At 41.3% G+C, this 72,089-nt stretch overlaps 2 protein-coding genes, 3 non-coding genes and 1 pseudogene across 5 annotated transcripts; 2 read left to right on the forward strand and 4 right to left on the reverse strand.

The window, feature by feature from the left end:
* Window positions 1-2,199: 2,199 nt before the first annotated feature.
* LOC136123236 (ferritin light chain pseudogene) lies at window positions 2,200-4,833 on the reverse strand (annotated as a pseudogene).
* A 1,097-nt stretch (window positions 4,834-5,930) lies between these two features.
* LOC136123882 (phosphatidylinositol N-acetylglucosaminyltransferase subunit Y-like) lies at window positions 5,931-6,146 on the reverse strand. The gene has a single exon (XM_065878238.1). The coding sequence runs from the start codon at window positions 6,144-6,146 to the stop codon at window positions 5,931-5,933; it is 216 nt and encodes a 71-aa protein (XP_065734310.1).
* Window positions 6,147-6,733: 587 nt separating this feature from the next.
* Window positions 6,734-44,352, reverse strand: LOC136123237 (protein preY, mitochondrial-like). Its single transcript, XM_065877269.1, has 3 exons — window positions 44,347-44,352; window positions 6,833-7,176; window positions 6,734-6,740 (listed from the first exon to the last, which is right to left on the reverse strand). Exons 1-3 carry the CDS (start codon window positions 44,350-44,352, stop codon window positions 6,734-6,736), a joined length of 357 nt encoding a protein of 118 aa, XP_065733341.1.
* TRNAW-CCA (transfer RNA tryptophan (anticodon CCA)) lies at window positions 15,120-15,192 on the forward strand. The gene has a single exon. It is a non-coding gene; the product is annotated as a tRNA-Trp (tRNA).
* TRNAG-UCC (transfer RNA glycine (anticodon UCC)) lies at window positions 39,770-39,843 on the forward strand. Its single transcript has one exon. It is a non-coding gene; the product is annotated as a tRNA-Gly (tRNA).
* Window positions 44,353-65,497: 21,145 nt separating the features above from the next.
* Window positions 65,498-65,570, reverse strand: TRNAD-GUC (transfer RNA aspartic acid (anticodon GUC)). Its single transcript has one exon. It is a non-coding gene; the product is annotated as a tRNA-Asp (tRNA).
* Between the last annotated feature and the right edge of the window lie 6,519 nt (window positions 65,571-72,089).

The following is a 72,089-nucleotide window of genomic DNA, read 5'->3' on the forward strand; positions in this document are numbered from 1 at the left end:
ACTTTGGATCTCTCCATAAAGGATCTCTATAGTGGCTCATTCTTGAAAATAAAGTATTCCTTTTTATATCTTGCATGATCATTAATCTCTACCTTTAAAATTTTGTTTTAAATTTTGTTTTATTCCTTAAACAAATTCCTTATTAACGCAAATAATAGTTGTGTCCATTTATTCATTATACCATATGATGCTTATGGCATATTAAATAGATTTAGTTCTTTGTTATATCTAATATATTTTTTATTTAATTTTATAGCCATCCAGAAATGATATTTTATATAATATACATAACAGAAGAACATATGCTTTTTTAAAATTTCTCCATGCTATCCTTATGGAAATTTGAGCTCAGAAACTGTATAATAATAGCTGAGAATTTCCTGATAGTGAGGATGAAGGAGAGCAGAGGTATGTTTTCTTTGAAAAGGGAATTGTATAACTCTCCTAAATTTCCTTAGGAAATTAAAATGTTAACTGGGAAATTATCTCTGGTAAAATGAAAATTTTATTAAATAAAAATACATGTTATTGTGCTAAGGCAAGGAGCTTTATGACTCCAAGATAAAAATAGACAAAGAATATGAAAAATGGACTAGAGAAGAAATGCAAAAAGCTAAGTACTACATGAAAAAACGTGAAAATCACTAGCATTAAAAAAAGCAAGGGAGGGCTTCCCTGGTGGCGCAGTGGTTGAGAGTCTGCCTGCCGATGCAGGGGACACGGGTTCGTGCCCCGGTCCAGGAAGATCCCACATGCTATGGAGCGGCTAGGCCTGTGAGCCATGGCCGCTGAGCCTGCACGTCCGGAGCCTGTGCTCTGCAACGGGAGAGGCCACAACAGTGAGAGGTACCGCAAAAAAAGAAAAAAAAAAAAAAAAAGCAAAGGCTTCCCTGGTGGCACAGTGGTTAGGAATCCGCCTGCCAGTGCAGGGGACATGGGTTTGAGCCCTGGTCTGGGAAGATCCCACATGCCGCGGAGCAAATAAGCCCATGCGCCACAACTACTGAGCCTACGTGCCACAACAACTGAGGGCCACACGCCTAGAGCCTGTGCTCCGCAACAAGAGAAGCCATGGCAATGAGAAGCCTGTGGACTGCAGTGAAGAGTAGCCCCCGCTCACCACAACTGGAGAAAGCCCCCTCCCCCGCAGCAATGAAGACCCATGCAGCCAAAAATAAAAATAAACAAAATAAATAAATTTATTTTTTAAAAAAAGCAAAAATAAAATTTTCTTTTGCCAAAAACAACGTTTTGGTTTTATCCCTCCTTTATAGTATAGTTAACAACTCAAGCTCAAATCCCAGCTCAGAAATCTACCTAGCTATGTGACCTTGGCCAAATTTTTTGACCTCTCTCTGCTGCAGTTTCCTAATCTGTAAAACAAGGTTAATCAGTAAAATGAGAGTTAAATGAGTTAATGAAAGTAAAGTTCTTAAAAGAGTACCTGGTTGAACTAATACTTTGGGTATACTAGGTTAAAGAAAATAACTCACCAGTTAAATGACTGATTATACAATTATATTTTTAAAAATCCAGCTAAATACTGTTTAATAGAGAGGGACATAAAACATAAGGACAGGGGCTTCCCTTGTGACACAGTGGTTAAGAATCTGCCTGCCAAGGCAGGGGACATGGGTTCGAGCCCTGGTCAGGGAAGATACCACATGCCGCGGAGCAACTAAGCCCGTGTGCCACAACTACTGAGCCCTCGTGCCACAACTACTGAAGCCCGCGCGCCTAGAGCCCGTGCTCCACAACAAGAGAAGCCACCGCAATGAGAAGCCCGCACAACGCAACGAAGAGTAGCCCCCGCTCGCCGCAACTAGAGAACACCCGCAATGAGCAATGAGGACCCAACACAGCCAAAAATAATAAATAAATATATATATTTTTTAAAACATAAGGGCATAGAAAGGTTGAAAGTAAAAGTAAGTGAAAAGACATATGTGGCAGATAGTAACCAAAAGAAAGCTTGTTGTCATGTTAGTATTGAAATGGGGGGGTTGGGTTTTGTTTTGGGGGGGGAGTTTTTTGTTTTGTTTTGTTGCTGAAAAAAGCTTTATTGTTTCCATTTGGTCCAAGGCTTAGGGGAGGGCTCCAGGGTGGTTAAAAAACTGCCTAGTGGCTGCAGAGAGGCTTCAGGCAGAAGCCCTGGACCAGAGGGCTCCTCAAAGGCCGCTGGGCTCCAGAGGCTCCTTCTTAGTCATGCTTGACGGTGAACCTTTGGAAGAGATACTCGCACAGCCCAGCCTGGGGACCAGAGAGCCATTGGAAGTTAGTCAGGTGGTTGCCCATCTTCTTGATGAGTTTCACCTCCTCATCTAGGAGGTGGCTCTCCAGGAAGTCACAGAGCTGAGGGTCTGCGCGGGCAGAACCCAGAGCAAGCAGATCTAAAAGGGCCTGGTTCAGCTTCTTCTCCATGAGAATGGCAGCTTCCATAGTGTCCTGGGTCTTATTCCACTCATCTTGAGATGGCTTCTGCCCATCCTGGAAGAGGGCACAGCTGCTGTGCTGGTTTTTCATTTTCAAGAGAGGCTTGGCACCCTCCTGCTTCTTCTCAGCCAATTTGAGGAAAACGTGGCCCAAGCCCTCCAGAGCTGTGGTGGAAATAGAAGCCCAGAGACAGGTAGGTGTAGGAGGCCGGCCCATGCAAGGTGACCGGGTGGGTGAAGGCGGCTTCCACCTCGATGGAATAATTCTGAGGAATCTGGTTGATGGGTAATAAGGAGTTAAGTTCGAAAAACAGTGCTGACTGGTCCCAGAGGCCGAGGATAACTGAGGGGCTGGTTCTGAAAGTTGCCACTGGAAAAAAGATGGAGGGTAGTCGGAGGCTTGGAGGAAGAGGCCTCCCTGGGTCTGTTCCGTCCAAACACTGTTGAAGCAAGAGACAGATCTGCGGGACCTCTGAGCGCACTGCCTTGAAATAGGTTTCATGACCAAAATATAAAAAACAAAACACTAAAAATCTTATTAAGAGAGACTGAGTTCATCAAGATGCTGCAACAATTTTAATTTTGTATGCATCTGATTAAAAAAAAAACCTTAAAAATTTAAAGCAATAGTTGATATAATTATAGGAAGAAATTAACCATGTAATGGAAGATTTCAGTGTCCATTTGCTCATTTTAATTAATAAATGTTCTTGGGTTCCTGCATGCTAGGAACTCTTCTAGCATACATATGGCTAGAATGAAATATAAAAGTCCTCAACCTTTTGAAGTTTACCATAATGGAAGGAGAGGGGGAAACACACAAACAAATACAGTAAAATCCTGTGAAAATACACCCAGGATATCATGAATTCTGAGATCATAGAATGAAGGATTTGCTCCTACCCACCACCAAATGCCACAGGTGGTAGGAAGGAAGGAGAGTAAAGTTCTTATTCTGAGGTTGGGGAATGGAATATGACAGGGGGTGAAGGGAGGAGCCTGGCAGGAAAATAATACAAAAGCCAGAGGGGAGGTGAAGTTTGAATCCTGCTAGCGCAGTGATCTACCAACTCAGTATTCCCAAACTGGGCCAACAAAACTATTGCCAACTGGCCAGCATTTCCTGGAATCACTGGTGCTTTCTTGAAGTCCAGTCAGCTGCAGACCCTGAATCCTTCCCATCAATATGTAAACTGGAGTGGACGATCACCACTAGACGGTTCCAAACTGTAGTGGGGACCCCGATGGATTCTGGGTAATGAAGCAACAACCCAGCATTGTGCACGGTCCCCTGCCCATTTTATTAATCTCATGCTGAAAGACAAAAAAGAAATCAAAGACAAAAAGATTGGAAAGGAAGACAAAGGACTGCATTTTTTCAAAAAGGATGTGATAGCCTATGTAAAAAAATCTAAAAGACAGCTTATTAGAAGTAATAAGAATTTACCATAAGATCAATATGCAAAATTCAGTTGCATTTATATAAAATTTAACAAGTATTCAGAAAACAATTCTGTAACAACATGCACATAGAAAACATAATTTAGAAAGAGATTACATTTAAATAGCTTAAAAATAGATATCTAAAATGAAATCTAATAAGATATATAAAGCCTATACAGAAAAAAATATAAAATGTTATCAAAAGACACTCAGAAGACCTAAGTAAATGGAGAAATATGCTATGTTCATGGAAAGGAAGGATCAATTTCTTTTAAAAGAAAGTTGTTCTCCCCAAATTGATGTGCAGAGTTAATGTAATCCTAATTAAAATATCAACAGAGGTTTTGTGAAACATGACAGTTGATTCTGATGTTTACATGGAAAAGGAAGAATAACCAAGGCACTTTTCAATTTTTATTGAAGGAGAAAACTTGGTCAACCAGACACTGAAACTAATGATGAAGACATAATAATTGAGATAGTGTTGTTTTGGCACAGAGAAGGCCAAATGATCATTGAACAAAAGAGAAAGTCAAGAAAGACCTGAGAACATTCGAAAACTTGACATATGACAGAGGGGAAAATGCTGATTAGTGAGGAATGTTTATACTGAGATTAAATAAATAGATGAGTTTCTTCTGATAATAAATAAATAAATAAGGAAGAAGGAAAACTTCCCCCTTGTAGGAGAATCTCATGTAGAAGGAATAAAGTAGAATATCACCATTTAGCGCTAGTATAGCAGTAATTGATTCAGACAAAATTGTCAATGAATGCCAAAACTATTGGGTCGAAATTTGATGAAGATAGCTACATAGTCTCAAAGTATCTCTCCACAAATTACTTATTAATTACAAAGGGGGAAGATAGTGCTTTTAGAGGGGATAAACCTGGAAGAGATCACCGTAACCAAGTAGTCAAAGTCGACATTACCAAAAATGGAGAACACTGACACCATATGCTGAGTGTTGCATTGAAAAGGACACAACCTCATACAGTATTACTGCCGAAAGGTCATCACCTAAGTCTAACTGAAAAAACATTCCACGAAGAAAATCATGAAGAAAACCCACATTGACAGACATTCTACAAAATAATTGACCTGAACTGTTCAAATATGTCAAGGTCAAGAAATACAAAGACTGACTGAAGAACTGTTCCAGACTAAGTGAGACTGAAGAGACAATTCAACTAAATGTAATATATGATCCTGGACTAGATCCTATAATGGGGAGGTGGGCTTGCGGGGTGGAATAGAATGGCTACAAAAGATATTTATTAGGATAACTGGTGAAATTTGAAAATGGGCTATAGGTTAAATATAGTAATGCATCAGTGTTAATTTTCTGATTTTGATCATTGAATGTCCTTGTTTTTAGAAAACATACACCCAAGGCAAAGAGGTGTAATATCTACAACTTATTCTCAAATGGTTCAGAAATAACAACCACCACCATATGCATAGAGACACAAAACAAGAAAACAAATGTGGCAAAATAATAACAATTGTTGAATTTAGTGAACGGTATACAGAAATTTTTTGTAATAGTCTTTTTTTTTTGGCAAATACATGAAGTTTCCATTTTATTACAGTTTTATACCACATTAGTTCAAATGCATTTCTCTACAACTACTCCAACAGAGGTCCTCTGGAATTACTTCAGTCATCCTTAACATGTGACTTTACCAGACTCTGAATGTAAAATAAACATATAAAATTTAAAATTAGTAACTTTTAATTATGAATGGGATAAGAAATAAAGTCATCAGATGATGGCTGGGGCTATTAATTTCCAACAAGACACTTTGTTGAAATGTTTCTCCTGATACGCCAGGTATAAATGAGAACCTTCAAAAAACAAGGGCAGAACCAAAGTTCAATAAAGAAGCCTCTGCAGCTTAAGCCTCCCATAGTCCTAAACCTCTGACAGAAGCTAGGCAAAGCACAGTTCTTGCAAATTAAGTGAGTGTCCAGTATTTCCATGTAGTTGAGCTTTCAGAGACAGACAGCTCTCAGGTATATCATTAGGATATACCATCTTGGCTCTGGTTGTATTAATTATGCCTGAAGAGTTTAATACCCATCCAAGTCCAAAGGTGGAAGAACACACAAACGGGTATGGTAATCGGCAAGAGCCAACTGTAAAAGCACAGGCTGGCTGTGCTAGTGCAGCCCTGTGGGAAGTTTTCTTCCACAGAGGCCGAGTATAACAGCCCTGCTAACGAGACCAATGGAATGAGGACAGTCAACGTAGGAAGAGACAGAAACATTCTTCACTTATTATGCGCCACTCTTTTTTTTTTTTTTTTTTTTCCGGTACGCGGGCCTCTCACCGCTGCTGCCTCTCCCGTTGCAGAGCATAGGCTCCGGACGCGCAGGCTCAGCGGCCATGGCTCACGGGCCCAGCCGCTCCACAGCATGTGGGATCCTCGCGGACCGGGGCACGCGGACTCTCAACCACTGCGCCACCAGGGAAGCCCTTGATTTTTTTTTTTTTTTTTCGGTACGCGGGCCTCTCACTGTTGCGGCCTCTCCCGTTGCGGAGCACAGGTTCCGGACGCGCAGGCTCAGCGGCCATGGCACACGGGCCCAGCCGCTCCACAGCATGTGGGATCCTCCCGGACCGGGTCACGCAGACTCTCAACCACTGCGCCGCCAGGGAAGTCCTTGCTTTTTTTTTTTTTTTTTTTTTGCGGTACGCGGGCCTCTCACTGCTGTGGCCTCTCCCGTTGCGGAGCACAGGCTCCGGACGCGCAGGCTCAGCGACCATGGCTCACGGGCCCAGCTGCTCCGCGGCCTGTGGGATCTTCCCGGACCGGGGCACGAACCCGTGTGCCCTGCCTCGGCAGGCGGACTCTCAACCACTGCACCACCAGGGAAGCCCCACTCTGGCTTTTTAAAAGGTGGGTGGTATTTAGAAAATTTAGTTGTGTGTGTTGTCGTTTTCAAGTATGACCTAATGCTGCTCCATTTCTTTTTCTTATTTTGATGTGTCATCCTAGCTGCCTGTGGTATCATATTAGGAATCCCATCAATAATTGGATAGGCTATTTCTAACTCTTCGTTAATTAATTCATTTGGCGATGCTTCATATCGGAGCGGCTTCTTGGAGAATGGGCACACCAGGAAGTCCAGCAGCGCTGGGTCGAAGGCGCGGGGCGGTTCCCTTGTCCTCTCGCTCTGGTCTGAGGACGGCCGCGACACCGACGCGTGCACACACCTGTGGGCGACCGCGGGCGGCTGTGCGCGCGTCCCCCGCAGCGCTGAGGCGAGCCGGCTGCGCACTCCGCTCGGCACGGCCTAGCAGCCCGCGACCGGGCCTCCGCGCGCCCGTGACCACCCTGTAATAGTCTTTAAACTTTTCTGTGTTTTAAATTATTTTGAAATAGAAAGTTTAAAAATAGCCAGGGAATAATACAAAACTGAAAACAGTGGTAGCCTCTGGCAGTGATGGGAGAGGCCTGAGGGTGGGAGAGGGACACATAGGTAGATGCAACAGTACTGATTGTGTTCTAGTTCCTAAATCAGATGATGAGATTGTGGACACTTATTTTATTATTTAACTTTAACAATTACATTATATATTTTTGTACGTGTAAAATGTTCTACTTTAAAGGATAATAAAGGGAAAAACAAAGGAAAAGATAATAAGGCATGAGTCAGAGGCTATCTGATGAGCTGTGTGTGCTTATGAGCTCTGTGCCTTTAAGTATGTTTCTTTTCCTCTCTGAGGTCGTCCTCACCTACACAAAAAGAATAAAAGATCTACTGTGTAGTTTTGTTGTAAGGCACTTGGCAATAAGTGCTCACCAAGTGGCAGGTGCTCTTGTTATTGTCTCTGACAGAGCAGAGATAAAGGGAGTATACATACCTACAGCGGTGGGCTTGAGAAAAGTGATAGAAGTTTGGAATAGTCTTTGGGGTCAGTTGGTAAGCAGGTTATCTAGGGAATAAAACTGAGCCAATGTTGGAAATCATCAAGTAGTTGTAGAGCCAATGAGCTTTGTGTATTTTTCCCAAGCTGCACTCCATGGTCAGGAAGTAAGACTTGGAAAAACACAGATCTTTACGCTGGAAGGTCTAAAGGAAGGTCAACAAAGCAGAAAGGCTACAGAGAGTGAAGCAGATATGACAGGTCAGAGCATCTTACCTAGGCAATGAGCTTTCTCTCATCTAAAATTTTGGAAAAGGAGACACAATTTAGAAGAAGTGGAAGATAAAGAGTGAGCTGTTAATTTACTAGATTAACTGGAGACTGTATGAAGCACACCTAGCAGAATAATGATTTTCCAGCCCAGAATAAGGACATCCATTCCTACCTTTTATGTATCAAATAAAAAATAATTCTATCATGATATATGTACACCTAGGTTGCACAAATTCCCTCATAGTTTACCAACATTTTATATATGAAAGTCCTTAACAAATTGCAACCAAAAAAAAAAAGCAAAAAAGCAAGCAAATATGTATTGAGCTGCCACTTCATTCAAAGATAGCTCTGCTGTAAGAGTTATAATTGAGGATCTAGTATTAGCCAGTCCGTGATTGATTGAAATTTTAATTTTTCAGTATTAATTGCTTTCTGAGTATATACACACAGCTAATTTCAGCCTATCGTGCATGAAATTAAACTCAGAAAGTATAAACAGTAGGGCAAATTTGATGATGCTTATACGTTACTAACACTTAATTCAGTGAAGAAAATAAATAATATCAGTTTTCTGGCATCTCAAACCCCAAATGTTTTTCAATACAGATAGGATACAGAGACAGTCTGTCACCCTAAAGTACTAGAGATACTGCCAAAGAACCACTATATTAGCTGTTGGTGTATGGGAAATGCTTTTGGTTTCTTACTTCAGTGTTTATTTCTTAAATATTAATTATCTGTACTATATATCAACTATTATCACTGTATTTTATATCGATATGGTATATATTCATTAACACATTATTATCCATTATTTATTCTTTCCTTGCTTCCTGTACTAAATGCACAGACAATTCCAGAGATGAAGGCGGGTATATGTGGTATTAAGTTAGGGATTTTAAAAGAAATTCATTATAAAATTTTGGGGTTAACGTGTATAAGACTTGGTAACCCAATCATTGTCTTGTTCTGACTTTGACAGTTTTGCATCAGCCACTGTATTCTCCAGAAATACAATTATAGAGAGAAGTTATAATAACTAATGTAAATTTCCTGAGAAATGCAATTCTAGAGGAATTGAAGAATATGTGGAGGAATACTTGCAGAGACTTAGGAATGTTGTATTTGAGTCAATATAACAAACTAACCAGGAGGCACCAATGAAATGAAAAGATTTTGAAGAGAAAGATAAAAAGTTACTTGTGACCAACTAAAAATCCGATTTTCAAAGGCAGCCCAAAGAATGATAATGCTACACTTATTTTAATTCCCGTGTTTAAAAAGAAGAGTAGGATGACTCAGTTCGTGACATATTTCTGCCAAAACTATGTTTGAAAAATAAATTTCACAATGAATGAAATAAAATACTATACTACCACCACAGGATTTTAAATAGAAATAGGGATTTCTGATTCCATATGGTAAATTGAACGGATGTATCACTCCCATTCTCTCCTGAATGCCTATTAAAATGACAATCATAATATTTAAAATATATAGGCCTAAAAGACTAAAAAAACAGGGGAGAAGACACCAGGGGATAGGAGATAGCAACAGGTATTGGAGGATGGAAAGCTGATGAATTGGAAGAATAGAGGAAACTGAACATAATTTCTTCAGAACAAGGAGAAAGAACCAAGCTGCAAAGGCTCAGGAACTTGGTTTTACAGAAAGGAAGTATGAGGCACAGATCTGGAATTCAGAGAGTCGTTTGAAAGTCTGCACAAGAGGCCGCTGGACCTCAAAAAGCCTGGTGACTTCCTCTTACAAATCCTCGGACATGAGATTGATTCCTTGTAGAACATGAATCAAAAAGGTTCTGAGCTTAAGGAGAGAAAAGTTTCAGAAAAGCGCACGGGGAGCTGAGGGGCCGAAAATAGGTGGATTAAGTGGAAGTATATACATTTATGGGAGAAACACACCTGCACCCTTCACCAGCCCTCTTTCCCCATCCAGGTCCTCAAATACCTGTAGCCAGGCACAAGGCTTGAGGGTTTTTCTGTGCAGAAACTGAGTGACCCCTGAGAATACTCCACAAATTCAAAGCCATTGTCAGGCATGCAAGTCTCAAACAAACATACAAATTATAAAATATGGCTAGAAAGCAACCATTCAAGATTGGAGCAGGAGAGCAAAGTTTTCTAGAAATAAATTAAAAATGGAACTCAGATTATCTGACAAGTATTGGTCCATATTTAGAAAATTTATTTAGAAGACTTCCAAATGAATAACTGATACAACTATTGACTCCAGGGGAAAAGAAAAGAAGCATAATCATGGTACACTACTAGATTTAGCAGTGAAATATGTGTAGACAGTCAAAATAATGTAAATACAGAATAACATTTAGCCAAATCTGTGATTTAATTATATTGGGAGGTCAGAGGGAAAGGAAGCAGCGTGATTGTATGAGAGATAAGTCCTCATTTATCAATGTGAAAAGTCAATAGATCATGTATAAAATAGATAGAATAAGATATAGCAGCATAAATATATAATTCTCATGTATAAAGATAAATATCACAAGACACAGGGAAAGGACTAGAAATAGGGGGTGAGACTGGCCACAGGGAGAGGTGGGTCATTTTTAAAAATTGTAAGTGTCTATTATATCTCATTTTTTACATATACTAGTGAAAAGTAGCTTATACATGACCTTATATTCTGTGTTTTTCAATCATTTTTAAAACATGATTGCATTTGATAAACAAACAAACCCATGTATTATTTTAATTTTATTTGGAGATTGAAATGAAGCAAACTTTGTAACTAAAAACAATTTAAAGCAATGAGACAAAATGCTGTTTTGTTTTCAAACTGAACATGCTCCTTCTTGCCCCTGCCACAGAATTGGATAAGAACATGCCTCCCCATCCTGGTAAAAAAAAACAACTGTTCACTTTTTCTCATTTCCTGGCTGAGGATCTTCAAGTGTCTCCTTATTTCAGTCAATCCAATTTAATGCATTCAATCTGAACTCTTTTCTGCCTGGCTTTCAAAGCCTGTCCTTCTCTCCCCCAGTCTTCTACCTATCTAAACTTATTTTCCGTTACATCACAACAGACACCTTCTGTTCAAGTTATATGGATCTCTCAGAACCCTGCATACTCTGGGCCATGCCTGTTTTCATCTTTTGGGTCAAGCTATTACTTGAATACCTGGGCCCATTTCCTCTGTACCTGGCCAAGGTCTTCTTGTGCTTCAAAGCCTGCTTCAGGATTAGCAAAGATATGTCTTATCATAATTCTGCTATTTTATCATCCTTGGCACTTTGGTTTTTTATCATTACAACTTGAAAATACTACTTATTGAAGGAAAAAATTTGAAAATTTTCTTTATGACCTTCTTAGATAAAAGGGAAATTTAAACAAATGGAAATTTGTCTAAAGTCAAGACAAATGTGCTGAATCTTTTGGGTTGGCACCATACCAGTAATTTCCACAATGTGATGTGCCAATAATTTTTTTCAGCATTGTAGCATTCCCTATTAAAGGACCATCTCTTTAAAGCACCTAGTCCCAACAACATGAACACACATATAATTTTTCAATGTCTATTTGAAGGGACAAATAGCAAATCAAGGCTAGATTGAGATACCAATAAATCTGATAAGAATTTATTTTTATATTGATCCTTCCTATTAATTATTTAAAGGTTATCATTTTTATTGTATTTATTGTAGAAACAATATAATAATAATAACAGAAGACAAAAAAAGGAAAAAAACTATCTCTTTTTCTACCACCCAAAGAAACTGTTTTTACTTTTTTCATGTAACTCTTTCATTTCTCATCCCCATAAACACATAATTTTACATATAAAGTATTCTACTTTTTGCCTTAGCATTGTATTATAAACATTTTTATGTTGTAAGACTTCCTTCAAACTTATTTTAATAGTTATACAATAATCCATCTATAAATATCTATATAATAATTCATCTGTTGTAGTACCATAATTATTTGTTTCTCTATCATTAGTCATTTACAGTTCCTTCCAATTTTTTTAGTAGGCTGTGGGCAAATAGGGAATGAATTTGGGTAGTCTAAGTGATCTAGTTTGGCTGACTAGATTTTTTCCTTAATAAAACAGTCGATTTTTCTCTTCACTTTGTACCTGAGAAACTTAGTACAAGGGTACTCGTTTATAATTTGAAGTGACCTGTTTTTCATGATTTTCCAGTAGTGCTAATACCTATAGAACAAATATTTTCTCAAAATTTTGTGCTCTACTGATAGCATATTTTTATCCACTAAATAAGCATTTTCTTGTGTATATTCTTGTGTGGGATAGTTCTTCTTAAAACCACTGTAATTATCCATCTACTTATCTTACAAGTGGGAACATAATTTTTGTGGCTGTTTCACTTACTATGGAAAGAATACAATGTTTTACTACAAAAGTACATCAAAAAGCCCTTTAATTCTGGTACTTCTTATCCTTCAGTCATAAAAACAGGCTAGGATTATGGAAGAAAAGAGATTAGAAGGCAGTGTAGGCAAAACTATACCCTAAACTAGCTACAAAAATAAGTCTTTTTAAAAACATCACACTCAGAACTATGATTTTAAACCCCTTAATTTAACTTTGCCTTGCCTTTGAAAGGAAAAACTCCTTGAACTTTAAATAGCTTTTAAATTTTAACTCTGCTCTCTCATTGAATGTTTCAAGTCCCAAAGCCACTGTTTGTTGGATGACAAATAACATTTGTAAGAGAGGCCCTCACTAACTATGCATGTGTACTTGTCAGCTATCATTTCTAGAGCTAATTTCCATACCAGTGACCAGATAAACCCAGGGGGTAAGACAACAGCTAAGAGAGCAAAACTCTGTAACCTACAAAATCTTTCTCACACTGAATTTTTAAATGTACTGAATAAAAGTGGGAAGGAGGAGAAGGTAGAGAAACTATTTTCTCTTGGCTTAAAAAAGATTGGGCAAATGCCTACATTAAATCTCATAGGAAACCTAAGTTGTTAAAGATAAATGATTGAGAAATGAAAACCTGTAATCAGGTAAATGTTAAAATAAATTTCCCAAAACCTTGACCTGCTGGGGTGGTTCTCAACCCCAGCACACATTAAAATCACCTGGAAAGCTTTGAAATAATACAAAATGAGGTACTGAATTGCCCTGCTGTGAGGCCTGAGCATTGGCATATTTTAAATCACCAAGACGGTTTAATATGCAGGAGGACTGATAACACAGACCCACATATTACCAAATAAAATGGCAGATTTTTTTTTTTTTGGTCTTAGTTCCCCCACCAGGGCCAAACCTGTGCCCCCTGCAGTGGAAGCATGGAGTCTTAACCATTGGACCATCAGGGAAGTCCCACTGGGGTAGATTTTGAACCAAAAGAACTTGTTGCTTTAGCATGAATAAATCCTCACCAAGGGCCTGCAAGGGCCAGGCACCGTGTTAGGCTCTGAGGATACAAGAGTATTTGAAAATTAAAGACTTCATGACATATCTGCAGTTCAGATTCTTTAAAAAGTATTATTTTAAAAAATCTTCCATCATTTTTTCCTGTAAAAAGAATATACACCAACACATATTTCTGATGAAGTCCACTCTTTAAGCTTGATTTGAAAATGAGGGAGGGATGGAGACGCAAGAGGGAAGAGATATGGGGTTATATGTATATGTATAACTAATTCACTTTGTTATAAAGCAGAAACTCACACACCACTGTAAAGCAATTATATTCCAATAAAGATGTAAAAAAAAACAAAAAAATTTAAAAAAGAAAATGAAAAAAAGAAAATGAACTATAATTTAGTTTCTGGTCTTATGTTTAGGTCTCTAATCCATTTTGAGTTTATTTTTCTATATGGTGTGAGCAAATGTTCTAATTTCATTCTTTCACATGTAGTTGTCCAGTTTTCCCAGTGCCATTTATTGAAGAAACTGTCTTTTCTCCATTTTATATTCTGCCTCCTTTGTTGTAGATTAATTGACCATATGTGCATGGGTTTATTTCTGGGCTTTCTATTCTGTTCCATTGATCTATGTGTCTGTTTTTTTGCCAGTACCATGCTATTTTGATGACTGTAGCTTTGCAGTGTAGTCTGAGGTCAGGGAGCATGATACCTCCAGCATTGCTCTTTTTCCTAGTGACTGTATTCTTGAGTCAACATTTCTGAAACACAAATTTCAGAAAGTGTAGTTTCTTGTGACTTCTTTGAAGGGAATTTTGGAAATAACTATAGGAGTGTAAAGTATACTTACTCTTTAATCAGCAGCAGTTTAATTTCTAGAAATTTATTCTTCAGACCTACTCAAATAAGTGCACAAAAAACATGTACAAGGATATTAGTAGAGCATTGTTTGTAATTGAGAAAAATTAGAAAGCACTTACATACCCATCAATGAGGGACTATGGTAGGTGCTGGGGACACAGAAGTGGTACCCACCCTGCTGGAGTTTCATTCCAGCAGATATATGACTTATCCTGAAGTATATGTCTTAGTTTGAAGCACACTCTGTGAATTTGCATTCTGGAACCTTTCCATTGCTACCTCAGATGGTATCATTGAGAGATCATAAAATTAGCTTTTCTTATACTGGCACAGCAGGAACCACTAAATGGAGGACCAGCTAAGCTGTGTCATTATTTGTTCTGTTTAAACTAATCCACCTTTAAATATTTTTTCTACTGGAACTCTTAATGTATGCTTTTCTCTCCCCAAAGTGTCAAGGAATTCACATTCCCTGTTTGCCTTCTAGATTTTCTTGCAGTGACATGGCAGCTGGGTATCCAAATCAGTTTTTAAAACACCAGAGCCACCACTGGTATCCTTCCAGAATTTCCATGAAATACAGAAATTGTGGAAACAGGAGAATAAGAGTGAAATTCCTTCATAGCCACTTTCCCCAAGCAGAGGTTCAGGGACAAGGATTATAGCGTGTGTGATAGCCTGAAGTCAAACATTTCAAAATGTGAGCAAAATATATATTTTGGAACAGAACTGAGCAACAAATATTGTAAATCTTTGAATGGGATTTGCAGCCAACCATTGTGTGTGTTTTCTAGAATCTATTTACCCTTTTTTGCTAATGCAACTCATTAGGAAAAGATGGGGATGGGACTTCCCTGGTGGTCCAGTGGTTAAGACTCCACGCTCCCAATGCAGGGGGCCCAGGTTCGATCCCTGGTCAGGGAACTAGGTCCCGCATGCATGCCGCAACTAAGAGCCCGCATGCCGCAACTAAAAGATCCAACATGCCACAACAAAAATCCCGCGTGCCAGAACTAAGACCTAACACAGCCAAATAAATAAATAATTTTTTTTTTTTTAAAAAAAGAAAAGATTGGGACTTCCCTGGTTGTGCAGTGGTTAAGAATCCGCCTGCCAATGCAGGGGATATGGGTTCAATCCCTGTTGCAGGAAGATCCCATATGCTGTGGAGCAACTAAGCCCGTGTGCCACAACTACTGAGCCAGTGCCCTAGAGCCCGCAAGCCACAACTACTGAGCCCATGCGCCTAGTGTTCCACAAGAAGAGAAGCCACCACAATGAGAAGCCCATGCACCAAAACAAAGAGTAGCCCCCCTCACCACAACTAGAGAAAGCCCGCACGCAACAATGAAGACCCAATGCAGCCATAAATCAATAAATAAATTTATAAAAAAAAAAAAAGAAAAGAAAAGATGGGGAAAATCAGGTCAAAATCAATGTCAAGACTGTATATTTACTTTTAATACAATTTTATTGATTTTATACAGTAACATATATGTAACTACCATAAGAATCATGCCAAAATTTTTAACAAAAGATATAGAGTATCCGTCCTTTAGATTAGGACATTAACTATATGCAAATTGGATTCCCAGGGTTTTGATTGGGCAAAGGGAAGCTTCAGCATAGCCAAATCCACTATGCTATCACAAATTCAGAATAGTGAAATAAGGTTGGAAGAGATCTTATAGGTTATCTGGTTGAATCATCAAATCAATACTCCCTACCAGTTAGTAAGTATGTATTTGTTAGGCACATACTATGTGCCAAGCCTGTAGTAGGTGATTTCTAGCCTATTCTGCAGAAAATCTCCAAAAGGAGGAACTCCCCACCTCCCCGAGCAGCCCGTTCCTTCTTGGGCAGCTCTAACGATTAACTCTGAGCTGCCAGCAATGTATCTTCTGAAACTGCCCTTACCATGTTTGTCACTGACCTCCCTATTGCAAGAAACAGTGCCCTGTTTTTAATTGCATATTGCTTGAAGTACCTGGAGCACTTGACACCAATGACCACATCTTTTTTTGAACTTCTGGTCTAATTTCATGTCTTCCCCCCAAATTAGATCAAGATCCCCTAGTTAGAAGCTGTTATTGCACCCTATTGCAGTTTTCCTACAGAACACTGATGAGAGTTTGTAAATGAATGTTTCAGAGCCTGGACCTCACTTCCAGACAGCTTAGATTCAAATCCTGCTCTAACATGCACTAGCTGTGTGACCTTGGGCAAGTTTTCACTATACATCTATAAAATTAAGTTAATATATTGATACCTACCTCACAGGCTGTAATGAGTATTAAATAAGTTAATATTTATAAAGTGCTTAAAACAATGTAACTGGCAAACAGTAACCACTATGTGTTTGTAAATTAAATAAATTTGATTAAAATCTGTGGTCTCTACTAAATTATAAATTCCATGAGGATAAGATGGAATCGTGTCTACTCTGCTAAACATTTTATGTCCACTGCCAAATTCTGTGTCTTTCACGTCAAAGTGCTTGTTGAATGAGTGAAAGAATAAGTTTACACATGAAGGAAGAATCAAACAATTCTGGTATAAGTTTTATCATCGCATATGCAGAGTGCACCCCCTCAAGTATCATCCCACATCTGGCCCATGATGGTTACTGGCAAACACCTATTCTAGACAATCTCTCTGGAGTGTACCCTCCTTGCTAGTACTCAATTGGCAACCCTTGGTCGCTTCTCTTGACTTTCATGTTTCTCATTCCAGAAGCTGAGCTTGAGAAATGCTCTGACCCCTTCAATCTCAGCAACCTGAAAAGATATCATTTTCTAGCACGCTGAATGGGCTTCCCCCTTAGCCTTCAGTTTTGCTCACTCCCTTAATTTTGGTGTTTCCTCAAAGCCCGAGGTCCATAGCTGGTGTGTGTTTAAGCTGACACTAAACCCAGGTGTCAGCTTATGATATATGATGTCATTTAAACTCTAGAAATATGCAGTTCTTGGATAGAAGGTAAAGAAATTTGGCAATCTACTACTCAGAACATTTTATTCTCTTTATTTCTCTGAGGTAGGATCTTTCCCTTTTGGCCAGATCGAAAGGTGTGGTTACTATTCAAGGTTTGCCTAGTATATGTTCTATAAAATCAGCTTTGCATTTGCAACGTTACTCTGTTTTGTTCTTGTTCCTGGGTTCTCTGTCATCCTTTAAAGGAGCTGCTTTATAGCATTTAGATCCTGAAAAACACTGGGACCATGCCAGAAATTATTTGGCAAAAGGTTAGATTATGGGGGTAAAAAATCTGCACTGCTATAAAACAGTGGCAAAGATCCTCATAGTTTTCAGGTTAAGAGATAATAATAGGATGGAGGAGGAAAAGGATAACAGCAAATAGACTTTGGGTAAAAATCTTAGTTTCCTCATATAATATTTAGTCATTAGGTCGTGTATATGTGCCCACTGTAAAACACCTAGGCACAGAAACAAAACTTGAAAGCTACTACATGACAAATTCATGGGTGTCAAAAATGAGTTTGTCTCCATTCAGTCCTCCAGGCAGAACTATTAGTAGAACTTGGTTGAGGAGGTAGACCTGCTGACCTTTGAAAGTCAAGAGAATTAACACAACAGAACCATAGGATAACTAAGGTCAAAGTTCACAAAAAGGGCTCTTCAAGTCAGTCATTTCTCACCATCTCAATTTCTCCTCTGGTTAGTTCTCAAGAAATAAACTAAAAAGATGATAGATAGATAGATAGATAGATAGATTCTATTTGCCCAGAAACAAGTCCTTCTCTAAATCTAAGACCAGAAAATTGGTGGTAAAGTTAACTCCAAATGATTTTTTTTAATCATTAAAATGTTCAAACCTTTCAAACACACACACACACACATTTCAAGTTAACGTTTGAAAAATTTTTATAAATATTAATTTTGTTGTTAAAGATTTATCTGGTGATACTATTTGCTATATATCTAGTATTAGAGGAAAAGTTTAAAATTTTGTAGCAAAGAGACTCAACAACCTCAGTGGACTAAAAATAATGAAGTCTATTTTTCTCTCATTTAAGAGTCCCACAGGGTGAACAAGTGGGCTGCTCTGCCCCACAGAGTCATTTGGAGATCCAAGCTCTCTTCATCCCTCTAACTTTTTTTACTCGCCTATCAGGACATCACACTTACCTGGTGTACTTCCTATCTTTCTTGCTGCTCTTTCTCAGTTTTGGGGGGTGGGACTAGTTGTCCATCATCAGCCATACCTCTGAAGGTATAGACTTCAGTCCTTGGACCATTCAACTTTTCTGTAGCACTCATTCTCTAGGTAATCTCGTCCAGTCTCATGGTATTAAATAACAACAATATTGGTGACTTCCAAATGAATACTTGTAGACTGAATCTCTCTTCTGAACTGCAAACCCATATTTTGCTGGTCACTGATCACCTCCGTTGGAGTCTAATAGACATCACAACCTTGATATCCAAAACTGAGTTATGGATATTTCCCTCCAAACCCTCCTATGGTCTTCCCACTCTAACTTAACAGCAACACTGTTTTTCAAAAGTCTTGGCGTTAACCTTATCTCCTTTGTTTTTTAATCTCTCCCATGCTCCATTTCCAGTCCCTCAGCAAACCTCCTTGGATCTCCCTTCAACATACATTCAGAATGCAACAGCTCCTCCTCCCATTGCCTTGTCTACACCACTATTTGGTCACATTTAATTTCCTATAATTGCCTAATATCCAGTCAAGATTTCAAGTCTCCCTTCCCTGCTTTATTTTTCTCCTTAACATTTATTTCTAACAAACAATGCATGATATTTACTTATTATTTTATTGTCCATTTGAGCTCAAAGGGAGCAGGGACTTTGATCTCTTTTGTTCACTGATGTATCCCCAGAATTTAGAATGCTGCCTGCCTAGAGTAGACATTCAGTAAATATAAGCTGCAAGAATGAATGACTCTTGCTTCTCCTCCATAGTCTAGGGTGTTTTACTTACCTACATGATTAAGACCTGGTCCCAGGATGGTTCATGTTTGACTCCTGGAGATGGGAAAGAGCACAGAGGAGTTTACATATAGTGTTTCACAGTCTGAACCAGGAAATGGCACACATCACTTCCATTTTTATTCTATTAGGGAGACCTTAGATTCATGGCCATAACTAGCTGTCAGGGGGGTTGAAAATAGCACTCCTAGCCTGTAAGCCATGACTCACCTGCAGCTCTATAATTTAAAAAGGTGGAACAGAATCTAGTAGGCAGCTGGCAGTCTTCACCTTACCTGCTACTTACACAGCTCATTTTATCCAGAATGACAGTTCAGTCAAACCGCTTTGGAGTTCCGGAAGTAAATTATAGACTGAAGGTAGACCAAGCTGTTCAGTGGTGTGCAAATCAAGAGTACTTTATAAGCCATTGATCACAAGTTTGTTCATTAAAGCATAGCTGAGGCAAATCCCATTGGAAAGGCTCAGCCAAGCCTCAGGTGGTCTTACTAACTGTTTTATGTGTAAACTGCCTGGAACACGTGGACCATATCTTGAGACTTTTCTTATTTTATTGCTTAGGGCAACTTACAAAAGTTGTGCAGAAATAATATTGAGAACTAAGGGTAAAAAGAAGTGTGGGTGAAAACATCTGAAAGAATATAATGAAAGAAACTTGTTATTGAGTTTTCTGTTCTTATCACCTCAGTTACTAGAACTCCTGAAATAAAACAATGGACTAATTTTCCTCCTTCTAAGAGATTCTAGCAACCTATGAAATGACCTCCAGAGAATTGGATGATGTAGAAGCGCTGGGTGTGGAAAATCTACAATCCGAAGTCCAAGCATAGATCTTTGTAGGAAACATAACCTCAGGTGTTGGAATTAATCAGTAGGCTAAAAATTACATTGTTGTGCTTTACCTAAAATTTTTTTAAAAATCTTAAATCCTTTCAAATCTTGCAAATTAATTGAAGTTAATTCCCATAGTTAGCAGATAGAGTTTATGTTTTTATGCATCAGGATATAAACATAACACCAAAAAGCATTTGTTAATAAGGCCTATTCTTTAAGCAAATAAAATATATTAATATTTTATAAATAAACGTGGCTCATATCAAAAAGATATATTATTGCCTTATTGAAAATTTCTGGTACTTTAGGCAGTGAGTTTGTTCCTCTGCCAAGGAATCCGAAGAAACAGTTTCAAATGACCATCCTTTTTTCCATTTTTCCCACTGTCCCATGAAGAGTGTTCAGATAAAGGCAGCTGGTGGGAGCAAGGCAGGGAGATGAGGCCTCTCAACTGTACACGTAAAACTAGTATCTCAATTGCTGTAACTCCAAAATAGCTCAGGATCTAGATGTTCTCTCCTCTTTTTAAAATAACTAACAGAATTTTGGATTTCATCTGCCTTATAATTTATTGACATATGTGAAACATATAGGATATGCAGAGTTAATTTTTAGTTACTATTTCAGGAGTTTCTTTTCTTGATTATAGCTGTATCAGAAACCTCTTAGTTTATTGAAGTTATGCACCTTGTGCTCTCAGCATTTACTTGTTTTTATTTTATTTTATCAAGTACAATATTATATAAGTTATAGGTATACAATACAGTGATTCACAATTTTAAAGTTTATACTTCATTTATAGTTACTATAAAATATTGGCTACACTCCCTGTGTTGTACAATATACCCTTGTAGCTTATTTTATTGACTGATTGATTGATTGATTGCAGATCTGACCAACTTTATTTTACTTAGTGAGTAAATAACATACATATAGCAAAGTGCATAAAGTGCACTAATCTTAAGCATTATAGTTTGAATTCTTACATATGTATACATCTGAATAACCACCGTTAAGATAAAACTGCAGAATATTTCCTGCCCTCTATAAGATTCTCTCATGCACTTTTCACTCTTTTCCCTGAAGGGTTGATCACTGTTCTGACTTCTAAAAACATCTTCTGGTTTTGCTTGTTCTTAAACCGTATATAAATGGAATCACATACTAGAACTCTTTTGTGCCTGGCTTCTTTCACGCGATAGAGTATCTGTGAGATTTCTCTGTCTTGTGTTGGAGCCATCTTGTTTTAAAGTGATGGGTAGTATTCCATTATGTAAATTATCACAGTTTATTTATCTGTTTGTGTGCTGAACACTTGCATTGTTTCATCTTCTGGATATTATGAATAAAACAGCTATGAATATAATGTACAAATGAGAGGGTATATGCATTTATTTCTTTGGGGGATAAAAAGTGGAACTGCTGTATCATGAAGCATGACTCTAGTAGAAACTAATAAATGGTTTTCCAAAGAGATTGTATCATTTTGCAACTCCCACCACCTTGTAGCTTATTTTATACCTGTTAGTTTTTAACCTCTTACTCCCCTATTCTTACTTTGCCCCCTCTTACCTCTCCCCGCTAGTAACCACTAGTTTGTTCTCTATTCCTGTGAGTCTGCTTCTTTTTTGTTCTGTTCACTAATTTGTTGTATTTTTTATTTTTAATACATTTATTTATTTTATTTATTTATTTTTGGCTGCGTTGGGTCTTCGTTGCTGCGCGCAGGTTTTCTCTAGTTGCGGCGAACAGGGGCTACTCTTCGTTGTGGTGCACAGCCTTCTCATTGCAGTGGCTTCTCTTGTTGCAGAGCACAGGCTCTAGGAGAGCAGGCTTCAGTAGTTGTGGCACGGGGTCTTGGTAGTTGTGGCTCACGGGCTCAGTAGTTGTGGCACACGGGCCTCAGTAATTGCAGCATGTGGGCTTAGTAGTTGCAGCACGTGGGCGCTAGAGTGCTTGGGCTTCAGCAGTTGCAGTGCGTGGGCTCTAGGGTGTGTGGGCTTCAGTAGTTGTGGTGCGTGGACTCGGTAGTTGTGGCTTGCGGACACCAGAGCACAGGCTCAGTAGTTGTGGCGCACGGGCTTAGTTGCTCCGTGGCATGTGGGATCTTCCTGGACCAGGGCTCGAATCTGTGTCCCCTGCATTGGCAGGCAGATTCTTAACCACTGTGCCACCAGGGAAGCCCAGTTGTGATCTTTTTGATGATAGCCATTCTGAGAGGTGTGAGGTGACATCTTATTGTGGTTTTGATTTACATTTCCCTAATGATTAGCAATGTAATTAACCATCTGTGTGTCTTCCTTGGAAAAATGTGTATTCAGGTCTTCTGCCCACTTTTTAATTGGATTGTTTCTTTTTTTGTTATTGAGTTATATGAGCTGTTTATATATTTTGTATATTAAACTCTTATTGGTCATATCATTTGCAAATATTATCTCCCATGCAGTAGGTTGTCTTTTCATTTTGCTGATGGTTTTCTTTGCTGTACAAAAGTTTTTAAGTTTAATTAGGTCCCATTTGTTTATTTTTGCTTTTGTTTCCTTTGGGGAGACACATTTATGTCAAATAACTTATGTCAAGGAGTGTCCTGCCTGTTTTCTTCTAGGAGTTTTATGTTTTCTGGTCTTACATTTAGGTATTTAATCCATTTTGAGTTTCTCTGTGTATACAGTATTAGAGAATATTCTAATTTCATTCTTTTACATGTAGCTGTCAGTTTTCTCAGTGCCACTTATTGAAGAAACGGTCTTTTTTCCATTGTATTGTATATTCTCATACCCTTTGTGGTAGATTAATCAGCCATAAGTGCATGGATTTACTTCTGGGCTCTCAATTCTGTTTCATTGATCTATATGTCTGTTTTTGTGCCAGTACCATACTGTTTTTTTTTTAAGATTTATTTATTTTGTATTTGTTTTTTTATTTTTTATTTTTTTGGCTGCCTCGGGTCTTAGTTGCAGCATGTGGGATCTTCGTTGAGGCATGCGGGATCTTTCACTGCGGCACACAGGCTCTTCATTGTGGTGTGCAGGTTTCTCTCTAGTTGTGGAGTGAGGGTTTTCTCTTCTCTAGCTGTGGTGCATGGGTTCCAGGGTGTGTGGGCTCTGTAATTTGCAGCCCGCAGTCTCTCTAGTTGAGGCACATGAGCTCAGTAGTAGTAGTTGTGGCGTGTGGGCTTAGTTGCCCTGCAGCATGTAGGATCTTAGTTCCTTAACCAGGGATTGAACCTGTGTCCCCTGCATTGTAAGGTGGATTCCACTGGACCACCAGGGAAGTCCCCATACTGTTTTGATTACTGTCACTTTGTAGTATAGTCTGAATACAGGGAGTCTGATTCTTCCAGCTCTGTTCCTCTTAAGATTGTTTTGGCTATTTGGGGTCTTTTGTGTTTCCATACAGATTTTTAAATTATTTGCTATAGTTCTGTGAAAAATACCATTGGTATTTTGAAAGAAATTGCATTGAATCTATAGACTGTGTTGGGTATATGGTCATTTTGACAATTCTGATTCTTCCAATTCAAGAACATGGTATATCTGTCCATCTATTTATGTGGTCTTCAATTTCTTTCATTAGTGTCTTATAGTTTTTGGAGTACAGGTCTTTCGCCTCTTTAGGTAGGTTTATTCCTAGGTATTTTATTCTTTTAGATGTGATGATAAATGGGACTGTTTCCTTAAGTTCTCTTTCTGATGGTTCGTTGTTAGTGTATAGAAATGCAACAGATTTCTGTGTATTAATTTTGTATCCAGCAACTTTACTGAATTTATTGATGAGCTCTAGTAGCTTTCTGGTGGCATCTTTAGGATTTTCTATGTGTAGTATCATGTCATCTGCAACACTAACAGTTCTTTTCTTGATTATAGCTATATTAGAAACTTTCAGTTTATTGAAGAAGTTATGTACTTTGTGTTCTCAGCAATTTTTTTTATTTTTAAAGACTTCACAACTTGTTGGGAGATTATAAAGAATCTTTATATAAAGTGTGAGATATTAGAATAGAGAAGTTACATAACATTTTCTTTCTTTCTTTTCTCTCTCTCTCTCTCTCTCTCTCTCTCTCTCTTTCTTTCTTTCTTGTTTTTTACCATGCTGCATGGCTTGCAGAATCTTACTTCCCCAACCAGGGATCAAACCCAGGCTCTTGCAGTGAAAGCACTGAGTCCTAACTGCTGGACTGCCAGGGTATTCCCAACATTTTCTATTTTAATAATACTCTAATGTACTTTAACTATAACACCAAAAAAAGCATCAACACAAGCCATAAAATCAGAAGAACTCTGTATACAATTCTAAATAAAACAGTGATTAGCATGGTCAAACCCTTTCCTTCTTTATTAGCCTTCTCAAATATTAATTAATAAATCTTAGGAGCAACACTTTTAGGGATCATTCTTTAAATATTAGCATGTTACCGAAATGCGTCCTTAAGTTTCTTGAAAACTAAGTAACTGCAAAGAAAAATTAATTTTGAAACAATTAAAATATGGTACAAAGCATTTGGAATCATCTGGGCTCTGAATGAGCATCAGAATTTTACCCCCTCACCTTCCTGCCATTTTCACAGCTGAGAAGTGCTCATTTTCCTTATACTCTAGCATGGAATCATCTGGATTTTTTTTCTTTTTCTTTTTGCGGTATGCGGGCCTCTCACTGTTGTGGCCTCTCCCGTTGTGGAGCACAGGCTCCGGACGCGCAGACTCGATGGCCATGGCTCACAGGCCCAGCCGCTCTGCGGCATGTGGGATCTTCCTGGACTGGGGCACGAACCCGTGTCCCCTGCATCGGCAGGCGGACTCTCAACCACTGCGCCACCCGGGAAGCCCCATCTGGATTTTTAAAATGGGAATCAGTGGGCAATGGAGAATCAGTAACAGTAATGATGAAGTATTTATGGAAGACTGAGTCTCTTCTCATCTTGTTTATATCACATTTTATGGTTAGACTGTTTAGTTCAGCTGGCTATATCCAGTCTCATGGTCCAAGACTAGCTAGGGGATAAGAATGGTCAGGCTGTGCTCTCTAGAAGGCCAGCTTCACAGTCCCATGGCAGTAGGACTTGAGAAATATTTGTTCAAACTGCATACTGTTCAGTTCTGTGGATCCACTGGATCTGCCAATGGCTTTAGAATCATTTTTTTCATGGTCATACTTCTAGTTGTCGAGATTATTATCTTCCATTTTTCTTAAGATTAGGCAGATGAAACAGAGGAAAGCAAAGTTATTTTTCTATGAACTAAGGCACATAATGGGATAAGTATTAATTCAGATTTACTGCTTTAGGAAAGGAGGCTGTTGTTCATCTATTGAGCAGAATTCACATATACTGTGCATTCCTACCATATTTTTGTTCTCATTCTGTCCTTTGAAACAATTAGTCCATTGCCTCTCCAGCTCATTCAGATTCATTCTGTAGCAGTCATGGTTGTGATTTGTATTTACTTAAAGCCGAGAATTTATTACTCTTCTAACCTAATATATCTGTAGACAATAGATTATATATAATCCATCTGGTAGTCTATGAATAATGCTTTTAAGCAACAACTTTTTTTTAATATTTGATGGCTGAACTCATAGAAACATAACTTGAAATGATAGCCCTTTCCTCTACTAATCCATAAGTTTTTCCCTGGTTCATTGTGGTAGGTTTTAACACATAACTGTTTATATTCTTCCCATCCACCAAATTTAAAAAGAAAAAGAAATCACTTCCCAAGTGAAATGCAAAGCATGTTGAATTACATACTTACAATAAACATCTTACAAGGTACCTACTCCTTGGAATTACTGTTAGAATCTTAATCAAAAACAAAAACCCAGTGGATAAACAGCAAAGTCCTACTGTATAGCACAGAGAACTGTATTTGATTTCCTATGATAGGACTTCCCTGGTGGCACAGTGGTTAAGACTCTGCCTGCCAATTCGGGGACACGGGTTCGATCTCTGGTCTGGGAAGATCCCACATGCCACAGAGCAACTAGACCCGTGTGCCACAACTACTGAGCCTGTGCTTTGGAGCCCGCAAGCCACAACTACCGAGCCCACGCACCACAACAACTGAAGCCCGCACGCCCTAGAGCCCGTGCACTGCAACTGCTGAAGCCCAGGCGCTCTAGCGCCCACGTGCTGCAACTGCTAAGCCCACGTGCTGCAACTACTGAGACCTGCATGCCTAGAGCCCGTGCTCCACAGCGAGAGAAGCCACCGCAGTGAGAAGCCCACGCACCGCCAACAAAGAGTACCCTCTCACTCGCTGCAACTAGAGAAAGCCCACGCACAGCAATGAAGACCCAAAGCAGCCAAAAATATATATATATATCCTATAATAAACCATAATGGAAAAGAATATTTAAAAAATAATGTATATATATATATGTATAACTGAATCACTTTGCTGTACAGCAGAAATTAACAAAACATTATAAATCAACTATACTTCAATAAAAACAATTTGATTAAAAAAAAAAGTCCCAGCCCAGGCTTTGCGAATATGGGCAGCACCATAGGCGATGCTTTGGAATGTCAAAGATTTTGCAGCTTGGTAATTTTTGGTTACCCTTTCCTAAGAAACATACAAGAAAAAAATTTTTTTCAAGCTTAAGAGAAGGGTCCAGTGAATGAGTTGTTTAAACGTCCCTCCTGTTTCCTGAACTGCGGGGCAGGAGGGAGCAGCTTACAAGGAGAAGTTCTAGTAGGGCAGGATGTAGGGTGAACAATTGTTTGCAGACTCTGCTGTCAGCAGGGACTGTGGTGTTCACTGACTGCCTTCCTGAACGTCTGCACACGTGCTCATGGTGTTCGAGGTTTGGGGGCGATCAAACAAACGTGAAGTATTTTCTTGCATGATTGCATTCCTTTTTCACTACCTTGATAAAGCACTATCACCATAATTGATAACCTACAAAATGTGTTATGAAATGTGAGCCTGTTTCACTGGCACTGCACCCAAGGTCACACTCCAATCCCGGGTCACTTACAAGAAGAGAAGCACCACCATTCAGGTTAACAGCTGGCGTACACCCCAACCCGTCTTCCCACAGCAGGTCACCAGCAAACACGCTTCGTCCTTAGGATAAATCACAAATGTTACACATGGCCCACGAAGCCCTGAATGGCGTGGCCCCTGCCTGCCTCCAGCTTCAACTCATACCCATAATCTGCTTCACACACACCACATGACAACCACGCCAACTTGCTTTCAGTTTCCCGAAAGAGCCAAGCTTTCCCCACGGGATCTTCGATGTTCCTTCAGCTCAGGACGCTTCCCGTGTCCTCAGCGCTCATCTTGTACTCCTCACACACACAGGCACATGTACACACGCACACACACACTCTGCTAACTCCAAGTCCAGGCTTCAGCTCTTAGCTGAATGTCATTTACTCAAAATAGGGCCTTCCCCACCCCCCAAATCTCTTGCTCTAAGTCAGCTGATTTTACAGTTCTTGGGCCATTTATTTTAAGTGTAGTTCCCTTGCAGTTCCTAATAGGTCTTGGCTATCCATAATTTATGGCTTCTATTTTAAAAGTGCTATCAGAAATCAGTAAGAATACAAACACACCCGCTGTTTAAAATGTCCTCACAGCAAATATCGTCCCGTGCCATGCTATTCTTTTCACAGAGGTGACTAGAACAATTGATGCCCTTCTTACATCAGTTGTTTCACTCAGGTTGAGCCACAGCTGAACGAAACATTAGCTAGTATTAATACCTCGGGACTTCTAACTCAGGATGAATCATTTAAAACATAGGTAGAACTCAGCAGCGCTGTAGCACAGTTGAGGTTTCAATATATTAAAGAAAGTTTACTGTATAGATTATGTCGGGATATTTTTCCAACTAGCAAATCTCATTTAAGTTACTACCATGCAAATCACTTTCTGGTATTGTTTGACGTCTTCAACTATATTACATTTATTTAGTAGTTTAACTTACAATGTTATTGTTTTATTAATGTATGACCAATACCGTCATTAAGTCGTTCAATAAACATTTATGAAATGCTTCCTACATGCCAGCCACCATGCCAGGGACTGGTGTTACTGTGATGAATAAGTCCCCATCCCTGCCTTCAAAGTGTCTTCAGTCTACTCCATTTCCATGTTTAAATTCTCCCCTAAACCCTGGAGGATAGGCAATAGGTCTCACTCATCTATATCCTCAGTGTCCTACCTAGTGCCAAGCACAAAGCAGGTCACAATAAATGCTTATTGAGTAAATTAATAACTGGATAAACTAATAAATTGATAAACTAATAAATGAATGAATGAAGAAATAGAAACTACTGAACAAGTACTTAAAAGATCCAAGCTGCCCAGAGACCACCAGGCCAAGAAGTAATATTCATTTTTCTCTCTGAGTTTAGAAAACAGAAGAGATATAGTCTTTGCCACCATTCCTACTGTTTGGCTTCCACTCAGCCTCCAGTACCAGCCATTTTCTCATGAACGTATTATTTCCCCCTGCTCTTCCATTTGTTCTATATGAGAAAATCATCTAGAGTAGCACAAGGACCAGGGTGTTTCGTTTAAATAAGCAGCTAATAGCTGGGGCTTTCTCTCCTTCCATTTCCCAAAGCAGGTCACATGGTCAGCTCCCATTAGATTTTGATTTGAGATTCTTCTAATAGGCGCATGTCCCTCTGTGAATTTATTAGACCAAGCCTGTGCCCCAGGGGTTCCAGAAATCGGGCACCTCGTGGGAAGCAGAATGTAACACAAAGGTCAGCCAATTGCTTGTGTTCCAAAATTCACTATGTAAATGAACTCCAGATTTGAATGGGGCAACAGATTGATCTGCGGTTCTCTACTGACAATGGCCCAGAGTCACCCCTGTCCCACCTATCTTAGGAAGAGTCTGAGTCAGTGACCACTCAGCAGTGGTGAAGACACCAAGGCACCTGGCACTGAGCACCATGCCCTGGACACTTCCACGAAGAGACCCAGGAAGAAATCGGGCTCTCTCAGTTTAAACTGTGGGGAAAGTTCTAAGTAATGAAAGAGACTGGTCAGCATATTGTCACTGCTGTAATACAGGTCATTAGCCTGGGTGTCTGTTTCTGCGTGGGACGCAATCACAATTCATGAATCATACTACTTTGAAGACTGTACTAAGTGTGTGGATCAGAAAAATCTTCAAGGGTTCTTTAGTAAAAAGTTATTCATTGATTTAATCAAAAAGTTACCTACAAGGTGACAGACAGCAAATTAGGCAATGAAGGTGAGTGTGGACCAGTTCCTGTCCTGGAGGGGCTCACAATCAAGGAAGGGAATAGCTCCAGATGTATTCAGTGCTGTGGAAGAAATTACATAAACTGTTTTCAGGACACAGAGGTAAGAGCAGCCTCCTGTGTTTCAGACAAAGGAGGCTGTGTAGCTCAGTGTTTAAGAGGACAAGCCCTAGAGACAGATGGCCCTGCCCCACAGCACACCAGCAACACTCACAGGGTGTGAGGATTAAACAAGCTAGTACGTGTGAGGCCCAGGGTAAACACTCAACAATTGTAACTCCTCTCCCCCAGCGAAGACACCTGACTTGTTCTACCCATTGCTATTTGAAACACTGTCTTTGCTTGGTGTGTACCTCCATCTTTTCCCCTCATCCAAATCTTTATTAAAAATCTAAATATATATTGCTGTTGTGTATTAGCTGTTAATAGTTGTTTCTAAGACTAATGAGGATATTTTCTCCCCCATCCCCCAGAAAAGGTCAGGCTTGAAAGAACCTTGTTGCCAAGGGCACAGCCAATTGAAAGTGGCCCCAAGTGCAACACCAGGGAGTCCTCAAGTTCCCCAGCATCTAGGTAACCAGTTTTTTTCGGTACACGCAGGTATACCCTTGAGCTCCAGGAGAGACAGAGGGACTCCAACTGGCAAATTTTAAGGCAGGACCACAAGCAGTTCTGAAGACCTATTTAAACCCGAAACCATCCTTGGACTGCATTTTGGCAATGGGGGTGGGAATGGGGATGTTTCCCTACTTCCTCATTTTCTGTAGAGTGGGGGGAGATTTCTCAATTCCAGCCGGAGGAGGAGAGAAAGGACTTGGGAGCACTTCTGGACTTCCTTGACCCCCTTTCACTCCTCCCCAAGGAAGGAGACATGATGTCTCTGACTGGTGACATGGGGAAGAAGGATCAGAAATTAGCTTAAGTCCCTTTTCCTCTATGTTGGATGGCCTGGTCTCAGGATGTTATGGGTTGCATTGTGTCCTCCTAAAAAGGGTATGTTGAAGTCCTGACCCCCAGTACCTCAGAATGGGACCTTATTTGGAAATAGGGTTTTTACCGAGGTAATCGAGTTAAAATGAGGTCATGGGACTAACCTGGCAGTACAGCAGTTAAGAATCCATGCTTCCACTGCAGGGGGCACAGTTTCGATCCCTGGTCGGGGAACAAAGATCCCGCAAGCCGCACAGCACAGCCAAAAAAAAAAGAAGAAGAAAAAAAATGAGGTCATTTGTGTGGTCCCTAATCCAATATGACTGATGTCTTTATAAAGAAGGGAAAATTTAGACATAGAGACAGACACACGTGGAGGGAGGGCTGTGTGAGAACAGATGGGGAAAATGCCATGTGATGATGAAAGCAGAGATGAGAACCATGCTGCCACAAGCCAAGGAACATCTGGGGCTAGAGAAACTGGAAGAAGCAAGGAAGGATCCTTCCCCTACAGGTTTCAGAGGGAGCATGGCCCTGCTGACACCTTGATCTCAGACTTCTAGACTCCAGAACTGTGAGACAGTAGATTTCTGTCGTTCTAAGCCACCTAGTTTGTGGTACTTTGTTAGAGCAGCCCTAACAAACTAATACACAGACAAACACTTACTTTGTTCACTCTGCTGTAATTACCTGACCCTACCAAGAAAACCTGCATATCCATCTCTGCCTGTGATTGAGAGGCTGGAATCAAATGGGGGTGCAGTGGGTGAGGTGGTGAGTCCTATTCACAAACGTAATAGCAAAGCTTCCTCCAAACAGCTTTTATTGGTAGCAAAGCCAATAGTTTGATGACATCTTATTTCTGATTTTTTTCTGAATCTGAATTAGGGAGAGAGGCCTGATTTTCTGACCAAAACTCCAAATTTAGGCTGAGATACATAGTTTATATGTATTAACTCATTTAACCTTCACAACAGCCCTATAAGAGTATGTCTTACTATTACGCCCATTTTACAGATGAGACAGTTTAGGCAAGTAACTTGCTTAGGTCAAGTAACTTACCCAAGGACAGTGAACGCTGAGGATTGGGTTGTAGGCAGCTTGGAGCCAGAGTCTGTCCTTGCTGCCTCTGCAAGGGCTGCATTCCAAGGAGCAAGTCCTTAAATGATCCCATTAAAAGGATCCCATGGCCAAATATATGAAGAGAATCCTGGGTGAAAAAAGTAAACTTTTCTTTAATCTCTCCTGATCTTCTCAGAGCCTTTACAATGCCAGTGTGCCTTGTGACTCTATCAGGATATAGACTGCAGCATTTGACCACAGAGCACTTTTCAGGGAGCATCTTTTGGGACTAATGTTCTGAGGAACACCAGTTTGGGAAACACTGAGAGAATACTTTAGGTGGGAGGTACTCTTTTCTTTGAATACATTTCTAGGATTTTAAAATAATTTCTATATGCCAATTAAAATACTCAGAAATCCCTTCATTTAAATTTTACAGAGAGTTATATAGGTTTACATCGTAAGGCTGGGCCTTGAGATCTGGGGGCTGAAGCTGACACAAATCCAAACCGTTGTAATATAAGACAGTGGAACTCCTGTAACAGAGGTACAAAGCAGAGCTAGCAGAAGGTAAGGCTCCATCTCTGAGGGAGAAAGGGATGATTTCATGGAGGAGTGGGGCTTTGAGCAGGCCTTAAAGGCTAGGTGGGACTTCAGACAGTCATTTTGGATTAACTACTTGAGGCCTAAATTGGTTCTGCTCCAGGATGGAGTCAGAAACCCTGGTGACTCTCGAGGGAAGTTAAGGTCTGAGTTTGTACAGGGAGCATTATTCCCACAGCTAAGCAGAGATCACAGATTGGTAGCCCCTGGGAAAGACACGAGCAGCAGACTCTTGTTTGGCCAGCACAGAGCGGCTGGTGTGTGTATGTGTATGTGTAAATGTGGGTTTGATTTAATCCATGTACTCTTGGGTCTCACTCTCACTCCCATTTTACTTGTCTGGTCCCTGAAGGCGTCTGAGCGTTGTCTTCTAGGCTAGTGTAGCCACACAGCACAGCTAAAGGGTGTGGAGCCTTTACTGCTCTATCAGCATTTCAGTAGACTGACAGTATCATGGAAGACATCAGGGAGCTAGGTCCCTGATGGGGAATATTATGAAATATCCATCTGGAAGTGGTTGGCTGATTCTTCGCAAGTTAGCTACCACAACTTCCCTCCAAAATGAATCCCCACTCCAGGGCAGTGGCATATGTCTGCACACTAGCCCTGCCTCTAGCGTTCGAGTTCAGTAATCTTTTTTTTTTTTTTTTTGAGTTCAGTAATCTTTATAATGAATGACATTGCATTAAACCCGGCAGACCTGTCATCCTCTTAAACATGCTGTAAAAGAAGAAGCATAGAGCTTCCCTGGTGGCACGGTGGTTGAGAGTCCACCTGCCAATGCAGGGGACATGGGTTCATGCCCTGGTCTGGGAAGATCCCACATGCCGCGGAGCGGCTGGGCCCGCGAGCCATGGCCGCTGGGCCTGCGCGTCCGGAGCCTGTGCTCCACAACGGGAGAGACCACAACAGTGAGAGGCCCGCGTACCGCAAAAAAAAAAAAAAAAAAATCATTAGGTAATGATCTACAGGTCATTTTCCTTAGGGACTTTTTATGTTTATCTTAAAATCTCTCATAGATCTGGTTGTTCTTCTGTACTAGTGTGGTTGTTTCATTAATGCTCAGAAAGTAAGTACTGTATGTTCACAATATATTGTTATGGTTATAGGCACTTGAGTGCAATAAAATGTATCCCTACCTACAGCACCCTCAGTAGAGGTGTGACCACAAAAACCATCCTATGCCTCTTTATAATTATGGTATACAGGGTCCGGATAAAGATACAACAGAAACTTTTGTGAGCCTCTTTTCACCTTTTCTTCCCAATGGGGGCAGAGAACAGAAATCCCTCTCCTGAATTCCCCAAATCGAATTTAGACCTCACAGCTTTAAGCTATGCCGCAAACAGAACTGGATTTTTCTTTCCCCTTTGCACAGGTCGTAACGAGGACTCTGATTCTGAGAGATCACAGGATTCTGCAGAGTAGCGCCACAAAAATGCCCTAACTGCATGCTTCTCAGCTTCCCCTCTGGGCTTTCCTCTCTCCGTACGGGCTGGGTGGTGGTAAGACCTGGGCCGAGCAGTGTGCCAGTCGGCTTGCTCACGGACTGGTGAGACACTGCTCTCCATTGGCAGAAATCCTGTCTCCGCCCTCCTCTCCCAGGGCACTAAACTGCCCTAATGCTACCGGGCTGAGAGAAGCCATAGTTTAAATGTTTACAAGTGAATGGAAAGCAATGTGTTGGAAAGGGTGTGTGGGGCAGGAAACGTTGCTTTCCATTATAAACCCTGCACTATTTGATTTGGTAACTAATATTCTCACTTTAATTTAAAAATATTTAGATCCAGGGAATTCCCTGGCAGTCCAGTGTTTAGGACTCCTGAGCTTCCACTGTAAGGGGCGTGGGTTCAATCCCTAGTCGGGGAATTAAGATCCTGCGTGTCTCAAGCAAAAAAAAAAAATTTAGATCCACCCTTGAATGTTTGAGCTGCTACCCCATCCCTTTGCTCCCCTCAGCCTGCAAAGCTTCTTGAAAGAGCTGTCTGCACTTCCTATCTCTTTTTTTAAACCTCCTGTACGATATATTTTATGTATTTAATTTTTAATTGAGGTATAGTTGCTTCACAACATTATATAAGTTTCAGGTATACAACACATCTCTTCACAATTTTTAAAGGTTATACTCCATTTACAGTTATTATAAAATATTGGCTATATTCTGCTGTATAATACATCCTTGTAGTTTGTTTATTTTATACACAGTAGTTTGTATCTTGTAATCCCCTACCCCTATCTTGTCCCTCTTCCCCTCCCCCCTCCCCACTGGTAACCACTAGTTTATTCTCTATATCTGTGAGTCTGTCTCTTTTTTGTTATATTCACTAGTTTGTTGTTGTTTTTATTTTATTTTATTTATTTATTTATGGCTGTGTATGGCTCTTCCTTTCTGTGCGAGGGCTTTCTCTAGTTGCGGCAAGCGGGGACCACTCTTCATCGCAGTGCGTGGGCCTCTCACTATCGTGGCCTCTCTTGTTGCAGAGCACAGGCTCCAGACGCGCAGGCTCAGTAATTGTGGCTCACGGGGCTAGTTGCTCCGCGGCATGTGGGATTTTCCCAGACGAGGGCTCGAACCCATGTCCCCTGCATTGGCAGGCAGATTCTCAACCACTGCGCCACCAGGGAAGCCCTAATTTGTTGTATTTTTTATAGTCCACATGTAAGTGAGATCATGCAGCATTTGTCCCATACAATATACATTTTTTAGTTTTTTTATTGAAGTATACGTACAATATATTTTGAAAAGTTTTGTGTATCTGATTTTTGTCCAATATATGCAAATAAGTTTTAAATATTCAGCTAGTACTAAAAGGCTCTAGTGAAGACCACACTCCCTGGCCCAGTCTACGGTCTTGCTCCCCACCCCACTCACTCCCAGTGGAAACACTCCCACTTTCAACTTTTATTCTCTTTCTACTAGTAATTATTGACACATTTTTATAGGATTATACTGCTATTTCTTGAGCGATTTTAAACATTTCCTAAACACCTCCTGTTTCAGAAGTTAAAGTATGTTATATCTCACACACACACACGCACACACACACACACACACAACTTCCCTTTCCTTCTTCATCCGCTTCATGTAACCTTATAATTTTTGGCTAAGTCGGCCATCGTTTACATTTCTATGCCCAGTAACGATTCCCTGTTTAACCCAAGATGCATGTTATGAATATTTTCTTTTCATACAACATTTTTGTTTTTCCTGGAGTTGAAATTGCCTTGCTTAGCTTCCCATGTGCTTATCACTTATTTTTTTCTAAATACTTCAATAGACTTGCTGAACCTTTACCAATAGTTTTTCTCAAATGTTTGAACAAATCAGTTCCATTTTTCGTTTGGTGCCCTTCCTCCAAAAGCCCCCTATGTTCGGTTCTAGGCAGGAGAGGTTAGTTGCCCTCTAGAAAAGTCTGGTGCGTGGCTCTCTTTTCACTATTCTCCTCTGTTGGAATTGCTTGTATTAATCAAGGTGGGATAACTGCCATTTAAACCAGATCCCAAATGTATAAAAAGGCACACTATCAGTGTTTATTTCTTATTCACTGATGTGGACTGAATTGTGTCCCCCACTAAATTAATATGTTGGAGCTCTAACCCCAACCTGACTGTATTTGGAGATAGGGTTTTTAGGAGGTAATTAAGATTAAATGAGGTGGGACTTCCCTGGTGGCACAGTGGTTAAGAATCTATCTGCCAATGCAGGGGGCACGGGTTCAATCCCTGGTCCAGGAAGATTCCACATGCCGCAAAGCAACTAAACCCGTGTGCCACAACTACTAAGCCTGTGCTCTAGAGCCCGCGAGCCACAACTACTGAGCCCATGCGCCTAGAGCCTGTGCTCCACAACAAGAGAAACCACCGCAATGAGAAGCCCGCACACCGCAACAAAGAGTAGCCCCCGCTCGCTGCAAGTGGAGAAAGTCCGTGTGCAGCAACAAAGACCCAACGCAGCCAAAAATAAATTAATTAATTAGTTTTTTAAAAAAAAGATTAAATGAGGTAATAAATGCAATAGGATTGTTGGCCTTATAAGAAGAGGAAGAGAGCAGCTATCTGCAAGTCCGAAAGAGGGCGCTCATCAGACACTGTACCTTCCAGTGATCTTGGACTTCCCAGCCTTCAGAACTGTGAGAAATGTGTCTGTTGTTTAAGCCACCCGGTCTATGATATTTTGTTATAGTAGTCTGAGCAGACTAAGACACCACCTTTTTATTGTATGATTCTGAAAGTACCAGTATCTGTCAGTCTTTTTGTGTGTGTAGTTTACATTCTCCAATCTACTCTCCAGTCTGTTCACAGAATTCTGGGAGTACAGCAGGAGAAGGGAGTCTAAGAATTATAATTCAGTATGAAAGTTTTCACTTAATCCCCACATTTATAACTCCATGCCTTATTTACTCTTCTATCTAGAAGAGAATAGGGAACCACCAAAGTGTTGCCAGCCAGGAAAGATAAGATCAAATATGCTGGTAGGTCTGGGGCTCAGAGAATTATGAACAGCAGCAAGCAGCTTACTTGGGACACAGATGACCCTTGCTCAACAAACAGTGGACTCATCCTACCTCCCCAAGGGTACCTCCAGTAATTCCCTATGGTAGTGTTTTCCAGAATGGGGCATGACTATAACTGGGGGCTCTAGGGATCATTTTAGTGGCATATAACCAAATATTTTTCAAAGATTAACATATTTATTTCAATGGGAATTCAAAAATAAAACTTGCATTCAAAACCCATGGAAAAAAAAAATAACTCCATGCCTTGTTCTATCCTTGTCTTAGACCTGGTGTCCCAAAGTCAAGTGTCTCTCTCTGATCCAGTTTCTCCAGAGCATAAAACTCTTTGGGCAGGCTGGAGGTACATGGATTTGTAGTCCTCTGGGTAGGTCATGTAAGGAAGGGAATCAGTGAGCTCAACTCTTCTATAAAAATTTTCAACTACCATCCCTCTTTCTATCCAGACATATTACCTTTACCTTCTGTAGTACCTGCTGGATCCAAGTGCAGAACATCTAAAGAGTTCTACATGGCAAACTGACTTGTTCATCATTAAAACTCCTCAATTCTGCCACTGTCCCCAGGCACATAGGCATATATCCCCCTGCTCTGCTAAGTTAAGTCAGCTTCTACTTCTTCACATCTTCCAAAAATGTCTTGACATTGCTGATCTGTTGCTGCCTCCTTTCCTATTAGTTCTGACCCTGTGAGTTATTATCCCTTGTTATCCTTTGTTCTTATTTAGTGGAGTTATATTAAAGAACAGTCCTCCAGTATATCCTCAAGCCACTTTTTTTTAAAAAGAATCAATTTTATTTATTATATTTATTTTTTGGTTGCGTTGGGTCTTCGTTGCTGCACACAGGCTTTCTGTAGTTGTGGCGAGCAGGGACTACTCTTCGTTGTGGTGCGCAGGCTTCTCATTGCGGGGACTTCTCTTGTTGTGGAGCATGGGCTCTAGGCGCACGGGCTTCAGTAGTTGTGGCCCATGGGCTTAGTTGCTCCTCAGCATGTGAGATCTTCCTGGACCAAGGCTTGAACCCGTGTCCCCTGCATTGGCAGGCGGATTCTTAACCACTGCACCACCAGGGAAGTCCCCCTGAAGCCATTTTGGCAAACCCCACCTCAGCTTCCATCTTCCCAGAGACCGTTCCTCCCTGGGTGGGCAAAGATCTCCTTTGTTGCCAATATAATGGAGGATTTTCTAGGCTTATCTCACCTAGCTACACAGGAGGAGATGACATTGTTGACTCCTCTTTCCTTCACACAGTACTCCCCCCATCCCGTCCCACCCAGGCATCTCCTGGTTTTTCTCCTACATTACTGGTTCTAAATATCTGCCTTCTTTTATTGGTTTCTCCATCTCTACCTGAGGTCAAAATGTTGACACTTCCTGGGTCTTAAAATTGGAATGTCTCTTTCCTAGTCATGTCTTTACCTTGGGTAACTTTATTCATTCTCATATTTTTAACTAATTTATCACAGATGAATACTTCCAGACCTCATCTCTTCTCTGAGGTCTAGACTCATCTATCCAACCATATAGTTGACATTTCTTAGACATCGAATAATTATTTTTACTCATATTTAACCATACTCATAGTAACCAATATTTATTGGGTACTTACTATGTGCCATGGAATATTCTAGATTCTTGGGATATATTAGTATCATATTTCTCTCCTTCGTGATGCTTACGCTCCAACGAGAGGAAATGAAGATTAACAATTGACCTTATAAAAGAATCATAGTATAGGGAATTCCCTGGCAGTCCCATGGTTAGGACTCCGTGCTCTCACTGCCGAGCGCCCGGGTTCAATCCCTGGTTGGTGAATTAAGATCCCACAAGCCATGAGGCGGGGCCAAAAAAGGGGGTCATAGTATAATAGAAGGTGATGAAACAGAAGTGCTATGTAAAAAGAGAAAGTAGAGTGCTAGGGATGGAAAAGCAGTTGTGGTTTTAAATAGGGTGATCAGCGTAGACCTTACCAAGATGCTGAAATCTGGGCAAAGGCTTAGAGGTGAGGTCAGTAAGTTAGCTAAGATATCTGTAGGAAGAGCATTCCAGAAAAAAAAAAAAGAGACACTACAAAGATCCTGAGGTGGGAGTGTACCTGGTATGTTCATGGGACAGCAAGGGGAACAGTGCAGCTGGAAGGGAATGAGCAAGGACGTGTGTAGAAGACGAGGCCATGACTTTGGCTTTTACTCTGAGCTGGATGTGGCGTCACCGGATGGCTTTGAGTACAATTTAAAAGGATCCTCTTGCGGCTGCACCATGAAAAGATACTGTAACGGAGTATGAGTAGAACAAGGGAGATCAGGTAGGACCCTCGTGCAGAAATTTCAAACTTAACATGTGCAACATTGAATTAAAAAATTTTTTCCCCTAAATCTCTTCTTCCCTATGTCAATAACAGACTCCACCCAGAAGCTAAAGCCACACATCTAGGGATCACGCTTGTTTCTTCCTTTTCTATCACCTTCTTCTCCTTAAATCCATTAACAAGTCCTATCCCTTATCCATGAACTCCTCTCCACCACCAAGCCATTATCCCTGATCAACAACCCTTGTCTCTTGTCTCTTAACAAAAGACAGCAGCCAAGTCGAATAAGGTTCTAGCCTCAGCCTCCGGACGATTACTGCCCGCTGCATCTTCTGATGATAGGGGATCCCTCACTCACTCAGAGATCCTCTTGCCTTCATATCCCCCAAGTCATCATTCTCCCTCCATTCTCCAAAAAGTAAAATGTTTTCCATGAATTATTCAAATTTTTTCTGTTTTATCAAAAGGAAAAACCTGCTGAGATGATTTTTTAAAACAAGTCAGTGTCACAGAAACCATCAAAACAATTCAGAAATCAGAAGAAACAGCAATAAAATTTTCCATTTGGGGAAGGGAGGAAAATACAACTACAAAAGCATTTCTTGGCTTTTTTCTCTCTGCCACCCAAGTCCTATTTGTACTTGACAAGGCCAAATGAAACTTTTTTTTGCCTTGTTAGGAACTGCAAGGATTTTTTCATTCTTCTCTTTTTCTCAGACAACAGCAGTGCTCTTCCAAGACAGCAGACTGACTTCAATTTTTCACCATAATCCGACCGGATTTCCCTCCCCATTTTCTCTAGAGAATGTCAGTTGAGTATATATTGCAGTGTTAAAAAGGAAATTTTAGTTGAATGTTTTTTAAATCACTGATTACTGCTCAGTGAAGCTGAGACACTGCAATATAGAAAATGGTTTTTTCTTCCAGACGTGTTTTCATTTGGTGAGAAAACTATGCATCTATCTTTCTGTTGTGGGTAATGTGAAGACTTCATGGGAGGCTGTCTGAAGGACTAACAAATTGCCTAATTAAAGATGGTCTTGGGGAATTCCCTGGTGGTCCAGTGGTTAGGACTCTGCGCTTCCACTGCAGGGGAACCCAGGTTCAATCCCTGGTTAGGGAACTATAATCCCGTGAGCCACGTGGTGCGGCCAAAAAAAAAAAAAGTAGTCTCGATTTGTTTTGCTTTATTGACTGTCTCACCTCTTTCCTTAACATTTCTGCAACTTGAAGCATTTCTGCTCATGCAAAGGGAGGACAGTCTAATGGTTAAGCATGCAGAAGTTCTGAAGCCAGATGCTTAGGTTTAAATCACAGCCTGGCTACTTCCTCGCTGTGTGACCATGGGCAGGTCACTTAACCTTTATCTCAGTTTCCCCATCCTATTGACATAAGATTGAGATATGCCCAGCACATTCTAAGTGCAATGTAAGTGCTAGCTACGACTAAGGGCTAGGCATACATTTGTTGCCAGGGATCAAATGATAGGCAAGAGCAACGCCATCTTGCCCTATGGAACCTTCTAGCTGTAGGACTTAAGCAAATAACTTAACATGAGCCTCGGTTTAATTATTTGTCATCAAGTGTTTCCCTCACAGGATTCTTACAGGAATCACATGAGATATGCCAAGGAAAATGCTTAATAGGGTGTGGTGAATATTAAACACTCACCATGAGCTAATACTGTACAGCAAGACGGGCAGATCATTAAACAGCCTAAGAGATGCAATAACTTATAATAGAAGTTTAGAATGCTATAGGAGCGCCCACTAGGATATCGAAAGGGAGTCCTAAAAAATAAGGAGGAGTTCGCCAGAATTAAAAGAGGAAGAGAGTTCCCAGAAGAGGAAGCCAGAGAGCTTCACTGGTTTAAACAAACTAGAAGTTTAATGTAGTAAAGAATGGAAGCCGGGAGTGGCAGGCAGAAATCGAGTCATTAATAGAGCTTTTCAGCTATACTCAAAGTTGACCTTATCCTGAGAAATGGGAGAAATGAGAAGCCAGGTAATGGGCTCAAATAGGGGGTGATAAAACCAGAATGGCATTTTAGAAAGAGCCTGATGGCTGCAGACTAGGGAGTGGAATGGAGGGCGTCAGGAGGCAGGACGCCCTTTGGGAAGCTGCTGCAGTTTCTAGGTTCTAAGTGAGGGCTGGAAGGTGGTGAACTGGGACAGGGTAGTGACAATGGGATGGAGAGACCTGGTGTCCTTCCTCAATCCTGCTGCTTTGGTGGGCACTTCATGTCTTCAGTCTTCTTTCCTATGTAGATCCCACTGTGACTGTTTCTCACCTACTGCAGTGAGGGGTGTTACTGTCCTCCTGAAACTTCCCCAAACATCCTGCCCGAGCAGCAGGCACTGGAGGAGAGCTCGCCAGCTTAGCTGGTTTGAGTGTTGATTTCCTCCCACAGAGAGAACAATTCTTAATCAAATATTGCTTGAGGCCCCCTATCATTTGTTTTACGTGCTGCCATCTGGAGCTGCCCCCAGGTATGTCATATGACCACAGTGTCGCCAAGATGATTAGGACTTCAGTTTTCCGGCTAGAAAGTTAATATTTACCTCACCTGGAGGAGAAGTGCAACTACTTCTTCACATAATAAAATAATGATTTACAAACTTCTTCACCACCTGACCGTACTGTATCCAACTATTTATAAATAATTCCTTGGAAATGACTTGGGTGTTGGGCATTGGGGAGGGTAATTATGGGAGCCCAACCCACTCTAATCACCTAACGCACCTTATCTACGGTCAGAGTTCAATGTAATCCCATATAGAGGTTGTGGGTTGTGATAAGTGAGCAGTAAATATCTAATCAATTGAAGAAGAAATGCCATTTGAGAGGTCATTGGCCTCACTGTGCTTCTCCAAAACCATTATGGGATTTGGGTAGGAGGTTAGCTTTATGGTTTGTTTTTGTTTCTGTTGTCATCTTTGCTCAGTAGCAGTCCTGACTGGAATAGCCTCAAGCAAAATTGTAAGGGTGGTGAATTGAGACAGCGTTTTCCACATTTCACCACTCTTTGCTTTCCTAAACTTCAATGTCTTCACCTGATACTCTCTTGAAAGCAGGAAAAGGTATGAACTAATTTACAGTAAGACTAGTGTGTGTGTCTTAGCGTAAGGTGGACCCAGTCCCAGGGAAGCAAAGGTGATCTCAGACTCAGAAGGCCTGGAAAATTTGCTGAAAAACATGAATTTACGATCATGAAGATAATAGGGGGAAGTGCAAGTCAGAACCAGTTCAACTGAAATCAACATCCAGCCTGAGAGCCATGAACCTCAAGTCTTCCTCCCCTGCTTCCCTCTGGCCATGCCCTGCGCAACTTTAAATTTTAACTTCACAAACCATCCAACACCATAACTTCAGATCTTTAACTGCCATGCTGTAGCAAGCTTCACCCCCTGGTACTTATGCAAAATCCCTTCGCCAGAAATAGGTGAAACCATACCACTTGAACTGTGCCTACTCCAAAATAATAAACTTATAAATCCCTCTCTGAAAACAATGGCCTCAAACCTACACTTCAAGTTCATGGAGACTTCAGTCTTTATCCCTTTTCCCAACCTCAGCCCTTCCTAGTTTTATTTTTATTTATTTATTTATTTTTGGCTGTGTTGTGTCTTTGTTGCTGCGTGCGGGCTTTCTCTAGTTGCGGTGAGCGGGGGCTACTCTTCATTGCTTGCAGTGTACGGGCTTCTCATTGCGGTGGCTTCTCTTGTTGCGGAGCATGGGCTCAAGGCGCACAGGCTTCAGTAGTTGTGGCTTGTGGGCTCTAGAGCGTAGGCTCAGTAGTTGTGGCGCACGGACTTAGTTGCTCCGTGGCATGTGGGATCTTCCCAGACCAGGACTCGAACCCGTGTCCCCTGCATTGGCAGGCGGATTCGTAACCACTGCACCACCAGGGAAGTCCCCCTTCCTAGTTTTAGAGCCTCTGTAATCTGACCTGAATTCCATTCACTGAACTGAATTTATTAGGTTTCTACTTTATGCCAGACATTGTTCTAGACCAGTTATTGTCAGCCTTGGCTGTAGACTGGAATCATTCAGAGACCTTTAAAAAAATACCATGCCTGGAACTCACCTAGAGAGTCCAATTCAATTGGTTCAAGGTGCAGTCTAGGCATAAGGACTTTCTAAAGCTCTCCAGGTGATTATAATCCACAGTTACTAGCCATTGCTCCAGGTGGGAGATACAGCAATGAACAAGACAAACAAGGCAGAACTCTTATTTTAACAAGTTCCAATTCTGCCCCTCCTCTGATTACTAGCTGCCTCAATTCTCTTGCTAGCTTATCTTTTCTACTATTCTGGCTCTTCCAGGTCATGGTCCTAAACAAAACCGTCTAACACTGTCTTTTCTCAAGCCCCCAGGTGTCCTGTCCCAGCTGTGTGAAACATATAACCGCTGATTAGCTTCATTACACATTTATGAGCTCCGTTCTCAGTCTGGCTCTCAACACTGGCAAAATTTTACTTATCTTTTGGCAGCTTCCTTTCTCATTTTTGATAGCAAACATTTCAAATCTTTATTTCTCTCTTAAAACCCCATATCAAGATCCTGTCTCTCTCACTCTCAGCAGATAACTCAACCTCTTTTTAACAAAGAAAATAGTAGCCAGAGTGGTGAAATCCTTTAGCATTCTTCCTTCCCACCTTAACAGTGCCTTCCTTTTCTCCCCCTTGTATCTGTAATTTCTCTCTACAGCCAGACCCTTCTCTACTTGTTACAAATGTCCTCAAGCATCTGCCTATTAAACCTACTTAGAGGGACCTTCCTGATGGTCCAGGCAAGACTCCGTGCTCCCAATGCAGGGGGCCCAGGTTTGATCCCTGGTCAGGGAACTAGATCCCACATGCATGCCACAACAAAGATCACACATGCCGCAACTAAGACCTGGCTGTCTTCCACTGAAACTGGTCTGGCAAAGGACATCAGTGACCTAACTGACAAATGCAATGTCCGCTTCTCTGTTCTCATCCGTTCTATAGCACAGTTTATTGAACATGGAGATTCTATTTAAAATGACCACGATTTGGTCAAGATAATGTGGAATTGGAGGCCAGGAAGTAGGTGGAGATGAGAAGAGCAGGCTACTTTCCTTTCACTGTCTCCTTAATCAAAGCCCAGTTGTATAGGAGAATCAACAGGCAACGCCTGGGAGTCCATGCAACACCTGGGAGTCCATGGTCTGATTACGTGGCCAGAGAAGGTCGTTTGCCCCAGGCAAAGGGCCCCAGAGTCTTTTTTTTTTTGGGCTGCCTCCCGCAGTTTGAGGGATCTTACTTCCCCAACCAGGGATCAAACCCGTGCCCCCTGCAGTGGAAGCATGGAGTCTTAACCACTGGACCAGTAGGGAAGTCCCAGGGGCCCCAGAGTCTCAACTGACTAAGCAATTGGTAAATTGTGACACTCAAGAACATTTTGTGTATTACTGTACCCCTAGAATGCTTTCACAAATTAATTTGAATCCATTAAGATCCTGACCATAGACTATCTGCATATTTCTGAGGAGATGCCATTTAGGGAGTCTTTGCATTACAAACCTTAGGATGGTGTTTGTTGTGTGTGTGGTTTAATTTGGGATTGTCCACAGCATCCCTGCGTCACTGCTTACCTTACCTTCATGTTGGCTTCATTTTCTCCCAGTTGGCCCTTACTCTAATGGTAAAGTTTGGCCTGACAAAAGACCATTTTCCCACCAAAATAATAGGGGTAAAATGTTAACAACTTGGCTACATTTAAACTATATAGTACGTAGTTGGTGTGTGGGGGGAGGGGGTTTGGGAGACTGACTCGTTACGTTAAATTCTAAGGTCATTGGTCTCTTCAATTTGCCCTATTATGCCTATTGCCAACCAGGCTGAGTTTGCTGGAGTTCACTGCCTTGGAAATCCCTTACCATAAACCTACCTGCGGAGACTCCTAAAACTCTGTAGGGATTTGTGCTGGTTATTCTCTATTTGCCCTTCCAGATCCCTTCTCACCCATCTCAGCTCTGTTCTGTACCCCTGGACACTAAACCTTTACCAACGGTATGGTCTGGGTTTTCTTACCCTTCAGCTTTGGGTTAGGGTCAGTCACCAGGAGGAAATCTGAGGGCAGGAGGAGAGGGAAGTCAGGGTCATTGTTCTCACTCTTTCCCCTCTTCTAACAGTTCTGCCTGGTTACACTCCTCCCCCTAAGGCCATAGCTCCCGTCAGGCTGCCCCTTTACACAGAGCTGGCTCTTATCTGCTGCTGGAAACATCTTTCCCTTTCTTGCCCCTTCAGGCCTAGAGTTAGTAATGACTTCCCAATGTCCCTGGGCACTTCATTGTCTTATTTTGTCTTTGTACTGGCCTCTCTGACTATACCCTTTATAACTAGTCCCTTCATTAAACTCTTTGTAGTTAAACCCTTTGGGTATATCATCTTTTCCCTGACAAGACCCTAACTGTATGAGGACATGTATAGCTGTATGCCAATGGTTCAGCATTTCAGTGAATATAATTACTATTGTTACTCTATGTTTTCCTCTTAACTTTTTCATTTATTTAGATATCTACTACTTTAATTCCCTAACATGTTTCAAGGGGTATTATCCTAGTGATGGAGGGACCGGGGGAACCCAGAAGCTGTTGGCACTAGTAGACACAATTAAAGTGGGTTCTAAACAGCATGGCATGTCATCCATGAGTTGGGTTGAAAAACTTTGAAAACAAATGTGAAATAAGTACATTAAGTTTTAAGTTACTTCCAGGTGAAATAGGATCACATTTTCATCAATGTAATTCTGATGTGTTTATCTTATTTTCCCAACGGTACTGAGAACATTTTGAAACCAGGAATATAGGCTCTACTTTTGTCTCCCTTATAAAACTCAGTATTTTCCAGAGTAAATACTACAGTACTACATGATCTACAATACTACATGATCTACAGCTGGTTTAATCTGCAAGAGGAACCAAGGAAATGAAGGGCCAACTATCAATTGTACTCAGATTTTTAACTGTGTGGAGGGTGGTCACCCGTAACCCTCGAATTGTTCAAGTGTCAACTGTATAATGAAAGAAACCAGACCAGAGGAAGAGAGGATTAAAAGAAGGACACAATTAATTTATGAGACCTAGCTACAAAAGGGCAAGGGCAACAGAAAGTGAAGAATGCCAGGTTGGGTGGGTAGGGGTGACGTAATGTCAAGAAATTAGATGGAAAACAATGGGTTTTAAAAGCACAAAAGAAAACAGAAAGTGGTTTTTTAAGACTATTATAGGCAATTACTTTCTTCTGAATCTTAGAGCATTTGATATTAAATACTGAATGCAGACTAAGGAGTCACCAAAATTTAAGAGAATGTTGTAAAGATATAATAAATGAGTTAATGACATGAAAGTACTCTGGAAGTTTTTCAATAACAGCATTAGTATAAAAGCAAGATGTTATTTCATGTTAAATTTATAGATTGCCTATATGATATACACTCTAATGGCCACTGTCTGAAAACACACCTAAGATTAGAAGGGTTGAAGAAACTGGGAAGTCAAGATTTTCGTCTATTATTTCTCATCTTCTATGTCTCTCTATCCCTGACAAGATTTAACTACTAGAAAGTTGTAAAGATGATTGATATAGTATTTATTACATGTCTGAGGTCATTGACTGAATACTTTCATATAGAAAGCACAACACGATGCAATTATTACCCCCCCCTTCATTACAGAAAAGGCTTGAATAAACAGGCAGACTTTGTACCTTTCTCGTTCGACATTTTGGTTTGAGCTAACAGCTGAAAAGTCAGGGCTGCCTAAAGTTACCATGTCCTTCAGCAATATCATCCTCCTTCACATTTTAAATTAGAGGGGTAAAAAGTCTGTTTTAATTTGCAATTCAAGTCCCATCCCTTTTTTTTTAAAACATCTTTATTGGAGTATAATTGCTTTACAATGGTGTGTTTGTTTCTGCTTTATAACAAAGTGAATCAGTTATACACGTGTTCCCATATCTCTTCCCTCTTGCGTCACCCTCGCTCCCACCCTCCCTGTCCCACCCCTCTAGGTGGCCACAAAGCACCCAGCTGATCTCCCTGTGCTATGCAGCTGCTTCCCACTAGCTATCTATTCTACCTTTGGTAGTGTATATATGTCCATGCCACTCTCTCACTTTGTCACAGCCTACCCTTTCCCCCTCCGCACATCCTCAAGTCCATTTTCTAGTAGGTCTGCGTCTCGATTCCCATCTTACTCCTAGGTTCTTCATGACTTTGTTAACATGTGTTAGCATACGGTATTTGTTTTTCTCTTTCTGACTTACTTCACTCTGTATGACAGACTCTAGGTCCATCCACCTCACTACAAATAACTCAATTTTGTTTCTTTTTACGGCTGAGTAATATTCCATTGTATATATGTGCCACATCTTCTTTATCCATTCATGCGATGATGGACACTTAGGTTGCTTCCATCTCCTGACTATTGTAAATAGAGCTGCAATGAACATTTTGGTACATGACTCTTTTTGAATTATGGTTTTCTCAGGGTATATGCCCAGTAGTGGGATTGCTGGGTTGTATGGTAGTTCTATTTGTAGTTTGGTGTTTTTTTTGTGCTACACGGGCCTCTCACTGCTGCGGCCTCTCCCGTTGCGGAGCACAGGCTCCGGACGCGCAGGCTCAGTGGCCATGGCTCACGGGCCCAGCCGCTCCGCGGCATGTGTGATCTTCCTGGACAGGGGCATGAACCCGTGTCCCTTGCATTGGCAGGCGGACTCTCAACCACTGCGCCACCAGGGAAGCCCTATATGTAGTTTTTTAAGGAACCTCCATACTGTTCTCCATAGTGGCTGTATCAATTTACATTCCCACCAGCAGTGAAAGAGTGTTCCCTTTTCTCCACACCCTTTCCAGCATTTACTGTTTCTAGATTTTTTGATGATGGCCATTCTGATGGGTGTGAGATGGTATCTCATTGTAGTTTTGATTTGCATTTCTCTAATGATTAATGATGTTGAGCGTTCTTTCATGTGTTTGTTGGCATTCTGTATATCTTCTTTGGAGAAATGTCTATTTAGGTCTGCCCATTTTTGGATTGGGTTTTTGTTTCTTTGATATTGAGCTGCATGAGCTGCTTGTAAATTTTGAAGATTAATCCTTTGTCAGTTGCTTCATTTGCAAATATTTTCTCCCATTCTGAGGGTTGTCTTTTGGTCTTGTTTATGGTTTCCTTTGCTGTGCAAAAGCTTTGAAGTTTCATTAGGTCCCATTTGTTTATTTTTATTTCCATTTCTCTAGGAGGTGGGTCAAAAAGGATCTTGCTGTGATTTATGCCATAGAGTGTCCTGCCTATGTTTTCCTCTAAGAGTTCGATAGTTTCTGGCCTTACATTTAGGTCTTTAATCCATTTTGAGCTTATTTTTGTGTATGGTGTTAGGGATTGTTCTAATTTCATTCTTTTACATGTACCTGTCCAGTTTTCCCAGCACCACTTATTGAAGAGGCTGTCTTTTCTCCACTGTATATTCTTGCCTCCTTTATCAAATATAAGGTGACCATATGTGCGTGGGTTTATCTCTGGACTTTCTATCCTGTTCCATTGATCTATATTTCTGTCCCATCCCTTTTAAGGTCAAATTGGAGTAAGGCGATATCATCATGTACAGTGCCCTTATGTAAACAGTTTGTAAACTGTAAAAGAGTTATGTAGATAATGGCCTTATTGTTATCACTATTAACAATATTAAAGTGTGAATAATTTTTAAAAATCACAGTAAAAAAAAATCATATACAGTGCCCTAATAAGCTGTATGGAGGAAGATGCGTGTGTGTATGCACATTCTAATTGGAATATAACCAGGGATACAGCTGGAGATCCAGCCAGTGAAGAAAGAGAGTGAGGCCTGGGAGGCTAGCAAGCTGTCCAGATGTGTTCTACAGGGGGTCATTTTGGACACCAGTCTGTGAAGTCCAGTCTTTAGTTTGGTAAGCTTAAAACTCAACTTTGCTAGAATAGCAAGGTGACTGGCTTTCTAGAGGCAGCCTGACCAGAATTATGTCATAGAACACTCTAAACATCAGAATATAACTATTAAGCTCATTAGTGAATTCTCTTCCTCTTGGCTAGAGTCCAGACCAGTGACTGTCAAACAGAGAAGGAGGTTGGAAGTAGGGTGGTGGAGGATGACCCTCCCTAGTGAGAAGGAGCCTCAGTTTCTCTGGGGAATCTGTTTAAAGCGACTTAAATCCACACTATGCTCCCTTCGTTCCTCCTTCTTACCCAATCCCAGACAGTCGTGTAATTCTGATAGCCCCGTCCAGGAGGGCATGGTCCCTGATTGAAAATTATGGCTAATATTTCTTATTATTAGAAATAATAATAATTATTATTGAGCAAATTACACAACTATATAGGGAAATTTGCTCACCTATATAGGAAAAAGGTAGAGAATCATTGCCTTAAGCTAAAATTTTCCAAGTTTTTCCTCAGCGTAAGAATCACCTCAGGGCTTCCCTGGTGGCGCAGTGATTGAGAGTCCGCCTGCCAATGCAGGTGACACGGGTTCGTGCCCCGGTCCGGGAAAATCCCACATGCCGCGGAGTGGCTGGGCCCGTGAGCCATGGCCGCTGGGCCTGCGTGACGTCCGGAGCCTGTGCTCCGCAACGGGAGAGGCCACAACAGTGAGAGGCCCGCATACCGCCAAAAAAAAAAAAAAAAAAAAAGAGTCACCTCAGGGGAGTTGGGTTCAATCGCTGGTCAGGAGGGAGCTAAGCCCATGTGGCGTGGCAAAAAAAAAAAGAATCACCTCAGGCACGTACTTAACATGGTGTCAGGAATCCGTCCCCTGAAGGTTCATTGTGTCATGGGTGGGCCCCACGTGATGATGGTATTTAGCAAACTGGCTAGTTTGGGCAGTGCTTCTCCAGGCTAACCTCTGTGGGAATCAAGTCATTATCATGCAGGCCTCCTTTTTGCTGTTGCTGAATTTTCCAAGGCATCTGATCCCACTACCCTCCAGGAGACTCTCAGAAATGTATCTGCCATTTCTCATGTGGTCCCAACACTTACCCCTTTATGGTAGAAGTGAGGGTCAAAGAGTAAAAACAAAGCAAACTCAAAGTTAGCCAGTCAGGCATATACACAGACCCCAGAGGTTAGACCAGCCCTTACTTCTGATTCAAGTACTATATTTCAACCAGCCAGATTCCCCCTACTTATGCACCTTTGGTACTATTCTCTCGATCCCTTGGATGCTGACCCCATAAAGACCACCTGGAGCCGTCGATATGACAGATCTCAATATTAAAATGGAAGGAGGGACTTCACTGGTGGCTCAGTGGTTAAGAATCCGCCTGCCAATGCAGGGGACACGGGTTGGAGCCCTGGTCCGGGAAGATCCCACATGCCGCGGAGCAACTAAGCCCGTGCGCCACAACTACTGAGACTGTACTCTAGAGCCCGTGAGCCACAACTACTGAAGCCTGCGCTATAAGAGCCCGTGCTCCGCAACAAGAGAAGCCACTGCAATGAGAAGCCAGTGCACTGCAACAGAGTAACTCCCGCTTGCTGCAACTGAAGAAAGCCCGCGTGCAGCAGTGACGATCCAATGCAGCCAAAAATGAAAAATAAATAAATTTATTAAAAACAAAAAAACCATACGGCACTGGCACGACAGACACATAGACCAATGGAACAGAATAGAGACCCTTTGCCTGTCTATTCCATCACTACTCCCATTCTCTGCGCCATGCCCAAGTGGCTGAGTGCTGCCAGAGAAAGCCACTCTTGGTATCACCATGGCCCCAACCGTGCCATCTGTCACATTTACAGAGTTTCTCTAGTCAGTTCATGTTCTTACTCTCCAGTGTGGTTACTTCAAACTTTTCCCATTCTCTCTAAAACCTCCCACGTCTTCCACTTCCTATTCTCAGTTGATGATGTCACTTTGCGCCCAGCAGAATGGGCCTCCCAAAGATGTCCATGCCCTAATCCCTAGAACCTGTGAATATGTTACATTACATGGCAAAAGGGACTTTGCAGATGTAATTAAGATTATGGGTCTTACAATAGAAAAAGTATCCTGAATTATCCAGGTGGGCCCAATTTAATCACATGCTCCTTAAAAACAGAGAACTTTCTCCAGCGGAGGCAAAGAGATGTGGCAGAGAAGTAAGAAAGATTCCAGTTGTGAGAAGGATTCAACATGCTGTGGCTAGCTCTGGGACAGATGCCTCTGCTGCCAAAGGTGACCCCCCCACACCCCCAAGCTGACAGCCAGCAGGGAAATGGAAACCTTTGTTCCGCAAGCGGAAAGAACTAGGTTCTGCTAATGACCTGAGGAGTTTGGAAGCCTGCCAGAACCTGCTGAAACTTGGAGCAGAGAAACCAACAGACCAGCACAACTGTGAGCTAATACACTTGTGTTATTTCAAGCTAGTAAGTTTGCGAGCATTTGTTACAGCAACAATAGAAAACTAATACACACCTCCTGACTCACAGAAAAATGGAAGCATCCAAATGGGTGAGTTCAGGGCTTCCCCGGTGGCTCAGTGGTTGAGAGTCTGCCTGCCAATGCAGGGGACACGGGTTGGAGCCCTGGTCCGGGAAGATCCCACATGCCGCGGAGCGGCTAGGCCCGTGAGCCATGGCCGCTGGGCCTGCGCGTCCAGAGCCTGTGCTCCGCAACCGGAGAGGCCACAACAGTGAAAGGCCCGCGTACCGCAAAAAAACCCCAAAAAACAAAAAAAACACAAAGGGGTGAGTTCAACATTCTACACACAGTCTACAGACATAACTGTGTCACTCCCATGCTTCTCTTTCTTCCTTTTTCCCTCTTGTTGTATTGGACTAGCTGTTCTTTCTCATCTCCCAGGACGTTCCTTCCATCTGTTCTGAATACCATCTCCTCTTGACTTCTGAACTTTGACTATTGATTATCCGCCCCATTGTCTCCTTCCTCAACCCCCTTACTGATTCCTTCCCATCAGCAGTCCATTGTAGAAAGTTTTCCTCACCTCAGAAAGAAAACCTATACCATTAGCCCTCATTTCCCACCAACCCAAGTTTATTTTACAAATTTATTCTGATACTGCTTTAGCATCCCTGATGGATCAGCCCTCCAGGAAGACAGCTCACTGGCCTGCTGCTGAACCCAGCTTTTTTTCACTCCCACTCAACGAGGATTCCACTCAACATAGCATAACCAAACTCCCTCTGGCTAAGGCTAACAAAGACCTCTATGTTACCAAATCCAATGGACTTTTACATCTTCATTTTACCTGCGCTCTCAGGAGCATTCGATATATTATAGATGGCCATTCTACCTTTCTCAAAAAGTCTTTTCCTTGTTATCCTGGATACTGCACTCTTTTGGTCTGCTTCCTATTGCTCTAGTTATGAATTTACGGCATCATCTTCAGTGTTCTTCTTTACCAAACCTAATATTTTAGGCTCTCTCTTAGACACTCTGTATTCTCTTTCCAGGCCATCTCATTTTGTCCTATGGCTTGCTTTTTTTTTTTTTTTAATTGAGGTATAATTGATTTACAATATTATATTAGTTTCAGGTGTACAGCACAGTGATTCACTATTTTTATAGCTTATACTCCATTTATAGTTATTATAAAATATTGGCTATATTCCCTGTGCTGTACAATATATCCTTGTTGCTTATTTATTTTGTACATAGTAGTTTGTATCTCTTAATCCACTACTCCTATCTTGCCCCTATCCTTTCCCTCTACACACTGGTAAACACAGTTTGTTCTCTATATAGACTATTTCTGTCTTGTTGTATTCATTCTTTTGTTTAAATTTTTAGATTCCACATTTCCACATATAAATGATAACATTCAGTATTTGTCTTTCTGTATCTTACTTATTTTACTAAGCACAGTACCCTCCAGGTCCATCCCTGTTGTTGCAAATGACAAAAGTTCATTCCTTTTAATAGCTGAGTAGTATTCCATTTTATATATATACCACATCTTCTTTATCCATTCATCTGTTGATGGACACTTAGGTTGCTTCGATATCTTGGCAACTGTAAATAATGCTGCTACGAACATTGGGGTGTGTGTATCTTTTCAAATTAATGTTTTAATTTTCTTCAGATATATGCCCAGGAGTGGAATTGCTAGATCATATGGTAGTTCTATGTTTAGTTTTTTGAGGAGCCTCCATATTGTTTTCCACAGTGGCTGCACCAGCTCACATTCCCACCAACTGTGTCCAAGGGGTCCCTTTCCTCCACATCCTCACCAACATTTTTTATTTGTGGTCTTTTTGATGACAGCCCTTCTGACAGGTGTGAGGTGATATCTCATTGTGGTTTCAATTTGCATTTCTCTGATGATTAGTGATTTTGAGAATTGTTTCATGTGCATGTTGGGCATTGTTATGTCTTCTTTGGAAAAATGTCTGTTCAGACCTTCTGCCCAGTTTTTTCTATTTCTGATATTCAGTACTATGAGCTGCTTAGATACTTTCAACATCAACCCCGTATTGTTCAGATCACTTGCAAATATTTTCTACCCTTCAGTGTGTTGTCTTTTTGTTGTCAATTGTTTCTTTTGCTGTGCAAAAGCTTTTAAGTTTAATTAGGTTCCATTTGTTTACTTTTTCTTTTGTTTCATGTGCCTTAGGTGACAGATCCAAAAAAATATTGCTACAATTTATGACAAAGACTGTTCTGCCTGTGTTTTTTTCTGAGTTTTATGCTTTCCAGTCTAACATTTAGGTCTTTAATCCATTTTGAGTTTATTTTTGTATATGGTATGAGAAAATGTTCTAATTTCATTCTTTTACATGTAGCTGTCCAGTTTTCCCAGCACCACTTATTGAAGAGACTGTCTTTCCTCCATTGTATATTCTTGCCTCCTTTGTCGTAGATAAGTTGACCATAAGACGTGGGTTTATTTCTGGGGTCTCTACTCTGTTCCACTGATCTATGTGTCTGTTGTGCCAGTACCATAGTGTTTTTTTGTTTTTTAAAAATTTATTTATTTATTTTTGGCTGCATTGAATCGCTGCTGCACACGGGCTTTCTTCAGTTACAGCAAGTGGGAGCTACTCTTTGTTGTGGTGCGCGGGCTTCTCATTGCAGTGGCTTCTCTTGTTGCAGAGCACAGGCTCTAATAGTGCAGAATTCAGTAGTTGTGGCTCACGGGCTTAGTTGCTCTGTGACATGTGGGATCTTCCCAGACTAGGGCTCAAACCCGTGTCCCCTGCACTGGCAGGCAGATTCTTAACCACTGCACCACCAGGGAAGCCCCAGTACCATACTGTTTTGATTGATGTAGCTTTGTAGTATAGTCTGAAGTCAGGGAGCATGATACCTCCAGCTCTGTTCTTCTTTCTCAAGATTGTTTTGACTATTTGGGATCTTTTGTGCTTCCATACACATTTTAAAATTATTTTTTCTAGATCTCTGATAAATGCCATTGGTATTTTGAAAGGGGTTGCAATGAATCTGTAGATTGCCTTGGATAGCTACTATGGTCATTTTAACAATTATTAATTTTTCTAATCCATGAACACAGTGTATCTTTCCATCTGTTTGTGTTGTCTTCAATTTCTTTCATCAGTATCTTACAGGTTTTTTTTTTTTTGGCCACACTGCATGGCATGCAGGATCTTAGTTCCCTGGCCAGGGATCAAACCCATGCCCCCTGCATTGGGAGCATGGAGTCTTAACCACTGGACCACCAGGGAAGTCCCATCTTAAGTTTTCTAAGTACAGTTAGATTTATTCCTAGGTATTTTATTCTTTTTGATGAGATTGTAAATGGGATTGTTTCCTTAATTTCTCTTTCTTGTAGTTGTTAGTTTTAGAAATGCAACTGATTTCTACATATTAATTTTGTATCCTAAATTTTACTGAATTCATTGATGAGCTCTAGTATATTTTTGGTGGCATCTTGATGATTTTCTGTGTATAGTATCACGTCATCTGCAGTGACTGTTTTACTTCTTCCTTCCTAATTTTGATTCCTTTTATTTGAAAAAAATTACAGTTACCCTGGGCTTCCCTGGTGGTACAGTGGTTGAGAATCTGCCTGCCAATGCAGGGGACACAGGTTCGGCCCCTGGTCTGGGAAGATCCCACATGCAGTGGAGCAACTAAGCCTGTGTGCCACAACTACTGAGCCTATGAGCCACAACTCTAGAGCCCATGAGCCACAACTACTGAGCTCGTGTGCTGCAACTACTGAAGCCCGTGTGCCTAGAGCCCATGCTCTGCAACAAGAGAAGCCACCGCAATGAGAAGCCCATGCACTGCAATGAAGAGTAGCCCCCATTAGCCACAACTAGAGAAAGCCCATGCGCAGCAACAAAGACACAATGGAGCCAAAAAAAAAAATTACAATTTCCTTTATTGCTGTTTGCTTTGATTATTGTATCACTTAGCTATTGCTGTGTAACAAGTGTCCTTAATTCAAATGGTTTAATATAATGCCTTTATTTTTCTTAGTTTTTATTGAAGTGTAGTTGATTTACAATTTTACAATGTTGTGCTAGTTTCAGGTGTACAGCAAAGCAATTCATATATGTGTGTGTGTGTGTATATGTGTGTTTGATATATATAGTCTTTTTTAGATTTTCTTTCATTATAGGTTATTACAAGATAATGAGTATAGTTCCCTGTGTATACAGTAGATCCTTTATTTATTTATTTATTTTTGGCTACATTGGGTCTCCATTGCTGTGCATGGGCTTTCTCTATTTGTGGCGAGCAGGGGCTACTCTTTGTTGTGGTGCACGTGCTCTCATTGTGGTGGCTTCTCTTATTGTGGAGCATGGGCTCTAGGGTCATGAGCTTCAGTAGTTGCAGCACGTGGGCTCAGTAGCTGTGGCTTGCAACTCTAGAGCGCAGCCTCGGTAGTTGTGGCACACGGGCTTAGTTGCTCCGCGGCATGTGGGATCTTCCCAGACCAGGGCTCGAACCCATGTCCCCTGCACTGGCAGGCAGACTCTTAACCACTGTGCCACCAGGGAAGTCCCTACAGTAGATCCTTGTTGGTTATCTATTTTATATATAGTAGTTTGTATATTTTCAATTTGGATTCCTTCTATTTCTTTTTTTTGTCTGGTTGCTGTGGCTAGGACTTCTAATACTATGTTGAATAAAAATAGTGAAAGTGGGCATCCTTGTCTTGTTCTTGTTCTTAGAGGAAAAGCTTTCAGCTTTTCACTGTTAAGTATCATGTTAACTGTCAGCTTGTCATATATGGCCTTTATTATGTTGAGTTATGTTCTCTATATACCACTTTGTGTAGAGTATGTGTGTGTGTGTATGTGTAGAGTTTTTATCATAAATCGATGTAGAATTTTTTCAAAAATTTTTTCTGCATCTACTGAGATGATCATATGATTTTTATTCTTAACTTTATTAATGTGGTGTATCACATTGATTTATTTGCAGATACTGAACCATTCTTGCATTCCTGAGATAAATCCCACTTGATCATGGTGTATTAGCCTTTTAATGTATTGTTGGATTTGGTTTGCTAATATTTTGTTGAGAATTTTTGCATCTGTGTTCATCAGTGATATTGGCCTGTAATTTTCTTTCTTTCTTTTTTTTGATATCTTTTTTTGATTTTGGTTATCAGGGTGATGCTGGTCTCGTAGAATAAGTTTGGAAGCATTCCTTCCTCTACAATTGTTCTACAATTGTTTGGAATAGTTTGAGAAAAATAGGGTTAACTTCTGTAAATGCTTGGGAGAATTCACCTGTGAAGCCATCTAGCCTTGGACTTTTGTTTGGGAGTTTTTTAATTGGAGTATAGTTGCTTTACAATGCTGTGTTAGCTTCTACTGCACTGCAATGAATCAGCCATACATGTACATATATCCCCTCCCTTTTGGATTACTCTCCCATTTAGGACACCACAGTGCATTAAGTAGAGTTCCCTGTGCTATACAGTATGTTCCCATCAGTTGTCTATTTAATACATAGCACCAGTAGCATATATGTGTCAATCCCAATCTCCCAATTCCTCCCACCCCACCCCTTTCCCCCTTGGTATCCATACATTTGTTCTCTATGTCCATGCCTCTATTTCTGCTTGGCAAATAAGGTCATCTATGCCATTTTACTAGATTCCACATATATGCATTAATATACAATATTTGTTTTTCTCTTTCTGACTTACTTCACTCTGTATGATACTCTCTAGGTCCATCCACGTCTCTACAAATGACCCAATTTCATTCCTTTTTATGGCTGAGTAATATTCCATTGTATATATGTACCACAACTTCTTTATTCATTCCTCTGTTGATGGACATTTAGGTTGCTTCCATGTCCTGGCTTTTATAAATAGGGATGCTATGAACATTGTAGTGCATGTGTCTTTTTGAATTATGGATTTCTCTGGGTATATGCCCAGTAGTGGGCCTGCTGGGTCATAGTGTAGTTCTATTTTTAGTTTTTTAAGGAAACTCCATACTGTTTTGTTGGGAGTTTTAAAATTACTGATTCAGTTTCATTACTGGTAATTGGTCTGTTCATATTGTCTATTTCTTCCTGATTCAGTCTTGGGAGATTGTACATTTCTAGGAATTTGTCCGTTTCTTCTAGGTGGTCCATTTTATTGGCATGTAGTTGTTCATAGTAATGATGCTTTGTGTTTCTGTGGTGTTCATTGTAATTTCTCCTTTTTCATTTCTGATTTTATTGATTTGGACCCTCTTTTTTTCTTGATGAGTCCAGCTAAAGGTTTATCAGTTTTATGTTTTCAAAGAACCAGCTCTTAGTTTTACTGATCTTTTCTTTCTTTCTTTCTTTTTCTTTCTTTCTTTCTTTTTCGTTCTTTCTTTTTTTTCTTTGTCTCTATTTCATTAATTTCTGCTCTGATCTCTATGATTTCTTTCCTTCCACTAACTTTGTTTTGTGTTTGTTCTTTTTCTAATTAATTTATGTGTAGGGTTAGGTTATTTATTTGAGATTTTTCTTGTTTCCTGAGGTAGGCTTGTATCACTATAAACTTCCCTATTAGAACTGCTTTTGCTGCATTCCATAGATTTAGGATTATTGTGTTTTCATTTTCATTTGTCTCTAGGTATTTTTTTTTTTCATTTTTTTTGCCGTACGTGGGCCTCTCACTGCTGTGGCCTCTCCCGTTGCGGAGCACAGGCTCTGGACACGCAGGCTCAGCAGCCACGGCTCACGGGCCCAGCCGCTCCACGGCATGTGGGATCCCCCCGGACCGGGCACGAACCCGTGTCCCGTGCATCGTCAGGCGGACTCTCAACCACTGCGCCACCAGGGAAGCCCTCTAGGTATTTTTTTTATTTCTTGTTTGATTCCTTCAGTGATTCATTGGTGGTTTAGTAGCATATTGTTTAGCCTCCATGTGTTTTTGTTATCTACATTTTTGGGGTTATTTTTAGTTGATTTCTAGTCTCATCACATTGTGGTTGGAAAAAATGTTTGGTATAATTTAAATTTTCTTAAATTTACCAAGGCTTGTTTTTTTTTGTTTTGTGGTCTAGTATGTGATCTGCCCTGGAGAATGTTCCATGTGCACTTGAAAAGAATGTGTATTCTGCTGCTTTGGGATGGAATGTTTTTTATATATATATATGTCTATTTGTTTTATGTGTCCTTATTGATTTTTTTCTGTCTGGATGATCTGTCCATTGATGTAAGTGGGGTGTTAAGTTTCTCTCCTATTATTGTTTTGCCATTGATTTCTCCCTTTATGTCTGTTAATATTTGCCTTATGTATTTATGTGCTCCTAACTTGGGTGCATACATATTTACAATTGTTATATATTCTTCTTGGATTGATCCCTTGATCATTATGTGATGTCTTTCTTTGTCTCTTGTTACAGTCTTCGTTTAAAAGTCTATTTTGGGGCTTCTCTGGTGGCGCAGTGGTTGAGAGTTCGCCTGCCGATGCAGGGGACACAGGTTCGTGCCCCGGTCCGGGAAGATCCCACATGCCGTGGAGCGGCTGGGCCCATGAGCCATGGCCACTGAGCCTGCGCGTCCTGAGCCTGTGCTCCACAATGGGAGAGGCCACAACAGTGAGAGGCCTGTGTACCGCAAAAACAAACAAACAAATAAAAGTCTATTTTGTCTTGATATAAATATTGCTACCCTGACTTTCTTTTGATTTCCATTTGCATATTCTTCCATCCCTTCCCTTTCAGTCTCTGTGTGTCTTTAGATCTGAAGTGAGTCTCTTGTAGGCAGCATATAGATAGGTCTTGCTTTTTTTATCCATTCAGTCACCCTAAGTTTTTTGTTTGTTTGTTTTTTAGAATTCTCACTTCTCTTTAATCACTGAGTTTCAGATTTTACAAATAATCTTAGAACAATTCAGGTAACTAAGGTTTTGGGGGGAAACAGTTCTTACTTGTACATGAAAAACTACTACATGCTACATTTTTCTGTAAATAACTCCATTGGCTGGATTAACAAACATTGTCACAGAAACACAGAATTTTTTTAAAGCCATAGATCACTGCATATATATTCACAAGCCATAAACAAACGTGCATTTCTCCTTACTAGGAGAATTTAATTAGATGTTTGAACATTAAGGCAGTGATGATTCTAAAACATAATGAAATTCTAAGTTAAGCCTTTATGTTTATTTTGAAACCCATATTCATAAGCAACTGTGACCAAAGCAAACTTTTTTTTTTTTTTTTTTTTTTTGCGGTATGCGGGCCTCTCACTGTTGTGGCCTCTCCCGTTGTGGAGCACAGGCTCCGGACACGCAGGCTCAGCGGCCATGGCTCATGGGCCCAGCTGCTCCGTGGCCTGTGGGATCTTCCCGGACCGGGGCACGAACCTGCATCCCCTGCATCGGCAGGCGGACTCTCAACCACTGTGCCACCAGGGAAGCCCCAAAGCAAACTTTTATCTACCAGGTTGAGTTCACCTGCCCAGGGTATGTTATTTATCCACTACCAAAAATTTTTCTACAGGATAGGAATTAGTAGAGACACCACTGAGTTACTTTAATGAATTCTTAGTCCCCTCCTTAGGTTTTATTTTGAGGATTTAGCTTTCAGCAGCATAAGCATGTGCCACAGGAGGAACAGAGCATTTTTCTGGGTAAACTTAGAAAAATTTACAGACCGCACTGATTTTTACTTGCTTGAAAGTTGGCCAACAGTCAAGAACTCAGAATCTCCTAAATACAGAAAACCCCAAAAGCATGCTTCACCACACACCCATCTCAAAACATAGATGTTCTTGATTGTTGAAGCACTTGGTCTTCCTCTCATTTTCTTTGAAGACTGTTTGGTATTACCCTCTCTAAACAAACAAAGCAAGAAAATGCAGAATACGATATTTTAGATGGATCTATTCTATAATTGCTATCCTCAAGGCACAGATACTATCCTTGCTAGACCAATGTGTTTCCTCATTTAAGGAAAAAAACGAGAGGTGGATGAAAAGAAGATTCACTTTAAAATAGTTGTTGATGGCACTCTTGCCCTATCAAGCTTATGCAAAGTGTTCACATTTAGTGGGGAATGTCCTTTTCTCCTTATGTTATTTTTTTTAACATTTAGAGAGACAAAACTCAGACTCAGGGCTTCCCTGGTGGCGCAGTGGTTGAGAGTCCGCCTGCCGATGCAGGGGACATGGGTTCGCACCCTGGTCTGGGAAGATCCCACGTGCCGCGGAGCAGCTGGGCCCGTGAGCCATGGCCACTGAGCCTGCGCGTCCGGAGCCTGTGCTCCGCAACGGGAGAGGCCACAACAGTGAGAGGCCCGTGTACCGCAAAAAAAAAAAAAAAAAACAAACCAAAAAACTCAGACTTAGCTGGTGGGTGCACTTTGAGGAGCAGCTCTGGGGCACCATCTTGGCCTTCTGTAAGGAGTAGGAGGGATGCTCATAGGACACACTCCAGTCTGAGCTAACAGGCATGATTTCACAGCCCAGCGTTTCCATAGTTGGGGTGACTTACTGTCACTTAGACTGAAAGTCAGTCACCCTAAGTTTTTTGATTGGGACATTTAGTCATTTACATTTAAAGTAATTACGGACAGGTTGTATTTAATCTCATTTAGTTAATTGTTTTCTGGGTGTTTTTGTAGTTCTCCGCTGTTTCTTTTTCTCTTGCTCTCTTCATGATTTGATGACTTGCTTTAGTGTTATGTTTGAATTCCTTTCTCTTTATTTTTTATGTCTCTATATTAGGTTTTCGGTTCATGGTTACCATGAGGTTTATATATAGCAATCTTTACATATACATGATTATGTTAAGTTGCTGATGTCTTAATTTCAAATGCACTGTAACAACCCTCCAGTTTTACTCTCCTCCCCCCATCATTACTGGTTTTGACATCATGTTTTACATCTTTTTGTTTTGTGTATCCCTTCACTGCTTATCACAGATATGAATGGTTTTACTACTTCTGCCTTTTAACCTTCCTGCTAATTTTGCACATGGTTGATTTACTACCTTTTCTGTATATTTGCCTTTACCAATGAGGTTTTTCTTTTTTGTAATTTTCACGTTTCTAGTTGTAGCCTTTTCTTTTTCACTTAGAGAAATCCCTTTAACATTTCTTGTAAAGCTGGTTTGATGATGCTGAACTCTTTATCTTTTGCTTATCTGTAAAACTTTTTTTTTGAATTTTAGAATTTTATTTATTTTTTTATATAGCAGGTTCTTATTAGTTATCCATTAAATACATATTAGTGTATATATGTCAATCCCAATTTATCACCCCCCCCCCCACACCGCTTATCTGTAAAATTTTTGATCTCTCCATCCAATCAGAAAGCAAGCCTTGCTTGGTGGATTATTCTTGGTTGTATGTTTTTCCCTTTCATCACTTTAGATATGTTGTGCCATTCCCTTCTGGCCTGCAGAGTTTCTGCTGAAAAGTCGGCTGATAGCCTGATGGGAGTTCCCTTGTATGTAATTTATTGCTTTTCCCTTGTTGCTTTTAATATTCAATTTTTGTCATCTTAAATACAATGTGTCTTGGTATGTTCCTCCTTAGGTTGATCCTGTTTTGCACTCTCTGTGCTTCCTGGACCTGGATGTCTGCTTCCTTTCCCAGGTTATGTAAGTATTCAGCGATTATGTCTTCAAATATGTTCTCAGTCCCTTTCTCTCTCTCTCCTCTTTCTGGGACTCCTATAATGTAAATGTTAGTATGCTTGATGTTGTGCCAGAAGTCTCTTAAACTGTCCTCATTTCCTTTTATTCTTTTTCCTGTTCAACCTCAGTGATTTCCACAGCTCTATCTTCCAGCTCGCTGATACATTCCTCTGTATCATTTAATCTACTCTTGATTCCTTCTAGTTTATTTTTCATTTCAGTTATTTTATTCTTTATCTCTCATTCTTCTTTATATTTTCTAACTCTTTGTTAAAAACTCCTAATTTCTCACTCTGTTCATCCATTTTTCTCCTGAGCTCTTTGACCATCTTTACAGTCATCACCTTGAACTCTTTATCAGGTAGACTGCTTATCTCCATTTCACTTAGTTCTTCTTTTGGGGCTTTATCTTGTTGCTTCATTTGGAACATTGTCACCTCATTTTCCAAGTTGCTATTTTTACTTCTGTGTATCTGATAGGTTGGTTACATTTCCAGACCTTGGAGAAGCTGCTGTTTGGAGGAGGTGTCCTATGCATCCCAGCAGCGCACTCCCCTCTGGTAACCAGAGCTATATGCTCGAGGCATGCTCCCTATGTTGGGCTACATAGGTCCGTCTCTTGTAGTGGGCTGACTACTGTGGGCAGTTTGGTAGGCGTGGCTGGCCCCCTGTCCAGTTGGTTGCCAGGCCCTGCCTTGTGTGGAGGCTGCCAGCTGCTGTTTGGTGGGGCCAGGTCACAAGTCGGCTAGCTATGGAACCTTGGTGGCTAGCTTGTGGTGGGCAGAGCTAGGTCTGTAGTGTGTGGTTGTGGGGCTGGACTTCCCAAATATAGTGTTGGCGGTGGGTAGGACCAGTTCCTGACACAGCTGGCTGCAGGTTCTGGGGTTTCCCAAAGCTGGTGCTGGCCCACTGGTGAGTGGGGCTGGAGCCTCAGGTGTCTGAGGAGTCCAAGTATCTCAGACCTGGTGTTGCCCTGCTGGTGGGTGGCCCCAGGGCCCAGGGGGGTCCCAGGACTAGTGCTGGATCACTGGTGTGTGGAGCTGGGTACCGGGGTCTCTAGCTGCAGGGCCCTGGGTGTTCCAAAGCTGGTTTCAGTCCACTGCCGGGTGGGGCTGGATCCTTGGGCTGCTGGCTAAAAGGCGCAAGGTGTCCCAGAGCTGGTGGGCATGGCCGGGGCCTGGGGGTTTCCAGGGTTGGTGCGTTGGCTGTGACCTGACATGTCAAGCTGCAGAGCTGCACTGGTCCTGGGGCCAGTGTCTGCCTGCTTCTGTGTGGGGTCGTGGCCCAGAGATCCCGGGACCGGTGGGTCGCCCACTTAGGTGTATGAGTCTTGACTGTACTGTGTGTGACTCCACTCCTCCCACCCATCTCATTGTTGTTTCTTTCTTTATATCTTTAGTTGTACAAGATCTTTTCTGGTAGATTCTGGGTTTTCTCATCAAACGTTGCTCTCTAAATATGTGTAATTTTGGTATGCCTGTGAGAGGTGGTGAGCTCAGGGTCTTCCTACCCCGCCGTCTTTGCCAAGGTCTCCTGTGGCTTTCTTATCTACATGCTGACTCTCCCCAAATTTATATCTGCAGTTCCTGGTTCTTTTCTGAGTTCCAGACCACTATCATCAGCTCCCCACTTGACATCTCCAATTATACGTGTCAGATCTCAAAGTCATCATGTTTAAATATAATTCATCATCTTCCTTCATAAACCTGTTCTTATCTTGGCATTCCTTGTCCTGGTACAAGGGCACTACCATCCATCCACCCAAGTGCTCAAGTCAACAAAAAAAGTAGGAGTCATCTTTGGCTCCATCCCCATATCCAATTGATTTGCAAGTTCTGTCCATTATGCTTCAGATCTGCTCTACCTTCTACATTCCCATCACTACTCTCCTAATGCAGACCACGGCCATGTCACACCCGGACTGCGGCAAAACTGCGTATTGCTGTTCCTACACCCTCCTCATTTTCCTCCAGTCCAGAAACAGCATGGACAGTAATGTTCATAAAATGTGGCAAATAGTACATTTCATTTACTCTTCTGAATATCCAAAACACTTTCATTTAATATAGAACATTTGTATAGATAGTGTAGTAGTACTAACTCTAAAAAAGATAGCCCAAGGATTTTCATTAGTAGAAAAATATTAAAATATTAAACTAAATTGCTCCCCAATCAAGAACTAGACTACCAGATTTCAGAGAGACCAAGTTCAGTGCACACACATACATGTACAAGCATATATATATATTTTTGGCATACCTTCCAGCCACTAAAGTAATAATCTTGAGGAAAGAGCATATGATACAGTGCTCATTTTTTTAAAAAAAATCGGAATAAGAATAACTTGTATGCTGTTGTTGAAATTATCTTAAACAATGGAAATCTAAGGGAAGGAGACTGGACACCAAAATGTTAACAGTGTTTACATTTTTTCTTCATTTTCCAATAGCAGCATAGTATGGTACTATTACCTTATTTTATTTTATTATTTATTTATTTTTGGCGATACGCGGGCCTCTCACTGCTGTGGCCTCTCCCGTTGCGGAGCACAGGCTCCGGACGCGCAGGCTCAGCGGCCATGGCTCATGGGACCAGCCGCTCCGCGGCATGTGGGATCCTCCCGGACCGGGGCACAAACCCGTGTCCCCTGCATTGGCAGGCGGACTCTCAACCACTGCGCCACCAGGGAAGCCCCTATTACCTTATTTTTAAAATTAGTTTAAAATAAACATGTTTTAAAAACCAAAGTAAGAGTATTGTTAACATCAAAAGAGTTATATCAGTGTGGATGCAATTTCTTTTTTTTAGAGCATGTTTCAATGTCAGTGTTTAATGTGTCACAACATTTGGCTCATCTTGGCAAATCATGAAATTTTTCTAATTCCTAAGGTATCATTAAACAGCTGTTGTTGTTTTTTCTAAATAATAATAACTCTGCCCCCTCCCCAACCAGGACTGTCTAGGTTTCAATAGCCTAGATTTTCAGTGTAATGGTGTCAATTTCACTTTGGAATCCTTTCACAGATTATGGATGTCCACTTCTCATGCGGGGGTATGAACATGCAAGAAATGGTCAAGAGTTTGCTGTTCGTGAAAAGACTCAGCTGTAGTGGCAGCTGGACAACACACTTTCAAAACGGGTTTATTTCATAATTGCATCAGCTCAACTCTGACTGTGCTGGACCTTGTCAGTTTATTGTTGGCTCCGCAATTTCACGCTCCAGGGTGGCAAGAACTGCCCTGCTTGGCCAGCCTGGAGAAGGCTTGGTGAATACCTGCAGCCGTGGCTCCATTTCTTGCTGCCCACGATTGGCATGGCATTGGAGTGAAGTCCATTTGGCCTGTGACTGGACCTCTTATTAGTCACAGGCAAAAAGTCCACTGAGGTCCCCAGGAAAAATAAGATGGAATCCAGGTGATAAGGTCTTAACCTCTTCTTGCGCGCTTGGTCTAGTTTCACTTGCTCACAGGGTGCCGCATGCAGAGGCCTTGCATCAACGACCCTTCACACCACAGCTCCTAGCATGAAAGAGCCGGGCTTGACCCCTCAGCTCCGAGATCGTGTGCAGAAGCGCCATGCACAACACTCAGTGTGGATGCAATTTAAGGAATAGTGGCTAAAAGCATGAACTTTAGGGCCAGAAGACCCTGGTTTTATGTCCCAATGACGCCACTTACTTTTTTTTTTTTTTTTTTTTTTTTTTTTGTTGCATGGTTTTAGTTCCCTGACCAGGGATTGAACCTGGGCCCTCAGCAGTGACAGTGCAGAGTCCTAACCACTGGACTGCCAGGGAATTCCCATGATGCTACTTACTTGGATGTGATCTCCAGAAAATGACAATCTCTCTTTTCTTTGGTTACCTTATATGAAGAGAAGGGCATTATAAGTACCTATCTCAGATTGTTGCTGAAATTGTTAAATGAGATAATATAGGTAAAGCAATTTGCACAGTCCCCGGCATACAGTAAGTACTCAATAAATGGTAGGTGTTTGCTCTTTGGATGGACCTGGCACAGAATAAATATCTGAAACCCCAAATTCAGAGGGTGATCAGCCTTAATCTCTATTGTTCTGGGTGTTATTATCTCTCCAACTAGACAGTAAGCTTCCTTATGTCATGGACTCGTATTACTGCCTTCTCAGTTGTAATATTGCTTGTGTTGTCGTTTTTGATTTCAAAAGTAATATGTCTTATTGAAAAATAGTCCAGAAATACTAGTTTCCCCCTCACTTTCTTACTTTCTATACAGGTGCCCTCAGTATCTGCAGGGTATTGGTTCCAGGACCCTGGTGATACCAAACTCCATGGATGCTCAAATCCCTTATATTAAATGGCAAAGATTTTGCATATAACCTATACACACCCTCCTATATACTTTAAATCGTCTTTAGATTACTTACAATATCTAATACAATGTAAATGCTATCTAAATAATTGCTGGCACTCAAATTAAAGTTTTGCTTTTTGGAATTTCCTGGAATCTTTTTCTGAATATTTTTGATCTTGGTTGAATCAGAGGCTACAGAACCTGCAGATACAGAGGGCTGACTGTATCTCATTGCAAGAGGTAATATATAGTTTGATTCTGGATTTTTTGGGGGGAAGTTTTGTTTTTTTTTTTTAAACCTGTCTTCCTCCTTTTTTAAAAAATGTTTTCTTTTTGGCTACCTTGGGTCTTAGTTGCTACGTGCAGGCTTTCTTCTAGTTGCGGCCAGAGGGGGCTGCTCTTCGTTGCAGTGTGCGGGCTTCTCATTGTGGTGGCTTTTCTTGTTGCGGAGCATGGGCTTTAGGCGCGCAGGCTTCAGTAGTTGTGGCTCACGGGCTCTAGAGCACAGGCTCAGTAGTTGTGGCGCATGGGCTTAGTTGCTCCACAGCACCTGGGATCTTCCTGGACCAGGGCTTGAACCCACGTCCCCTGCATTGGCAGGCGGATTCTTAACCACTGCGCCACAAGGGAAGCTGTGGGAAGTTATGGGTTTTTTTTTTTGCTTTTAAAATTTTATTTATTTTTGGCTGCGTTGGGTCTTCGTTGCTGTGCGTGGGTTTTCTCTAGTTGTGGCAAGTGGGGGCTACTCTTTGTTGCGGTGCACGGGTTTCTCTTTGCGGTGGCTTCTCTTGTTGCAGAGCTTGGGCTCTAGGTGTGCAGGCTTCAATAGTTGTGGCACGTGGGCTCAGTACTTGTGGCGCACGGTCTTAGTTGCTCCGTGGCATGTGGGATCTTCCTGGTTCAGGGATCGAACCCGTGTCCCCTGCATTGGCAGAAGGATTCTTAACCACTGTGCTACCAGGGAAGTCCCGGAAGTTATGTTTGATTCATAAAAATTGAGTGTGTGAATATATTTCTCATCAACTCATATTTTTCACTTAACACAGAGTTTTCTAAGAGCCTATGGAACTATCTTATTCTTTTTTTTTTCCATTACCTATATAGTATCTCATAACATGGGATTACTTCACTATTAGTTTGTTCTTTGAGGCTTGTTCATTCATTTATTTCACTCACTGAATAATTACATGCCAGGCACTGGACCCTGGGGAAATTATAAATAATTATAAACATCCTCAGGTAATTTTTCTAAAAAAGCAAACATTCCCATTGCTGAGACATATGTTTAGAAGATGCACATGGTGATTCTTAGACAAACAATGTGGGCACAAAGTAGGAACTCAATAAACATTTGTTGCTTGAGTCAATGACTTAGGTACATCTAGAGTAGGAGTTATTATAAGAGCAGGTAAGTACTACAGATATGTATGTTTTCCTAACTTAACCAGTATGTTGTATCATACCAAAGAAATATATGTAAAACTAGCTTTACAGCATGTACTGGTTTAGAAAAAAAATTGACAGGAACACAACTGTCAGCCCTATCTCTCCTTTAGAACATTCAGCATTATTATTTTCGGAAGGTGATTAATCAGGGACTTAGTAAACTTTGATATGTTGTATGAACAAAAAGTTCAGTTGAAAAAAAAATCACCTCTTTCTGTGAGACAATCAATCAGTGTTTTTCAAAACATGGAAATTAAGATGAATAATTTGCTTTCTCATATGTTGATAATGAGTAGAATGGAAAAACTTCATGGAACTCAATCACAATTATATTATTCAATATTACATTTACTGGGGTATATTTAAGTGGTATAATAAAATCACGTAATTATTTATTTCACAATATTTAAACTGAGACATAATAGTAACTGCAAATTTAAAACTACCCATTAAACAGCCTCTCATACAGACGGAGACCTTTGTATGATAGGGCTGCAGGATTTACATCTGCAATAAGACACATAGGATGGGAGGCCTTCTTTTGAGCTTCTTGACTTCACCCATGTGCACAGACCCCAAAGCCCACAATATCATTTTCTGAGATCTGTAGAAAATCTTACTTGAACATATCTCCATAATGCCTGAACATTTGGGTCATAAAGTAGGGAGTAGGTGGGATATTCACTCAAACTTTCCTGTGGCTACACATTTGAATCTAGTCCTTCTGTGTTACCAGCGGACAGGACACCCAAGCCTCTGATTACATCTGTGATGGTCTATAAAAACTGTTGGTTTGAATTTCTATTTACTTTACATCCTAGCAAACCAATCCATTTGCTAGTGCCTTCTGGGCAAAATGCCTGGGTTTTGTAAAAAACGAACTCCTATTGAAAAGGAAACATAAACCCAAGTGAAATAAATTTCAATTGTTGGTGTTCTGGGTTGTTACCTTTCTGTACCTTGATGTACATTTTCCACAACAATGATGTTGAACCTCTGGTTAACTCAGGAATGTTTTCATTTCAGGGAAACTCCTGTAGTGACATCATACAGTTGTCTGTTTTGGGACTGTCCTGCAAGGTTTTTTTTTGTGTTTTTTTGTTTGTTTGTTTTTCTGTTACCATCCTGTTGAATTATCATAAACAGATGATTGTTTACCTCCATGATTTCTGCACTGAGCACCCAGACATGTCTCTTGATTATTTTTGTTGACTATATGTAATCACCCATAAGTTAGTGCAAATCCTAAGCATAATTACCCTGTCCGAAAGTAGAAATTAACATAAAACATATCTGTCAGTTAAATTCAATAAGAATTTGACCAAATTCCCTCTGATTCATCCTAGTTAGAATCCGAGGCAGCCATCGTTTACTTTGAAAACTGCCCAGCAGGTGTATGAATAGCAACTCCAAAAAGTGTAGAGCCTTGACGATTTTAAAGAAGGCAACACCCCTTCTAAAAACATAACTGCTGAGCTCATCAGAGAAATCTCACACCGCCGTCTTGTGCTCTCGAAAAGCTGCGGAAAAGCGCAGTGTTCCGCTGAGCAAAGAACTACTCTCTCACTGTTCATTTTGGTTTCTGTTTTCTATCCTTAATGAGAAGCAAATCAATTAACAGGACATATGACATGGTGGTTAGTCACCTAAGGGAAAGTATTAGTAGCCTTATTAACTTGGTGAACCCTTCCAGCTCTCACCTAGAGTTACCATCGTGCGGACCCATGACTAATCCTGCCCGGCAATCCTTTGAGGTCTGGAAACCCACTCTTTGACCCAGGCCAAGGCAATACCTAGTGAATAACCGCTGGTGCCCCAAGCCCACTCACACCGACGTCAGGAAGCCGTTTCCGAGAAAGGCAACGTGCGGGTGTGGGGGGATCTCTTCCCGGCCCCACCCTTGAAAGTTGCAGGGAGTGGCACCGTAAGAACTTTCCCAGATTGTTCTCTGTCACCATTCAGGGAGGTCCGCTCCAGCCTTTCCCCGCTGAGCCAATCTGCCCCGCCTGCCAAGCCCCTCCTTCCCTGCACCTTTAACGGCTGGGAGCAGAGAGCCGCGGCTGAGGGTTCACTTCTCAAGAAGTCGCACCGGTTTTTCGAGCTCCGCTCTGCGCCTGGAGAGCCACAGCAGCGGGAGCGGGCGCCGCCGGGTGAGTCACTGTTTGGAAACGGAGTGGGCGGGCAAGGGTGTGAGAGAATGAATGATGTCAGGAGCGCGCAGGGCGGCGGGCGGGGAGAGCGGGCCGCGGGGCCGCGGTAAACACCGAGCGCCGCGGCGCGGGCTGAGCGGGGAGACCCCGCCCTCCGCGCGCAAGGAGCCGTTCTCCGGCAGCCAGAGCCCGGCCGGTGCTGCAGCGCCGCCGAGAGCGGCCTCGGAAGCGGCAGCCGCGGGAGCGACCCGGGAGGTGCTTCCCTGGCAGGGCCGAGGCAGGAGAGGGCGAGACCCCGAGCAAACTTTACAGCGGCTTCGGCCGGGGGCGGCTGCGGCTGCGGCTGCGGCAGCGGGCTCCGTCCGCTAGCAGATCCCGGGCCCGGGAGCTGGTGCGTCCGGCCGGGAAGGTCTGGAGCCCCAGGTGAGAGCGGGTAAGGAGCGCCGGAGGGGCCGGGGAGGAGGATGGGCTGGAAAGCCGTGCGGCGGGCGCAGCGCGGGGAGGGCATGGTGGACTGCGAACGCGGACGTGGCTCTAATTCGGCTCCCACGCGCCCCGCCCCAAGGCATCCTTCCCTGATTTTGCCTGATAGAGAGGATGGACGTGTGGCTTCGTCTCCACGCTCTGAGCATTCATCTCATTCATTTGCAACCATTGCGGGTCACTCGGTCCTGACGTTGAAAGGACACAGACTGAACCATAGATTGTCCTGAGCCACTCTGGAGGTCAGGACTTTAGTTCAAAGGAGGTGGAGGAGGGACTGTCTTTAAGCTTTTTTGAGAGGCACTTACTGATGATGTGTGAACGGTAAGAACCCAGCTCTGGGCTGCCCACGCTGAAACGTTTACACGTTTGGCATTCCAAAGCTACTACCCTTAAGGAAAGGGAGGCTTGGTGTTTCAGCGCAGATAGGTGCGACTGGACCCGTCTACTTCTCTGAGGTATGGATGGTTAATAGCCCGTGGCTACGTCTTGAAACAACTCAAACGTTATGTCCTGTCAGTCTCTGCCATTCTTCTATTTCATCTTGCTTGCTCTAATACGACCTTAGGATCGTTTTGACATGTATGTTAAATTTTTGAAGAGATTCAATTGTTTAGTGCCTCTAGGTGGGCGTGGATTTTGAACTTAACTTTCCAAATCCTTGGTTTCAATCCTAGTCACATCTGTTAATGGTGGGTTCTCAGTCGCATTAAACACTCTGAACTAGTAAAATGGGACTGTAACAACTTCAGAGGATAATAATGAGAGTTAAACCTTAGAAGACCTATCATAATGTCTGGCACAAAGCAGACCTCAACAAATTTTAACTGTTTATATATAAATAGTGTGTTCCAGCTGGCTTAGATAATCACCAATTAATTTCCACAGAATTTCCTACTTACAAACGTGGTGGGTTGAGGTTTAGGGTGTGAAATCCTTTGGCAAGTTCCTCAGAGTGTGAAGTAAGTTCAACACTTCTGTGTGGATACCTGAAAGAGTTCAGGTTCCCACCCCATACCAGGGGAACTGCCATCCACTAAACAGAGTCAGAGCAGTGGCTGAAAGTGACAAATGGAATTTGGAGGAAGAAAGGATGTGTGGATAACTCTCTAACTTTACCCTTAACTTGTTTTTTTGCCTTTTAAAAAAATACGCAGGACAAAATTGTAGCCCTTTCCTTGGTTTGCTGCTGGCCTTACTTCACAGTAGTCTTCTGGTTGAAGTGTTTTTTAACGAGTTAATGTTTAATTTGGTTTCTCTAGTTTCATTTTTCAGTAAAGCTGGTTGACTTTTGAACGTGGAGGGAAACACTTGGACACCTTTGGGTTTTCACGGAATCTTATAAAAACCCCTAGGAGACAGTTGGAGGGATAGGGAGCATTTGCTCAGGTGTTACTGAAAACATTTGTTCTTACCTTATATCTGCAACAACTTTTAGGGTCAAAGGTTACAGGGAATGTTTTTTTCCACAGTGTGATGCAGAGATCTTGGGCATCAGAATCCAGAAGACCTAAGGCTATCCGGGTGGTAACTTACTGGCTGTGTTTCTCTGAGCAATTAAACTCTCTGGAATTCTTGTGGGACTTTAAATAAATATAGGGAAAAACATAGAAATAATCTTACATCTATTAAAATAGACAATGGAATACAAATGAGAACTTTTAAAAAAGTGATACGTTAAAGTGAGATGTTGTTTGTTTTCTTTTCTTAAGGAAGAATTACCGAGAATTCTAGACAGTTTCAGATAAGAGTAGCCTATCCACCTTTATCTAATTCCCTTATGAGGGATTTGAAGCCTCCATTGTGAACTACTACTATCAGATATTTATTCAGTTGGTGGATGTTTAGTGAGCAGCTACTATATTCCAGCCACTATGCTGGGTACTAGCAACGCTAACATGAAGG

This window comes from Phocoena phocoena, chromosome 5 (genome assembly GCF_963924675.1).
Source record: "Phocoena phocoena chromosome 5, mPhoPho1.1, whole genome shotgun sequence".
Lineage (NCBI taxonomy): Eukaryota > Metazoa > Chordata > Mammalia > Artiodactyla > Phocoenidae > Phocoena > Phocoena phocoena.

What these genes read in the sequence shown, in the direction of transcription:
- LOC136123882 (XM_065878238.1), bottom strand. Translation starts at nt 6,146, where the DNA reads ATGTTTCTGTCTCTTCCTACGTTGACTGTCCTCATTCCATTGGTCTCG.